This window comes from Arachis stenosperma, chromosome 5 (assembly GCF_014773155.1).
Source record: "Arachis stenosperma cultivar V10309 chromosome 5, arast.V10309.gnm1.PFL2, whole genome shotgun sequence".
NCBI classification, from domain to species: Eukaryota; Viridiplantae; Streptophyta; class Magnoliopsida; order Fabales; family Fabaceae; genus Arachis; species Arachis stenosperma.
In genome coordinates this window covers 141,325,648-141,376,520 of record NC_080381.1, presented here as the reverse complement: position 1 = coordinate 141,376,520, position 50,873 = coordinate 141,325,648, and the positions used below count along the sequence as shown (strand labels likewise).

Here is a 50,873-nt window from a genome sequence, read left to right as displayed (position 1 = left end):
ACTTCCCAAGCTTTTGATGCTTATTATATGGCTAATGGAATAAGTGTTGAACATCTAGTAGCTTATGTTCACACACAAAATGGGTTAGCAGAATCACTTATTAAATGCCTCCAATTAATTGCTAAACCCTTACTTATGAGAACAAATCTCCCAACCTTGGTTTGGGGGCATGCTATTTTACATGCTGCAGCACTTATTCGTTTGAGGCCAACGAGTTACCATCAGTTCTCTTCTATGCAATTAGCATTTGGCCAGCAGCCAAATGTTTCCCATTTAAGAATATTTGGGTGTGCAATATATATTCCCATTGCACTACCTAACCGCACCAAAATGAGACCTCAAAGAAAATTGGGGATATATGTTGGATATGATTCTTTCTCTATAGTAAGGTATCTTGAGATACGAACGGGAGATATATTTAAAGCCCGGTTTACGGATTATCATTTTAATGAATCAAAATTTCCAACATTAGGGGGAGAGAATAAACTTTCTGAAAAGGAACTTAATTGGAATGCATCATCGTTGATGCATTTAGATCCTTGATCAGGGCAATGTGAACTAGAAGTTCAAAAGATTATGCATTTGCAAAGAATAGTAAATGAATTGCCTGATGCATTTTTCGATACAAAGAGGATAATCAAGTCGTATATACCAGCAGAAAATGCCCCAATTCGAATTAATGTCCCAGTTGGACAAATTGCCACTGAAGCAAATACACGCCAGAAGCGTGGCAGGCCTGTCGATTCCAAAGATAAAAATTCTCGAAAGAGAAAAGAAGTAAATACTATTCCTGTTGAAAAAGACATAGTAAAGACACTTGAAATTATCCAAAATTCTGATATAACGCTAGAAGACGTTCAGGTACCTGAAAATTGTGAAAATGATAAGATCTCGATAAATTATGTCTTTACAGGAGAGAAATGGGATCGAAATAAGACAATTGTCAATGAAATATTTGTATATAATGTGGCATTAAATATCATGCATGAAAGTAAGGATTTTGAGCCAAAATCAGTCGAAGAATGTCGACAAAGAAATGATTGGCCAAAATTGGAAGAAGCCATGAAGGCTGAATTAGACTCACTTGCAAAACGTGAAGTTTTTAAACCTGTAGTCTGTACACCTGAAGATGTAAAACATGTTGGATACCGATGGGTATTTGTAAAAAAATGAAATGAGAAAAATGAAGTTGTACGCTACAAAGCTCGACTTGTAACACAAGGTTTTTCACAGAGGCCCGGTATAGATTACGAAGAAACGTACTCCCCTGTAGTGGATGCGATAACATTGCGTTATTTGGTCAGTTTATTTACATATCATAAACTGCATATGCATTTAATGGATGTGGTAACAGCCTATTTATGGCTTATTAGATTGGGATATCTATATGAAAGTCCCTGAAGGATTAAAGATATCTAAACCATCCAATGATATTCACAAGGGTTATACTCAGTCAAATTGCAAAGATCTTTATACGGTCTAAAGCAATCTGGACGAATGTGGTATAATCGTCTTACTGAGTTTCTGACAAAAAATGGATTCAAGAATGATTATATATGTCCATGTGTTTTCATAAAGAAATCTGCATCTGGATTCATTATAATTGTTGTGTACGTTGATGATTTAAATATCATTGGGACTCTTGAAGAGATTCCAACAATTATAAAAACTCTACAAGAAGAGTTTGAGATGAAAGATCTTGGAAAGACTAAATTTTGTCTCGGCCTGCAGATCGAGCATACAAAAAATGGGATCTTTATTCATCAAACAACATACATAGAAAAGATCTTGAAAATATTTTATATGGATAAGTCACATCCCTTGAGTACCCCAATGATCGTAAGATCTTTGGATGTGGAAAAGGATTAATTCCGCCCTAAAGAAGAGAATGAAGATATCCTTGGTCCTGAAGTACCATATCTTAGTGCCATTGGAGCACTAATGTATCTTGCTAATAATACACAACCCGATATATCATTTGCTGTGAACTTACTAGCAAGGTATAATTCTTCTCCAACCAGAAGACATTGGAGCGGAATCAAGCAAATCTTTTGATATCTTCATGGAACGGTTGATATGGGATTATTTTATCCCTATGGATCCAAGTCACAATTAGTTGGCTATGCAGATGTTGGCTACTTGTCTGATCCACATAAAGGGAGATCTCAAACAGGATACCTATTTACATATGGTGGAACAACTATATCATGGAGGTCCACGAAACAAACGATTGCTGTAACATCCTCTAATCATGCCGAAATACTAGCGATTCATGAAGCAAGTCACGAGTGTTTTTGGCTCCGAAATTTGATCCAATATATTTTGTCATCATGTGGACTGATTGATTATAAGATAGCTCCAACTGTCCTGTTTGAAGACATTAAAGGTGATAGAACAAAGCATATTTCTTCCAAATTCTCCTTCACTCATGATGTTCAAAATTAAGGGACAATTGATGTCTCAAGTGATAATTTGGCAGATTTATTTACAAAGTCACTCACAAAATCCTCCTTTGAAAGATTGGTACATGAGATCGGGATGCATCGATTTCAAGACATTAAATGATGTCGGCAAGAAGGGGAGACTATACTCTTTTTTCCTTGGTAAAGTTTTTTCCCATTGAGTTTTTTCTTGACAAGATTTTTAATGAGGCAGTCCCCATCACTAAATGATATTGTACTCTTTTTCCTTCACTAAGATTTTTTCCCATTGAGTTTTTCTTTAGTAAGATTTTAACGAGGCATAATCCTAAATGGTCATCCAAGGGAGAGTGTTGTGATAAGATGTTGTTCGGTGGGGCATTTACCGGACAATTCGGGTGGATATTTGAGGGGATGAGAATGCTTCAATCGTGGTCGTGCTGGGTTCGGATCTGCCGGGTAGCCGAGCTCTTGTTGAGGAAAAAGAGGGGGTGCCACCTGCAAAGACACTCCGACGTTCTAGTAAGCTAGTGTGCAAGTGGGGAATAGGTTAGGTGGAAAGTGTGACGTACCTTGGGGGAGGGTAGGACCCTTCCCTTATATACCATGTCAGGTGTGGGCCCCAGGAGGGCAGAACCCAGCTTCTTCGAAGCTTCCTTGCACAGCTGTGGCGGCCAGCTGTCCCGAACGAATGCGCGAGTCGGACAGGTTCGGGTCACCTGACCGTTGAGGTCGGGTGGTGTTCGGGTCGGGTAGGCCTAAGTTCTTTCTTGGGCCGGGCCGTAACAGTGCCCCCGACGCGTGAGCAACAGCTGCGTGGGCTGTTGGTGACGTGACGTCCTTGACCTCTTGTGTTGTCGCTAATTCGAACGTCCGTGGGGAGGACGTGCCCCTTTCACGCGTGCCTGTTTGTTGTTGGGGTGATTGGTTACTGCCTCGTTTTTCGCATCGAGCATTAAATGTTCATAATGGGTTTAAAACCCTTTGTGCAAAGGCTGATATGCCCTTCGACTTTCGCGCTCCCTTTGATGGTGGTTTTAAAACTGTTCAGTAGCACTTTTGGGATTTATTTGGCAATCATCTCCTCTGATTCCAATTCTGTCGTCCTCCATCTTCTTCTTTCTTATCAATTCCAGGGCGTTTGTTGCTGCCTTCTTTCCAGATTTTTGTCATCAACACAGGTAATTTCCTTTATCTTTTTGTCATTTTTTGCTTCTGTCATGATTTCTTTTTGTGCATGCTGTATGTTTATCTTGCATGATGGTTGATCTTAGGTCCTAGGGGGGGTTGCCATTCTTAGTGTGACTTTGTTTGGACCTTTTACTTTTTAATCGTGTTTAGTCCTTAGTTGGGGAGTAGTGTGGGGGTAGCTTCTGTCTTCGTTCCGAGCACCCGACCTCTTAGACTGACTGGATGGTCCCCCCATGTCGGTATGGCTCGCACCGCCTCCCGGGCTTCCCCTTCTCTCGCGGCGTACGACCCCTACGCCTGGGTTGTTTCTGATGTAAAGGACTCTCCTAACCAAATGGGCGAGGAGGAGCTCACCGAGTTCCGTCAAAATGAGTACTTGTGCGGAGGGACCGACGAGGAGGCCAATTACGACGTCTTCGTCCCGGCTCCTCATGAGCGTTTGTATGAGCTCAATTTCCACGCTCCCCGAGTTGCCGACTGGATTTGGTTCTACAAATCCATGTTTACTCAAGTGGGGGTCCGTATTCCATTTTACGCCTTCCAAATGGCGCTTCTAAGTCGGATTTCCGTGGCGCCGTCGCAGTTGCATCCGAACAGCTGGGCTTCAATCCACTGTTTCGAGATGGTTTGTGAATATCTCGAGCTGCCGGTGTCTGTAGATGTTTTTCTTTTCTTTTTCAATCTTACAAACCCTTCGAAGGAAGGGAAACATAAGAAGGGGTTCATGTCCTTCCGGTCTGCCCAAGGTCGGAGGATTTTTGGTCTGTTTGAGGACTCCTATCACGGATTTAAGGATAAATATTTCAAGGTCCGCCCGGTCAAAGGTCGCCATCCCTTTTGGTTGTCGTTGGAGGGGGCACGCCTCATCCCGACTTATTGGAGCTTCGGGGCAGGATCCAATGCCTTTGTTAAAGTATCCTATAAGGGCATGTCTGCGGTGGACAGGAGGATTGCCGACGTGTTGCTGGCAATCTTTGGGAGGAATCATGTGAATCCTCACCTCCTCATGGGTGACCGGGAGGCCGGTCGGAACTATATTTGTGAGAAATCTTTGCTTGTTTTGTCTCTTAGCTTCTTGCTTTTCCTAATAACTCATTGTGACTAACGGACTTCTTTTTCTTTTTACAGTGAGAATGTCTGCCGAGATAACGGGTCTCCCTAACTTGTTCCAAACCTTCCTGTGCGCGAGTGACGACGAGGGAGGTAATGAGAAATCTGCTGCTCCCCCGGAGGACAAGGCCGCTACCGAGCAAGGGGCTGCGGTCGACGAGACCGGTACCTTGGCTCAGGGTGCCTCGATTCAAGGTGATAAGGTGGTTCACGTTTCCCCCTTCCGCGAGGTGGTCGGTACTGGGGGTTCGACGTCTAACCTTGATGCCGATGACGAGGTGGAGGAGGTCCCTAGCCTCAAAAGGAAGAGGAAGATGTCCTCCAGTCCTGAGGGGGTTCTTACTGTCATGGAGAAGAATTTCGATGCCGGGAACTTTATAGATTCCCAGCTGATTCCTGGTACTGAAGAGCATTTTCATGAGTCATCCCTTGTCGGGCAAGCGAGGTGGATGTATCGTACCCTCTTGCGCGGCGCAGTGATAGCTCGGAAAGCCGAGTTCGAGTTGTCGGGGATGGAATCTCTTCGCAGGAGGCTGGAGTCTGCTGGGAAGGCCAATAATGAGCTCAAACGCGAAGTTGAAACTCTCCGGGAGCAGTTGACCCAATCTAATGAGAAGCTTGACGCTGCCGAGAAGAAAGCATCTGCTGTCGAGAAGAAGGCCTCTACTGCTGAAAAGAAGTTGGAAGAGTTGGACGCCACGGTTTCCCGTCTTGTTGAGCGTGCGATGACTTTAGAGGGCCAGGTTGGTGCGACCCAAGGGCGGGCGGCCACGTTAGAGAAGGAGAAGCAAGATGTCGAAGCTGAGCTCGCAGCGTTGAAAACAAAGTATAAAGACGTCGTTAAGCAGGGGAAGGGCGCAATCCTGGCAACCGAGGAGGCCCTTAAAGCTCAAGTCAAAATTGTTGCTCCTGATTTCGACACGTTGGCAATTGGGGTCTTCAAGGTGATCAAGGACGGGAAGATTGTTGACATTCCCAAAAAGTGATTCCTCTCGTTTTGTATAAAACTTTTGATTGGCCGTTTGTTTTGGCTTTTGTGAACAGTTTGTTTTATTGGGTTTCTCGCCCGTTTTGTCAATTAATACTTTTATTCGTCTGGTAGTATTGTCGTTCATATTCAGCATTATTGGTTTGTAATTGCCGTTTGTGGAGCCAAGTCGTGGCTTTGTAGTGTAGCCGTTTGTTATTGTGGTGATTTATGGGCTACCGGGGTGATCTGTCCCGGGGCCGCTCATTGTTGTCGATTTGTGAGGAACTCGCTTGCGTAGTGGGTTGTCCAGAAAAAGTGAATAAAACAAAAGAAACAAAATTTGCACAAGTATATTTTATTCGGTAATTGCGTAAAATGCCCTAAAGAAAAGTACAATTTAGACGTGTTAAATACTTAGCTCGGGTGGTCGGTATGTCACCTCCTGTGCTAGGAGTAAAACCTTCTCAGGTTGCTTGCATTCCACGTTCTTGGGATTTCCTTGCCATCGAGCCTTTCCAGCTTGAAAGCGCCTTTACCCATCACTTCTTTGATTCTATAGGGGGCTTCCCAGTTTGCTGCCAGTTTGCCTTCTCCTGGGGTCGGCAAGCCGATGTCATTGTGCCTTAGGACGAGATCATTTGGTTCAAACTCTCTTTTGAGCACTTTGGCGTTGTAGCGTAGTATCACTCTTTGTTTCAGTGTTGTTTCCGTCAGATGGGCCATTTCTCTGGCTTCGTCTATCAGGTCCTTCTCCACGGCTTCCCCTACTCCTTTCAGAAGTAGCCGCGGGCTCGGTTCCCCGACCTCTACGGGTATTACTGCGTCTAACCCGTATGTTAGTCGGTAGGGGGTCTCCTTGGTGGAGGACTGCTCGGTTGTTCGGTAAGACCAAAGGACCGAGGCAAGCTCGTCTGCCCAAGCGCTTTTCTTATTATCCAGTCGCTTCTTTAGTCCTAACAGGATAATCTTGTTCGCGGATTCCACCTGTCCGTTCGTTTGGGGGTGCTCTACCGAGGAGAACTTCTGTCTTATACCTAGGCCGGTGAGGAACTCCGTGAACTTCCTGTCGGTAAACTGTGTGCCGTTGTCTGAGATAACGATCTCCGGGTTCCCGAATCGCGTTATCACCTGCCTCCACATGAATTTTCTGTAATTGGACGAGGATATGCTGGCCAGCGGCTCGGCCTCTATCCATTTGGTGTAGTAGTCAATGGCGACTATAAGGTACTTGACCTGTCCGGGGCCAACTGGGAAAGGTCCCAGGAGATCGATTCCCCATTGTGCGAATGGTCGAGAGGTCGTTAGCAGGCTTAGCTCGGAGGCCGGTGCCCTGTGGAAATTGGCGTTCTCGACACTTGGTGCATTTCCTGACGAATTCTTTAGAATCTGCCATCATTGATGGCCAATAGTATCCGGCCCGGACTAACTTTCTTGCTAAGGCTTTGCCCCCTATGTGATGTCCACAGCAGCCTTCATGGACTTCCCTGAGGACGTAGTCCGTCTGGTCGGGATGTAAGCATTTTAGTAGGGGCTGGTTGAGCCCTTTCTTGAATACCTGTCCTTGAATGACCGCATATTTGGCTGCTTCCCTTCTCAGTTTTGCGGCATCCTTTTCGTCATCGAGGAGTTTGCCGTTTTCTAAGAAGCTGGTGATGGGGTCTAGCCATGAAGAACCCGGCCTTGATAGGTGCAGGGTGACCGCCGGCTCCCTCGTCATACCTTGGATGAGAGACCGGTTGCCCTCTCCCGGTTTAGTGCTGGCCAATTTTGATAGGAGATCTGCCCGTATGTTCTTTTCTCTGGGCACGTGGTGGACCGTGACCTCTTCAAACTTTTGGCTCAAATTCTTGACTTTTTCCAAGTACTTTTGTAATAATGAGTCTCTGGCTTGATAGCTCCCATTTACCTGGGAGGTGACGACCTGCGAATCGCTGCATACTTCCAGCCTTGTTGCTCCGACTTTCGCTGCTAGGGTTAAGCCCCCTATGAGGGCTTCGTATTCTGCCTGGTTGTTCGAAACGGGAAATTTGAACCTGATCGACTGCTCGTATACGACTCCAACCGGGCTTTCCAGGATGATCCCGGCGCCCCCAGAGGTCTGGTGGGAGGCTCCGTCTACGTGGAGCTTCCACCGTGCGCTCGCTTCTTCGGTTGGGTCTCCCGTTACTTCTACTAGAAAATCTGCCATTGCTTACGCCTTGATTGCTTGTCGGGGCTCGTACCGTATGTCATATTGGGAAAGCTCGATGGACCAAGTCATCATCCTTCCCGCTAGGTCGGGTTTTTGGAGCACTTGTTGGATCTCTCGGTCCGTTCTTACGACTATCCGGTGACTTTGGAAGTATTGTTTTAACCTCCGTGAAGAGGTCAAGAGCGCTAGAGCTAGTTTTTCCAGTTTGCTGTACCTTAATTCTGCCCCTTGTAAGGCTCTGCTCATGAAATAGACCGGTTGTTGAGCCCTCCCTTCTTCTCTTACTAGGACCCCGGCCAGGGCTTCTCTTGTTATGGCGAGGTACAGGTACAGCGGCTCCCCGACCCTTGGTTTACCGAGAACCGGGGGTGCCGCCAGGATTTTCTTGAAATGCCTAAAAGCTTCCTCGTACGCGGGCGTCCATTCGAACGCTATCCCTTTCTTCATGAGGTTAAAGAAAAGCAGGGCCTTTGCTGCTGATGCTCCGAGAAAATGGGATAGCGATGTCAGTCGTCTTGCCAATCTCTAGACGTCCTTGACACAACCCGGGCTCTTCATATGGAGAATCGCTTGGCATTTCTCCGGGTTAGCTTCTACCCCTCTTTGGGTTATCATGAATCCTAGGAACTTTCCAGCTTCCACAGCGAAGGCACATTTGAGGGGATTGAGTCTCATGCCATGTTGTCGGAGGGAGGCGAATAACTTTGCCAGGTCATTCAAGAGGTCCTCAGGTTGCGTTGTCTTTGCGAGGATGTCGTCCACGTAGACCTCTACAGTCTTGCCTATGAGGTCGTGGAATATCTTGTTCATCAGCCTCTGGTATGTTGCTCCTGCGTTTTTCAGCCCGAACGGCATCACCTTATAACAAAAGGTTCCTCCCGGCGTTATAAATGTCGTCTTATCCTCGTCGGGACGGTGCATCGGAATCTGGTTGTAGCCGGAGTAGGCGTCCATGAAGCTCAAATAGCGGTAGCCTGCCGCAGCGTCGACGAGTGCATCTATGTTGGGAAGGGGGAAACAATCTTTTGGGCATGCCTTGTTAAGGTCGGAGTAGTCTACGCACATTCTCCATTTGCCGCTGTGCTTCTTTACTAGAACTACATTCGAGAGCCACGTCGAGTAGTCTAGTTCTCGTATGAAACCTGCTTCTAGGAGGCTGGCCGTCTGCCTGGCCACCTCCTCTGCCCTCTCCCGCGACATCTTTCATCTCTGCTGGGCTACCGGGCGCGCATCCGACTTCACGGCCAAGTGATGTGACATAATTTCAGGGTCTATGCCCGGCATGTCGGCCGGTGTCCAGGCGAACAGGTCCCCATTGGCCCTGATCATTTCTACCAGGGGCTTCTTCAATTCATGTGGGAGGTTCCTGTTGACGAACGTGAACTTTTCCTCCGTGTCGCCTACCCTGAACCTTTCCAGGTCCCCTTCTGGTTCCGGCCTGGGCTTGTCGTCTACCTTGGCGTCTAGGTTCGCTAGGAACACCCCCGACGCTTCCTTAGATTTCTTCCTTAAGGACAGGCTGGCATTGTCGTAAGCGACCGCCGTTTCCAGATCTCCCCTTATGGACCCTACGGACCCATCGTCGGTAAAAAACTTCATGACTAGAAGCTTCGTGTTGATTATCGCTTCAACATCATTGATCGTCTTTCTCCCTAAGATGATGTTGTAGGCTGTGGAATCTCGGAGAACCACGAATTCGGCCATTGCCGATCTCCGGCCCTGTGCCTGTCCCACAGAGATCGGCAGGAATATTACTCCGTCTGGCTTGATGAAGTGGTCGCCTAATCTGATGACCCCGTGTTAGTGCGATGATAGGTCCACGTCCCTTAATCCTAGAGCATCGAACACATTGCGAAACATGATGTTCGAGTCTGCCCCCGTGTCGACAAGGATCCTTTTGACGAGGCCGGTTCCCACCCTGGCCGTGATGACCATAGGTGGGTTCTCGGGTGCCTCATCGAACCATTGGTCTTCGGGGCCAAAGGAGACGCATGGGGGCCTCTTAGAACTTCGCATTGGGGCGGAGGAGATCGCCAGGACCTTGGCATCTTTCTTGTGAGCTGACCTAGACCTCGGTGGAGAGTTTTTGGCGGTTACTACGTTTATCACCGTGAGACCGTGGTCTTTGTCTTCTGGCTCTTGTCGCCGCTTTGCCGCTCGGGTCTTGGCCTCTTCGCTGTCTTGATCGCGTTGCCGTCTCCTCGGCTCCCGTATGAGATGGGAGAATTCAGAGAGTTTGCCATCTCTTATTGCTTGCTCTAGTGCATCCCTCAGGTCAAAGCAGTCTTGTGTTTGGTGTCCGTAGCCTTTGTGGTAGTCACAATAGAGGCTCTTGTTCCCCCCCGTTCGGTCCTTGAGTGGTCGGGGCTTCGACAAGATCCCTCTTTCGGCTATTTGCTGGTAAACTTCCACAATGGGAAGAGTGAGTGGAGTGTAGTTGGTGAACTTCCCGATCCGGGGAAACGATCTGTGTACCTTGGTCGGCCCTGCCTCCTTGGCTTGTTCTTTGTGTCTCTCCCCGTTACCCTGTTGCCTATGTTGATTGTAGCCGGAGTGCCGTTTATTGGCGGCCACGACCTAGCTGACTTCTTCGTCATTTATGTATTCTTTAGATCTTGTGCATCGTCCAAACCGGCTTTGTGGTAAGGTATTTTCGAAAGTCCTCGTTCAGGAGGCCGTTCGTCAGGCAAAGGCTGGCCACCGAGTCGGTTAGGCCGTCGATTTCCAAGCATTCATCGTTAAAGCGATCCAGGTACTTTCTGGTCGGCTCCCCGGGTCTCTGGGTTATCCCGAGCAGGTAGATCGGGTGTTTTGCCTTTGCTATCTGCGTTGTGAACTGAGCCAAGAAGGCACGGCTGATATCCGAAAATCCGTAGATGGATCCCTGCGGGAGGCCGTTAAACCACCGGATCGCTGGCCTGGCTAGGGTGACTGGGAAGGCCCGGCACCTCACCTCGTCCCCTACTCCCTCCAGATTCATTCTAGCCTCGAAAGCCGTGAGGTGTTCCAGAGGGTCTTGAGTTCCATCGTACCTCATGTCCGTCGGTTTGTCGAAGTGCTTCGGCAACCGGACCTCAAGGATGGACCGATGGAACGGGGTGGCGCCCATTATCACGGGTTGCCGCATCCTCACAGGCCTTCCTTCCCCACCTTCTCGATCTCGTCCCGTGTGGTACGTTTCCTTACCTCGGGAGTAGATGATTGTGTCGTTTCGTCTCCTCGGGATGGGAGAGTCTTCTCGGGTGCTTTCCGCTTCCGTTCTGGAAGCGGAGGCGTGCCGGGGGTGGCTTTGGCGAGAATCTCTCTCCCAGCTCTCTGGGGACAGGGAGTAAGTAGGATCGGTGGTCCGCCGATCGTGCTCCTGATCAGCTAGTTGTCGTTCCAGATTCTGGACTCTGTGGCGTAGCTCCTGCATTATTCGGGCGCTGTCACCGCCAGTTCCTCCGAAAGGTCGCGTCTCTCGCGTCCTTGTTCGCGGTTCAATGTGTTGCCGGGGGGACCTTCGCCGTCCTCCCGGTGATGCGACAGAGGCTGCCGCCTCTGCCCCGGCTGCTCGGCTTTGGTCTCCAAGGCCCGTCACAACTTCCATAACGATCCCCACAGACAGCGCCAATGTTCGGTGGGGCGTTTACTGGACAATTCGGGTGGATATTTGAAGGGATGAGAACGCTTCAATCGTGGTCGTGCTGGGTTCGGATCTGCCGGGTAGCCGAGCTCTTGTTGAGGAAAAATAGGGGGTGCCACCTGCAAAGACACTCCGACGCTCTAGTCAGCTAGTGTGCAGGTGGGGAATAGGTTAGGTGGAAAGTGTGACGTACCTTGGGGGAGGGTAGGACCCTTCCCTTATATACCATGTCAGGTGTGGGCCCCAGGAGGGCAGAACCCAGCTTCTTCGAAGCTTCCTTGCACAGCTGTGGCGGCCAGCTGTCCCGAATGAATGCGCGGGTCGGACAGGTTCGGGTCACCTGACCGTTGAGGTCGGGTGGTGTTCGGTTTTTTCTTGGGCCGGGCCGTAACAGATGTGGATGACCACGTACGACTTAGGTGGGCTAACCTTCTCAATGCTGAGGGAATCATTTTACAAGACAAAATGCAATAAATGAAGGTTGAAAATGAAGACACCTTTCATGTATAAATAGAAGACATCGTCAAATGCAATATACACACAATAAAATAAAGAGCAATTTTCTCTCTTTATATTAAACTTTTTTCTTCCATTTTTTATACGCTACTAATATGTAATAACAATAAATATATAAGTTTCTTCTATTATTATATTATAATAATTATATTGGTGAACATCAAAACTAAGATCTTCTATTTATACATCTTTATTTTGTATTTAGTATATCTTTTATTTATTTTACAACAAATATATTATATTCCAAACATTAGTGATGATATGGAATTATGGATATTCAACGAGTTACTGATTAACTTGCCTGAAAAGGTCAGTTGTAAAATTTAATTGTTTTTTTTAATTTTTAGATTGTTCGAGTGAAAAACCTTAATAATAATTGCACCGACGAAGGGGTAGCAGGACAGGACGTCTACATGGGGCGGGCCCCATCCTCCCAATCGTATTCACATTCATTAATCACAACTTACTTACTTACCCTTCCTTCTTTCCCTTCTTTCTCTACCATACACTACCATTCTTCATCTTCTCCTTCTTCTTCTTCTTCTCTCTCTTAACACTATTAACGCCCACACACACACCAACCACGCCATCGCAAACCCTTTCCTTCCTTCTTTCATACTTAGGCTTAGTCGGCGGTGCCCGCCTCACTCGCTCACACACATGTCGTCCTCCGGCGCCGGCAGGTACATGGCCTTCCCTCCGTCGCCGTCGCCCTCCCCCTCAGCCCCTCACTCCCCTCACATCTCCGGTCTCCGCTCTCCTGCCTCCTCCGCCCTCCTCGAGCACGACAAGTATTCTCTCGATCTCACTTCTTCCGTCCCTCGTCCACTAATTTTCTACGTTCGAGCTTCCTTTTTTGTTCTTATTACTATTCTTCCTCTACCCTTAAGTTCTCTAGTTATAGCTGTAACTGTAACTGGATTTCGTGCTTTTCATATCCTGTTATTGCTCATGCCTTTTAAATCATCTGATCCAGTGGTTGACTCAATTTTATCCACAGAACATGCCCCCATCTTGATAATTACAGCATTCATTCAATATTGTTACTTGTTACTTGTTACTTGTTAGCCCTACCTGCAGAGGTTTTGTCTTTCCTGTGAATTTGAGTCCATTTGCTCACTGGATACTTTTAACAACCCGATCTTGTTTCTTACACTACTGGAACATGACTTGACCATCCTTCACTTTCTTGTAGTTTCTCCAACTTCATCTTCTGCTAAACAAATTGTCAACTTACATATGGATTTTGGATCTTGAAAATAAACTTGTTTTTATGATAAATAATGTCTTGATATCATCGGATGTTTTCCTTTTATTTTCAGATATCTCACTGAGTTATTGGGAGAACGTCACAAGATCAGTCCATTCATGGCTGTGCTTCCACACAGCTATCGATTGTTAAACCAAGGTCAGATCCCTTTCTAGATTATTATACATTATATTGTTGTTATTGTCAGTGCTGTAAGTAAGCTCTTAATCACGCCTTTCCCCTTTTTTTTCATAGTCTTTGCATAAATCAGATCTGCATTTTTGCTGATAACCCCTTTTTTCAGCGTTTAACTACTTGTGTTGAATCCCGGGAAGTGTATGAGGCTCAGCACCTTTGCTTTGAGCAAATCTAAGTTTGAATATTTTATAACTAAATCATTATTTTATCAGTTTTTTCTTTATAATGTTTTTAAGCTTCAGCCATGATACACTTTACAGATGAAGTTAAAGACATAGATGTATTTCTTCTATAAACTGTTACAAAGATATACTTTATGGCAACGAAGCATAATCTTTTCTACAACAGATTAGCATTTTCTTTGGCATAATATGTCGGAAGGTATTTTAAATTTGTATTCAATGGAATAAGTTATTCTAAGATCTTCAATTATACACCAACGAATTTCATTCCAAAGTAAATAATTTGGTCTTACCTGGCTGGAGGATGGATGTAAAAGACTTGCAGTAGTAGACTCTGTAAATTTATTAATGGGAGTTACAGAGATAATAGAGGTTCTAGAACTACACTGAAGTATATGTGTTCACAATTGCATATTCAGATATTTATTAATTTGAGTAAATACCCAAATTAGTCTCTAAGGAATTTCAGATCGGACACTTTGGTCTCCCAACAACTAAAGTTCCTCGAGAATTACTCCCGTTGGACAGATTGGTCTTTTTGTTGTTTTCAATCAAATTTTTAATATGCATGTTGGGCAAATAAGTCCTTAACTTTTATTATAATACAAATAGGTCCCAAAAAATCACCATAAGATGAATTAGTCTCCTTTAAAAACGACGAAGAGACCAATTTGTCTGACGGGAGTAATTCTTGAAGACTTATAGAGAATAAAATTTATTGGAGACCATAGCGTCCGATCTAAAATTCCTTAAGGATCAGTTTGGGTGTTTATTTTATTAATTTTTGTATTACCTGATAAAGTTTGCTGAGATAGGAGAAGTATCGAAAGACATGAGAGTGTAGCATACATATGAAGTGTGAAAGAACTATATGAAGGATTTATTGGAAATGATTAACTTGTTTAATACTGACCACTTTTTTTTTTTTTTTAATTTCCAATGGAGAGTTGACTTTTTCTTTTGCGTGGGAATGTTTGTAATTTTTTTCTAAAATTTTTTGGGTTTTTTTTTTTTTTGGGGGGGGGGGGGGGATGGATTGTTTGCTGTTAGAATAGAATTCATTAGTTTCTTGTTGCCTTCATGTGACACAGAAGAAGAACTGATATACAGTTCCCCAGAATGTAATTTGGTAGGAAAGGTTAGGAAGTTTAGTTGAATACGTTGGGAAGCTGGGTCCGATGTAGCTTCTATTCTGATTTATTAATATGATTTGATGGGAAACCTGTATTTGCTGCTTTGGGACTTTTAGCACTTAATAAACCTAGAATCTTAACCATTTGCTGCATTAGGTTTAGTTTAGTTAATTCATAGTAAAGAGATTCAAAAGACTTGGACCAAAATATGAGGCTGGAAGTCTGGAGCCATTATATTTATTGCCCTGGATCTATCATGTGTGTTCCTTTCTTGAGCTCAATTGGAAGTATAGGTTATTAATATTTTCCATGCATATAGGTTAGCCGTTTCTGTTTATGTATGGATTGCCTTACATTCAAAGTAGAAGCAATTTTGTATAATCCCTACTGAAGTGATTCAATATGTGCAAGAATTAAGGCTGTTAAACATCTTGGCAAGCGTTCATACTTAACATTTAACCACTAATCCCTTCTGTTATTATGGGTTTGTTATGATGGAGAAGATTTGAGGAAAATGGAGGAAACAAGGTCAAGTTAACATTTTTTGTTTGGGGAATTTTTTAAAATGTGAAGAAACTGATAGATTACCTTGTAAAGCTTCATTGTAAGTTCTAACAAAACTTCTAGGGTTCCTCTAATTTGGATAATTTTGAACATCCACAGCTGCAAGGAAAATTTTTCAAGTCCTATTCTTCCTGCTTTCCTTCGTGTTCATTTCATCTCCTTCCCCTCCTCAATTCCAATCACACCATGTGTTAGATCTCATGTTTATTATATACTTTTTTGACAACATAGATTTCACTTATATGTTGGGTTAATGTGTTCTTATTTGGTTATCATGAAGTTTAGTTTGTAGGGTTGTATTGTATTCATTATTAATTATGTTATTTCGTCTAAGATATCAGCATAAGGAACAGTTTTGAGCCACTTGTTTAATATCTTTTATTCTGTTTACTAACATAAACTTTTCTTGAAGCGTCTTTTCTTCTAGTGTTCAATATCTGTTTTGTTTAATATCAGCAAGATGACACTTGACTGCATGGTTTACTAACCTAATATTTCTTGTGCACTGACTCAGAAAACATCCGTGTTGTCTATCGATTATGTAGTGGCTGCTAACTTGTTAACAAATGCTGACTGGTACATCTTATTCTTGAAAATTGACATTTTTGGAGCAGAAATTTTGCGTGTAACCACACTATTCGGGAATGCATCAGTTTTAGGTCAAAGTGGGCTTGAACATGCTAGCCCCCTGGCTACCGGAGGAATATTTTCAAATGGAGGTGCCGATGTGAATGGATGGGCATCACGATTTCAATCAGAAGTATGGATACTAACCATTAACATAACTTCATTTCCATCTAATTCTTTATTTTAGAAGTATTTCTGACACAATTCTTACATCTGATGCTAACTCTTGACATTTGTTCGAGTTATTGTAGCTCTATTTGTCTGTGACAGGTAGTGCAAAGCTAACATCAAGCTCTGACAATAATCTATAGCTTAGCTTCTGTTTCCTAAATCCTGCTAATGGATCTATATGTCTACTTTTTGCATTTACATAAATCAGATGTCAATACTCGTCACCATTTAGAGTTTCCTGCAAATGACAGATATGATGAACAGTTTCATCTGGATAAATATGAACATTTTAACATGGTTATCTTGATTTTGTTGTGTAGAATGCTAACACTAGCTACTTAAGGTGTTTGCCTCTTGTGTGGAAACAGTAAGTTATGAGGTTTGAGGAGATCACTTATCAGATATTTTGCCCAAATGGTTCATTATCCTGATGTCTCATGATGTGTTCAGTTTTATTTCCGGATTTAATTTAACATCTTATATTTTCCAACACACTGATCCTTTTTATTGTTGTAGTTGCTATATCTTTGCATTTTTTTTTTGTTATGGCTATTGTTAGAATGATAGTTACTCTTCACGTGTATATTTTTCTCTGGCGCAGTAGTAAATTTAATGTTAATCTGCATGGCAATGAAAGTCCTGCAAAATTTGTGTCTGTGTTTGACATTTGGATTGAATCATGCAGATGCCAAGCTTGTTACAGTCTTCATCAACACAAAACTGGCTGAGTCCACAAGGTGGCTCATCTGGTATTATCGTTAAAAAGACAGTCAGAGTTGATATTCCTGTGGACGCATATCCAAATGTATCTCCCCGCTCCAATGTATATTTGAATTTTTTTTTTTCATTTAACATTTGATATTGACTTAAGCATTTTGCAGTTTAACTTTGTTGGTCGCCTCCTAGGGCCCAGAGGAAACTCATTAAAACGCGTAGAAGCAAGTACAGACTGTCGTGTCTTGATCAGAGGCCGAGGTAGCATTAAGGATCCAACCAGGGTAAGAAGAATCATTTCATTGTTTTGTAATACATGATTCTTTATTCCATTATTTCTTATAAAGGAAATACATTATAGTTCATCTATGATAGTACCATTGCACGATATTTGAGCTGTGGAGAAGATATTTTTGTTGTATTTTTATCAAATCCAAGTGTCTACTGACACCTGATTGACATTTCCTAAAAAAATTTTAAATCAGACACTTTGATCCTCAACAAATTTTATTACTTTAGAGGTCCTCGAGATGGATTGATCCTCCTATAAGGAGGACTAATTTGTCTTATGAAGGTATTTGTCGGAGATCTAATTGTCTTATAGTAAATTTTGTTAAGGATTTATTTGTCTAATATGCGTATGAAAAATTTTATTGAAAGGTGATAGAGGGACCAATTTGTATGACATGTAATTCTCAGGGAATTCCAAAGTAATAAAAATTCATTGAGGATCAAAATATGTGATTTAAAATTCATTAGGGACTAATTTGGGTATATACTCAAATTATTATAATATTTTGTATAATTCTATTCCTGTGTTATCTGGATGTGTGTGACATATATACTTCTTTCTACTGCCTTCTGGTATCCAATGAACCCAGTAATCTAATGTTGATGCCAGCATTACTTTACATTCTGTAGGAGGAAATGATGAGAGGGAAACCTGGATATGAACATCTGAATGAACCTCTCCATATTCTGGTAGAGGCAGAATTACCAGTCGAAATCATAGATGCTCGCCTGATGCAGGCACGTGAAATACTTGAAGATTTGCTTAAGCCTGTGGTATGTACTTGTTGCTTAAGTCAGCATTGGCAGTAATGCATACCTTTGGTGAGATAGAGTTTTTATTGTTTGAAGTTTTCTACATTTCAGGATGAATCTCAGGATTTCTACAAGAAGCAGCAGCTGCGGGAACTAGCAATGCTCAACGGCACTCTTCGAGAGGAGGGTTCTCCAATGTCTGGTTCTGTTTCACCCTTCCACAACAACCTTGGTATGAAAAGGGCCAAAACCAGGGGGTAATGTGTTCTAAGAGCTTGTGTTAATTTTATACAAGAGCACATAGCATGCTACAGGTATTGCTGTTCAGCGGGTGCCCCGAGCTGCATCACCGTCGGGGCACTGGCACCACAGTGCCAGTTCTAACTTGTTCTATGTGCAGTGTGTTTATATTCCGTTTGAGAGAGGTTTAAGTATGGTAGCACGTAGTAATGGTCCACTTGAGTTTGGTGAATTCGCTATTTTGAGTTGATTAGGCGGTTTGCTTAGATATTCATCAAATGTGTTTATATATGGCTTATATTTTAAGCTTGCGATGACAGTTTTGGTATGCTGTTGGAATTGTGAGGAAGATACTGTGTCAACTGTCCCCTGCTTTTGAGGCACATAACATAATATCTACTTTAATTCGGGTATGCTATGTATGGGTCATGTATTTGTAATCTCAGCTGTAGATTATCATTGTCAAAATGCATCTCATTTTCTATTGTCCTTACGATTACCATCATTATTACTACCACCTATTTGGGGCCTCCGAGGACGTTTAGCGTGTGTTCTTTTGGTTTTGCTGGGAACCAATTACAAGTTACAACCTCAAGAGCTTCGTTGTTCATTGTTCTCGCCAACAGTATTATACCATATCTACAAATTAAAGGGACTCCTTGAGAGTACCCTGATCTTTTTTTGTTAATGTTAGAAGCAGAAACTCCATCACCAAATGGAACAGAAACAAAAGTGGAAAGGAAATGATTTGGTGAAGATATATAAATAGTTTTATATTATTTATTATATATATATATATATATATTTTAAAGACAGTAGGTTATTTTATTTCAAATGAAAGAAAATATTTTATCTAAAATTTAGAACCATACAAAAAGAAGTGAGGTTTTCATATCCTTCGCTTTAACATTAACGAAACACAGAAAAAAAATAAAACTAAGAAAAAAGCAAAGTAAACTAAGAAGAAAATAAAATTGAAATTAAGTTATTTATTATTTATTATTATTTATTATATTTTTTATGCTACAATCAAATATAAATAATGTATGAATTAATATTATCTGATATGCCTAAATCTTTTTTGTTTAGAAATAATAGGAATAAGTATTAAATTTTAGATTTTTAGTTATGAACATTTTGATTTTGTATTTTAACTATTAAGAAACTTTTTTGTTTTTTAAGTTGAATTGAATAATTTCAAAGAATAAAATGATATAAAGAAAGAAAAAGGCAAAGAGGAAAGGTGAGAGGTATGAAGAAGAAGAAAAGGGACACACGGCCACCCCACAAGAAAACGTACGTAAAACAGATGCCACGACACCCCACCCTCTGTTACTGTTCCTAATTCCTAATTTCCTAGGCTTGCTAGATGCTTCTTCTGCTCCAACCTTCATAATTCACATCACTGTCAATGAATAATTAAATACCGGTACTTTACTTATTACTATTTTATATTTTATTATTTTTCAGCTTAGCTTCATGTAAATCATAACTAACGCTAATCCATAACCCATTTGCCCACCTTCATGCAGATTCAACTTCACTTGCTATTTTAAGCTACTTAATTTCATATGGTACAACCAGTATCTTATTGATTTGGATCATCAGCATAAAAATCTCTAAAGCGAAAAATCAAATTAAATCAAATCGATAAACATATATAATCTTATCCTCTAAATTTCATGATAGTTGTTCTATAGAGAACTCTATATATAAACTTAATGTATCTCTATAAATTATTTCATATGTATAATTTTTAATGTCGTTTAATTTATAGGAACAACGAAGATTAAATATCTCTAGTCGGAATATACTTTATATATACTAACAAATAGTGTCTATTGATTTTCATTTTTAATTGCTTTATTAAAAAATAAGAAAGGTTGAATTAAGATGTCATGTGAGTAGTTATTTTCTAGATTAAATTTCTAATTTGAAAAGAAATGATCAAGGAAAGTTGAATAAAGGAACAAAATTTGAATACCAACAGAGAGTAACCCATATATATACTGAAAAGAGTGGTATTTCTTTTAACATGATAAAATTATCAATATTTAAAATTTTAAATTTAGTACTAATTACTATTAATTTGAATAACAGACTAGACTTGGCTAAAAGTTATTGAAAGAAATGAGAATTTACTTATATATGAATCTCTTCTATTTTGAGTGTTTGGAAATATCTTTTTGAGGGATGAAAACATCAAACACCTTAATCAATTAAAACATATGGTATAAATATCAGCTTATATTAATATTGTTATTTAATTATTTAAAAAAGAAAAGAGAGAGAAGAAAAGAAAAAGGGGAATAAAGGAATATAGAAAAAGAAAGAGAGAATAATAATAATAATAATAATAATAGACATCATAGAAGGAAGCAGATGGATCCATAGTTATAGTCGCATAACAGCGTTAACGTAGCGTGTCACTTGCTCTCTCTCTCTCTCTTTCTCTCTGTCGAAATCAAATTCCGAAGAGGTACGCATTCGCTTCCACTCTTTCTTTCTGTAAATCTGTCGACGCAAAAACCATATAGATTAGAGGTAGTTGGGGTAGTTTGTATTGTCGGTTATGTTATTTGAAAGAAAAGAAGTGAGATCCGAAGAAAACAAGCATTGCCAAATGCCAAGTGAACTGAACCCAATTCAATGCGTTTATTTTTGGGTAAAGTAGGTGTCAGGTGAACGAGCTATAAATAAATAATAATAATAATAATAATAATAATAATAATAAATATAAATCAAAATAAATAAATTAAATGCTACCGCGGATCCAACCCATGATATTGGATCCTTCTTCTTCGTCTAATCATAACGCTCACATTACAAACTTGACATCCTTCTGGAGCTCACTTCAGCAGCAAGCACCCTTTTTTAACGCCCAAACCACCCCTCTTTCGTTTCTTTCCCAAATCTCAACATTCGTTTTCAAGCTCTGTTTGAGGTAGAATTCCATCTTCGATTCAATAGCTTTTGCTTCCCCTCGCTATGCTGATTCTGTTCTTAGATTTCTGCATTTCTTATTGAGCTCAGGCAGCTAAACAACTATTTCAATTTCTCTTTCCTTCATAAACAGTGCTTTTCGCATTCTTTTTTCCTTATTGTTAGATTTCCTTCTAGATGTTAGTGGTATTACATCGTGTCAATTTTATGAAGCTGTAAATTTATCCCCTCCTTTTTTTTATTGTTTAAATTTCTCTGTATATGATTCTTGATGTATCAGTCCTAATCAAATAAACAGCTTGATAAAGTAGTTTATCGTAATTAGAGAAATTTTTAAGGCTTCTGTTCGGTTTCCGCAGTTTAGGCAATATGTAGAGATGTGTGATATGCTGTGGCTTTCAATCCCATAACTTGTTTAGCTGCGTTGATCATATATTAGATTTTCATCCTTAAGGAAAATGAAATGTGTTATTATTGTGTATTCTAAATGAAATTCATACATCTGATTTGGTTCGCAGTGATCTCTGGAGCTGGAAATCATGAAAGGGTCTGCTCTGCTACGAATTTGATTTCATCGTTTTAACAGTTAAAACTGTTTTTGGTTTTCTATTGCGCCAAACATGTCAGGTATGCTATCCTGTCTCTGCTGCTGTCTAATTTTTTATGGTTGTAAAGTGTCCAGTCATGATATCTAATTTCTAATTAGTCACTCTTGCTTCTAAATTCTTCTGTGAAAGGCTCTGAAGGGCAATGTAGTCATGATGAAATCAGAGAGAGAAGATCAGATGTTGAGTACTTTGAAGATGAAAGGCAGCGGTCTAAAATTGGAACCCTCAAGAAGAAAGCAATGACTGCTTCATCCAAGTTTACTCATTCCCTAAAGAAAAGAGGGAAAAAGAAGATTGATTATAGGGTTCCCGCAGTATCCATTGAGGATGTGCGTGATGCACAAGAGGAGACTGTTGTCCTTGAATTCCGCCAAAAGCTAATTGATAGGGGATCTTTACCTCCCAGGCATGATGATTACCATACATTGTTGAGGTATTTCCTCACTTCATTAAAGTTCTTCCATCGCTCAGTGGACGACTAGCTTAGCTCCCTGTGGCAAATTGTTTCCCAATCATTTCACTTCCTGTTTAAAGGGTACAAAACGTCAATTGTTATAGTTTATTGGAATGTTAACTTTTAACTCACAGGCTCACACTTTACTTCCTGGTAGGTTTTTGAAAGCCAGGGACTTTAACATTGAGAAAACAATCCAGATGTGGGAAGAAATGCTTAATTGGCGCAAGGAATATGGAACTGATACTATACTGGAGGTAATGATAGCAATGTTATGTCTTGCAACCTTAAAAAATAGTTGTTGCTTTAGACTGAATAGTTTAATGGTGTAACAAATAAGTGAATAACACAAATTATGTCTGTTTATCTGATTTCAAACTTCATACTTGGAACTATAAACTTAATTTAGGAAGACTGGGCTACATAGGAACAAATTGCACTCTTTGTAATATCCAAATATTTTATCTTCAGCATGTGTGCTATGCTTGATACATATTTTATTTGGCTCTAATGCAATTGTGATCTTTGAAGGATTTTGAATATGAAGAGCTGGAAGAGGTATTACAGTACTATCCTCAGGGGTACCATGGAGTGGATAGGGAGGGTAGGCCAGTTTACATTGAAAGGCTTGGGAAAGCTCATCCAAGCCGCCTGATGCGCATCACCACAATAGATCGATATTTGAAATACCATGTCCAGGAGTTTGAAAGAACTCTACAGGAGAAATTTCCAGCATGTTCTATTGCAGCAAAAAGAAAGATCTCTTCAACGACGACAATATTGGATGTACAAGGCTTGGTATGTTTCATTACACAAAATAATGAAGTGGGATAAATTTTTGCAAATATCTGGATGGGGGTATTTCTGTTGATGTTTCTCCTTGTCTGCTTGGTAATTTATGCCGCTTTCGGATAGTAGTAGTTAGTTTATGTGCTTAATGCCTATACCTTAGCATTCTATCAAACATGAGGACAGGTTTCTTCATTTTAGGAACTGCATTGCTTTTATCTGTTGGAAGGTTTGTCTGATCAAAATTGACCTGGCACTTATTATGTATGGTACAGGGAATGAAAAATTTCACCCGAACTGCTGCAAATCTTTTGGCTTCCATGACAAAAATTGACAACAATTACTATCCTGAGGTTTTTGTCCCATCCCTTCCAAAATTAACTTGTATAGTTAGTCCTGTTCCTTTCTGTATAGAACTTTTCATGGAATTTGCAGACACTACATCGAATGTATGTCGTCAATGCTGGTCCGGGGTTTAAGAAGATGCTTTGGCCTGCTGCACAGAAATTTCTTGACTCCAAAACTATTGTGAAAATACAGGTAGAGAATGTAACGTCCAGCTAATAGTATATCATATGCTCTTCTCCCGCATTGCCACTGATTTTATGTTAATTTCTAAAATTTTCAGATTCTTGAACCCAAGGCTTTGTCTAAATTACTTGAAGTCATCGACTCTAGGTATATATCTGTGCCTTCGTCACACTCACTTCATTTAAGTTCTTAATTTTTAATTAATTTGGAATTTATAAATGAATTTGTACAGTCAGTTGCCAGACTTTTTGGGTGGCTCATGTACATGTCCTAATGAAGGTGGATGTCTTAGGTCTAACAAGGGTCCTTGGAGTGATCCTGATATAATGAAGGTAATGTTTCCTTTTATATATATAGTTTTAGTCCCTAATTGTGAGCTCTTGAAAATGTATCATGGTTTAGAATTACGGAGATAGTATTTGGCAACTAATGTACGTATTCTGATTTTAGCTTGTACATAACGAGGATGCAACATTTGTGAGGCAAACCAGCCGAGCGTCCAATGGACAACAGAAATATTTTCTATTGCACCCACTGAAGGCAAGTGCAGTCTTCTTGACATGCAAAGTTGGGAATATGACTTTTTAACGTCAACTACTTCACATATAACTTAGTATTATTATATGGTTTTTGAATTCTTTTACTCAACTTCCAGGGACGATGCAGTGATATGTCAACAGCAGAATCAGGATCTGATATTGATGGTTACTCCTCTCCCCTTAGACAAAGGAGCTGTCCTTATCCTCGTTTACCCCCGGTTCATGAAGAGGTCAGTTTTGAAGCCTCATCTTCTGGTTTATTTTGAAATTACCAATTATGTTTCTTATCTTCACAGATTTCATGGATGTTATCTATGCTTATACGTCTTGAGCTTACCATCTTTCCTATGACAATGTGTAGGTCAGGACATCAGATCTCAATGGATACTATAGCTGTGATGATAGCGCTCTTTCAACTGATAAAATGATAGAAAGTGACCAATCTCCCCCCACATTAGAGCAGTCATTGCGAACTGCTGATATGGGGAATGTTGATAGTATGACAAAATCAGAAGGTATGATCATGCTGTGTGGAACCCTACTTGCACACCTTTATATTTGGATGGGGAAGTTGGAAAACTCCTGATGGCTATTATTCATGATAGGTTTAATTGATATCACTGACTAGTGTTTCAGCATGTCTTAATATTCTGAAATCTCACTAATTTTGTTTTGTTGTCAGATACTTGGTTTAGCATAGTTAAGGAAAAAGTAGAGAGAACAAATTTCATGTACGTGTCAACAATGCTGACATCTTTCTTTGAAAGACTTATTGCATTCTTCTGTAGTTTAAGATTTGAATTTTGGAGGCCACAGAACATTGTTCACCCATCAATTACTGTGGAGCATAATATTAACAATTCAGCAGTTGTTGAAGCATCTTCTGAAAGAGAACATGTTCTTCCTTGTGAACGACGTCTTCAGAGACTAGAAAAAGTATTTGAGGAACTTAACAAGAAACCTGATAGTATGCCTGCCGAGAAGGAGCAAATGCTCATGCAATCCTTTGATAGGATCAAGTGTGTTGAGTTTGACCTTGAGAAGACCAAGAGGGTATACTTTGGCCGTCATCTAGAACTTTTGTTTATCACAGATTGTACGTTGTTTAAAATCCTGGTTTTACTGCAGGTGCTACATGCTGTGGTGATGAAGCAGCTTGAAATATCCGAGTTGCTGGAGAACATGCAGAAGTCAAGGTGTCGGGTAAGTTGGTTCTTTGGGTTTTCCGATTATTTTGTTCTCTGCCTCGAGTAAATGGTTGCAAACAAGAGGATCGTAGTGATCTCTTGATGATTTCACATACTTGTATTAATGATATACGGTTATTATTGCAGCAGAGGCGGCTATTCTGTTGAACCAGGATCCTGTCTTTGGCACCACACCAATTGAAGACTTGGTCAGGCAAATGGATACACACTTTGGCATTTTGGTATAATCATGTTGGGACACAGTCCTCTTTGTTTTATAAATATATAATGTAGATTTACTCATAAATCTTTTTTCCCTTTTGGTGGGGGTCAATTTTCACAGTAAATACTTAAATAGATGACAGAATTTGTAGTTACGCAGGGACAAGATGTTTAACTCAGTTTTAGACACTACTACAGAGAATGATGGATGACATTAAAGTTCACATTACAGGAAATTCGGAAGGAAAAAATGAAATGAAAAATAAAAAAGAAAAATTCCCTCCTCTCATCCTTTATTATCATTCCCCAATTTCAAACAATTTGTACTGAGTTATGCCATTAATTTTAGGAGAGAAGAGAGAGAGAGGGGGGGGGGGAGGACTCGTTTTAGTGTGATGACGATTAGAATGGAGAATTATTATACATAATTAAAAAAAAAATAGTACGTAGTCAACAAAAAATACTGCAAGCGGTAGTTCGGTAACAATTGTAACAGCTGGCGATAGTTGAAACCCATAGAATTTTCTTTTATAAAGTATCAGCTAGCGTGTGATGTATATTCCTTGGATTACTACATGAGTTTGCTTTTGCAACTGGTTTTTATAATTTGAATAATAACGAGATTATATTGTTGTGGAAGTGGAATGGGGAAAGTAACGGTGGCAAATGGCAAAACGGATTCGCTGAATTAATGCGAGGCAGGTTGCTGGCTTGTTTCATTTAAAATGAAGGGGTTTGGTGGATAATCTGCCTCAAATAATGATAATAATAAATGTAAAGTGATCTGTCATCTATCAATAAACGGTTTCATATCGGTATTTTAGTAGCTAAACATTCCAATTATTATGGATAGTTGGATACTTGAACACAAAGGTCCAAAATAAGTATATAAGTAAGTAAAATTTCCCTTCACTACAGTACAGTAGAAGATCATAGAAATTTTGGTCGCCAAACATTAGGTAAAGCCGTAAAGAAAGAAAAAGTTACTACCAAATTTTATTTAATAAACCAGTTTGCAATAAAATAAAAAATAATAGTGGGACGGAAGGAAGGAAGGAGGATTTGGAGAAAAGGAGTTTTGCGCGTTTCCGAGCTGTCAGCCATTTGAAGGGATCGTGTCTTTCTGTCATCTATCTGTTTGCAATTTGAGTTGAGCTCACAATCACATCACACTCTCATTCCATTACCTGCTGCTGCTTCTTCTTCTTCTCTTCATTTGCCAAAATTAAAGAGGTTTTCAATTTAACTTGGTGGTTACAAAAGAAGATCTACTCTGTGTTGCTCAGACGAACTGAGCAACGATGGCTATGCCTTTCAATCACCCACTCTCTCTCTCTTGTGCTATTCTTCTCTTCATGTCTCTCTCCGTTTCTGCCGCTTCTCTTTCTGGTAACTTCCTTCACTTCCCTTCTTTTTTTCAAGCTCCTGCTGACTCCTTTTTTTTCTTCTTCTGACGTTTGGGTTTTCTAATTACAGACACAATTTTCGATTCTCAGGCGCATACGGCTCGCCATCTTCTTCAGGCTAAGAGAGGTTTGCAATTTCTTAAACATCTTTATGTTTTGGATCTACCAACATTTTTTATTTAAAAATGGAAAATACCAGTAGATGAATTATATGGACATAGCTATATTAAATCTATCTAGTGATTTATGCTGTTCTTTCCTTTCCTTTTATTGTTGAGATCAGTCTGCTCTGTATGAGGATTTTCATTATTCGTCTAGAGATAACTCTAACTTCAAATGTGACTCGATCTGCCATTTCTGATAAGCTCTTGTATATACAAACAGCACAAATACTTGTGAATAGTTGAATAATGATTGCTATTAAACAATTACTTCAGTTCTGTTGATTACTTTTTTGAGATATCCATCTTTATAGCATGCTGCAATTTGGTTTTGCCGTGACATTTGAACTGTTGTGTGTATGCTGAAGCCTGAAAGGTTAGAGTTTGGTGATATCAATTATCAAATGCACAAGGCAAGTGGAAAGTGCTGCCACATGGCATGTGTCTTGATCACTTTCTTATGTCTTTCATCTAGTATCGCCTCATGAATCATGATTTTATAGTTGCCAATTTTGTCTTGGTTTGTTTGCAAACTCATTGCAGATATGGGTTGGATATGGCCAAAATCTCGATCTGATCCGCATTAAAATCATCGGATTAAATTCAATATCCGCAGTTTTTAACCTTGGATCCGATCCGATCTGCACATTTCAGATTGGATATTGGATATCGGATATATCCGCAAAATATAAAAATATTTTTTAATAGCTTATTTTTATTAAAAAAATATTAATAAAATTTCTTTTTTCTACTCTTTTAAATATGTTTACCCTTAAAATAATGTTATGTGGAAACTCAGATGCAGCCAACTTCACGTGAAGTCAACTGCACCTGAATTTTCACCATAATGTTAAACACGCTTTTCTTAAATAATAAAATTAAAATAATACAACATATATGATAATTATTAGTTGAAATAAAACATAAAAAGAATATTTATTTATTTATTTTGCGGATTTGCATATATGCATATACCTACATAAAATCTGCAATCCGATCTTATAAGTGTCCGGATCCGATCTGATAGCCTTGCGGATCGGATCCATATCCGCAAATTTCGGATCGAATTCGGATAAATACCGCGGATATGCGGATCGGATCCGATCCATGAACACCCCTAATTCTTTTCTTTCTAATTTTCCTCACCTGTCTGTTTAAAATATATATGGAATCTGGGCCAAGCTGTTCTCATGATACTGGTTTTCCCCGGAATCTGCAGGTTGTTCTGTGAATTTCGAGTTCGCGAATTACACAATAATCACAAGCAAATGCAAAGGACCCAATTATCCACCCAAAGAATGTTGTGGGGCATTCAAAGAATTCGCATGCCCTTACGCCGATGTGTTGAATGATTTACAGAATGATTGCGCTTCAACCATGTTCAGTTATATTAATCTCTATGGACAATACCCTCCTGGCCTCTTTGCTAGTGAGTGCCGTGAAGGGAAGGAAGGTCTTGCCTGTCCTGCATTGCCGCCATCCGCATCTTCTGATGATACAGCAAATCAAGTTATACATAAGCCATCTCTACTGCTGATGATCACAACCTGCTTCTTAATTTTGTTACTCTGATGTTTCAGTGGCTAATTTTCATTCATTTTTTTATACCAACATGATTGTGCTAGAGCTCAAAACATTAGCATGCAATCGGATTAGTCTCCCCCTTTTCGATTTTACAGTTCCATGTAGTAAGCTCTGCTGTATGCGAGTGTTGGTAACTAATTGCAAGCTTGCTTGGAACTTGTATATTGTCTGAAAAGGAATGTGCCTACTCATATATTTTTATTGGGAATGGATCCTCTCAAATGCTAAAAGAAATTGAGAGGGTAAAGGGTGATCTCTAACCTTTCATTGCTTTCTCTCTTATTTATTCTCGGTCCTATTTATAAAATTAATGATGAGAGATTATACTTTATTCCCTCAATTATTAAAAAAATTGAGAGGATCTATTTCCTTTTTTATTCGGGTTATTTATTTGTAACTAGGTATTTTTTTTTACGCTGTGAAACATTTGCAGTAGAATATGCATGTGTGAAGACCAAAACCAAATTGTTTGACAAGTTTTATGTGATTTGTGAAGTACTACTCTTTGGATTTTCCTAGAAGACGTGCGCAGTGCGCAACATACTTAACATCTTAGGAAGAAAACTGAATTTTCTTTTGGTTCTATAGTTAATTTGAGAGAATCATGATCTCAACTTTTATTATTAGGGTGTTATTGTTAAACCCAGAAATGTTAATGATTAGTCACGGATTTAGGAGACATGTATAGGCTGTTGCCCTCCGTAATTTTTGAACAGTTACGGTTTTCTAATTATTGCAACATGAAATGAAAAGTTTATACTTTTTTTCTTTTGCCAATGACATTGCATTGTGAAGGTATGAAATTGAGAAATTTTTATCAGCATCTATTAATCAAAAATGCTAAAAGACCGAACTATTTGTTGCTTTTTTATTATTATTAGGTTTAATTATTATGTTGATTTTTATAGGTTCACCAAATGTATAATTAAGTTTTTAACTGTTTTTTCCTTTTTTAATTGGATCTTTACATGATTTTTAATTTTACAATTAGGTCTTTGTCAGTCTAAAAAATGTTAGAGCTAATGGAATATCTCTTCGCAAATTGAACGAATCTATAATCAAGAATCTAATTAAATCTTTGACTACGTATTTTTTTAGAGATATTTCGTTGATTTTAATTTTTTTGATATGAAAATGACCTAATTATAAAATTAAAAATAGTGTATAGATCTAATTAAAAAAAATATAAAAATCTAATTATAAATTTAATAAAATTATAAAAATTAATAAAAATTATTATTATTATTATTATTATTATTATTATTATTATTATTATTATTATTATAAAAAAAGAGTCACATCACTCATGAAAACAATGTCAGATTGGACAAAATCATTACCCTGTGTACACTTTTGCTAACAAAGACATACTAGTCTTATTAATGGAGTGATAAATGTGACCACCCGAACATAGGATTCAGGTGTACATAACTACATATAACTCATTAAATAATTCGAATAGAATTGTATTTTGTCTGTGGATTTTTATATATACTTTTGTCCATTTTTTTAAATATAATTAATCAACCTAGCTCTCTCTTTTTACTCATTGAACATCATCTTTTAACTCTTAAAGAAAATAAATCAACTTGAATTGGTTGAATGGTCAACTTCCTCATCCGTTTAAATAAATATCAGTAAATATTACGTAGATCCGTAACAAATTAATCTTCGGTCTACCAAACTAAAAAGTACTATGAAAAAACAAAAAAAAAATCTTAAGGATAATATTAAGAAGGTAGTAGAATAATAATAGAGACACCAAGTTTTCATGAACAGAAAAACACAATAGATTATATTAAAAGCTACACACTATTACACACAGACGAAATGGTAAACCCGTCCATTCAAATGACTAAAGACCTTGGTGGTAGCCGAAAAATCATAACAATGTATTTCACTACCATGACATCGTTTGTGATACATCGAATCCTTCATTTTGTGGACTGCAATTTTATTTATAGCTTCGTCGCAAGTTGCAATATAAGAATATTTTTTATCCTATTATTGTTGTGTACATATATCAGCCCATTTACCATCTATACTTTTGTAAAGAAAGAAGTCACATTATTTACGCATACAATAAATCCTGCTATATAATTCACTCCTGCTGTTGTGCAGGAGGAGGATGAATAATTTACATTCAGAAAAAGATTTAGATGAGACCGGTGAATCACCAAATGAGGTTGAGTCTCGGCTTCTGTCGGAACTGCTTCTTTGTCACACACCATGGACCAGGAAATGTGCTCAGCTGCATTATATGCCAATCAAGAATACAGTCAGCCACGTCACACTGATTTCTCAAAATGAAACTATCAAATAAATATTAAAATAGAAGAAATCTATAAAGAAAATTCAAAAATTCAGCTGAAATTGACCATGAAATAAAACGACCTATGCCACGTGCTAAATTTGAATATCTATCTGCAAGGTAGTGAAAATCTTACATTGCCAATGATCTTTGCTCCAAACCAAGGAGTATCGGCACCATATGGAGGAGGTATGACTCTGGTTCCATTGGATATGTAGGGAGGAAGTAAGGCCTTTAGTTCCTTCTCTAACCTTTCTGCATAAGAACCATGCCAATCAGAACTCCATTAGAAGTCGGAAAATGTACCAAATAGCAGTAAATTTCATCTCAGCAAAGAGAAAAAGGATATTACCTGCCAAACCTGGTAAGCATGCAGAACCCCCTGATAAAACTACAGTCTTGTACCAATCACTGTCACCTGCTAATTCCGCAGAATGGCAATGCTCCATGCAAAGAGCTATGGCCTGGTGCAAACCCATTGCTTGCCTATTCCAACAAGCACAACTTACGCTCACCATAAACCCATGGTAATTCATGGAAAGCATTAGGAAAAAGGCCAGCAAAATACAGGTAAAGCATTACAAGAACTTACACTCCAGCAAGATGAGGCTGGAATAAAATCTCTCCAGTTTGAAACCGCTCTTTTGAAAGTGTAAACCGTCCTTCTCCAACAGCTTCAAATGATGCTTGTGTATCTTTTGATAGCTCAGCTTCATAATCAAGAGTAACATAGCACAGCTTCTGTTGCTCGGTAACCAACAAACACCCAACAACTTCAGTGAGAAGAATTTTAAGGAGAAAAAATAGATCTAAAAACTCAATGCCAAACACTCCCATCACCATTCAACAATAATTAAAAAAAAAAAAGAATATGAAGCACAATACGCGTACCTCTTTCAATGTGCGGACAGTGTATAAAGACTGAAAATTTAGGTTGTTGAGTTGCATCTTCTCCCTCAGAAATCCTGTAAGTTTTAGTGCTCCCAGTCCCACAACTTCCACGCCCACACTGCGCATCACTTTACCATTAAAAACTGCAGAAAGAAAATAAAAAGGCCGGAGTCACACCAATGAAGAAGAAGAAAAGTCATTGGGTTCTGCCATACAAAGTCAAAAAAATATTGTACATTGAAACAGAGATGTTTAGCATTGAGTATAACTGTTCCCATCTTGGATAACAACTGGTGGTAAATCACACAAGAAAAGCAAAAATTGCGAATTCTATTGAGAGAAAATAGAAAGAGCAAGAAGAAAACTAGAGCATACTTGGAACTACAGATGTGACTTGAAAACCTATATTAACAGCTATTCCAGAAGTACGTTTTGCAGCAAACAGAGCTAGAGTTGCCTACATTTTACAAAATAGAAAATAAGTAAATATGGAAATAACATTGACAATAAAGAACAGAAGAAACAATGCTATATTTTGCAAAATTCCGTGGACGACTATATTCATATTATGCATAATGATAATTGATTAGTTGTAAACAAGATTTCTGCCTCTAAGTCTAGAGCCTCAGACTGAGCAATCTAAGAGTAATAATTCTATTGTGCTTGAGCATGAATTCTGCCACTCTCACCTTCTAGAAACTTCAACTGAAGAACCAGCTTGAATTTAGGCATGTGCCCGTGCCCATGCATTGTTTACATTTCAAGCCCAAAGGGCTCTTGCATGAGAGGCCATTTAGATATAAAAATTATCGACGAGTATACAATTCAAAATTTAGGCTTTGGGGATAGCTGGACATTAGTGATATACGTGAGATCTTGAGAGAACAAACACAGTTACATATAAACCATGAAAGAGGTTACAGAAAAGGGATATCATACTCATAACTCATGCGCAAGCATATTTGAATGTAATCTCACCATTACAGTAAGTTGTAACTGGAACTTGGGTCTTTTATTTTCATTTACCTGGTTGACAGCACAAACAGCGGGAACATTCATGTCAAACAGGGCAGCATAGATTGCTTCTTTAAGCTGCCGTCTTGATGCTTTAGCTGATTCAGTATCTGGAATGAGGGAACAGATTAACATTATACAGTTGGAGAATCATGTATTTAGAAGAAAAAAAAAATTCTACGAAGTTATATAATTTATATTACATTATAGAAGTCAGTGCACTCTTCTGTTTATTTTTTTTTTTTTCCTTTTTACAATCACTAGCGAATGTAAGTCATAAAATGTAACTGACCATCATAATGACATATTGGTACGGAAACAATAACAGGTTGTGTATTTGGTTTCACCTGCATCCTGCAGAGTGCAGAGAAAGAAAGCAATATATAACACATGAAACCAAAGTAACAATATTTCTCTAGCCCCAAGATTAAGCAATGATTGCAAAAGAATAGCCCAGTGCCCTTAACTCATGTGCAATTGATGATCAGAATGTGTATACCTGTTATATATAGTTGCAAAAAAATGTCGTAGTCTAGTATACATTGGAGACTCGATGTTACCGAATTCCTGCATCTCAAAAACATGAGAAAGGAGGGAAAGGGGGACTCCGCATAAAGGAGCTGGTATGATTTCCATGAATATTTTGTAGGCTAATGAAACAGATCGAACAAAATGATTACCAAAAACGTTGCTGATCGGCCGGATGGACAGGCATATTTGCTCCAACCGAATTTGCAATAGCCAGAACCGCCTAGAGAATAATGGAGATTGGAATTAAGAAAAGTGAGAAGGTGAGATGAGAGCGGCAAGTTGTGGAGTGGAAGACTAACCATCAATGATAACGGAACCAGGAACGCGTGCTCGTTGGCCATAAATATGCTTGAAGGAGAGCTGGGGGGTGCGGGCATGGAAGGGTCTGTAATTGAATTGAATAATGAGAAAGCAGGAAAGAAGGAATGAAAATTGAAAGAATGAAAGTGGAATAATACTGACGGAAGAGGGAGAGGGTAGCCATAGCTCAAGGTGGCCTCAGCAAAGAAGAGAGAGTCGGAAGAAGGGTCGGGGTGATGGGTCTGAAGGAAGTGAACCCACAAACGATTGTCGAAAACGAGGCATCTGAGAGACTTGCATACGCAGCTCATCTTGGCTGCATCCTTGGGCCCCAACTCCCTCAGGATTTGCAACAATATGTCTCCCGGCAGCTGCTCCAGCTCTCCCAAATCGGATCGGGAACACGCCTCTGCTCCGCTCCCATCCACGTTCCCTCTCGACGTGCTTGACACCAGTTCCCACACCCTCCTCAACACCATCGACATGCCCCTCTCTCGATTGCAGTTGTTGCTGTTACAGCAAGATAATCACACCTCCTCATATTCTATTTCATCCTCTTCATTTTCATTTAATTAATTAATATCTAATCAAATCGCTGCTCACTGTTGACTGTTGAGACCGTGGGAACTCCCACTTTGCTTCCTAGTTGGTTAATGGATCTATCTAGAACCACAACTAATTCTACTTTTCCAATACTTGCATCGCTAATTATCACGCTCCATTCATTCGTTACCTTTTTACCCTCTTCATTTACTTTTTTCTCTATTTATTGATTTTTAAAATGACATCTGTTCACTTGTTGACTTCTTGTGGATTCATTTATTTATTTTATATTCGAGCTTTTGAAAGAGTTTGTCAGCAATTGACTTTTGGTTGTAAATTTTAACTTATTCTATATCAATTATCAATTACGTATATAGCAAAATTACTTATCAATATATAATATATATTAAAATATAAAAATAAATTAAATTATATATATCTGTATAAAAATATATGATAATTAATTTTGATAATAAATTTTAATGTCAAATAATATTTTTTATTTTTTATTTTAAATATTAAATTTTGATATTCTTCGTAAGTTAATTTTATCGACTAAACCTTAAATTTTTAAACCTCCAAAAAATGAAAAATAAAAAATAACTCTATCACTAAAGCATATCAATATATAAAATTTTCACTATATATTTTGTATAATATGATTATATTAGTAACATAAAATAATTTTAAATATTAAATGTCAAATTTTCACCCGGCCCCTTCAAAGAAGGAAGAATAAAAAATAACTTTATCACTAAAAACATATCAATATATAAAATTTTTTATTATATATTTTCAGGGGCGGAGCTAGATAAAATATTAGAGGGGGGCCAAAAATATTTATCCAATAAATTAAGACTAAAATAAAATTTTAAAGGGGGGCTAAACTAAAATTTACATATAATTTACATGTAAAAAATTAAAATTAGGGGGCCATCGCCCCCCTTTCCCACCACCTAGCTTCGCCCCTGTATATTTTGTATAATATGATTGAATAATTTTTAAAATTTAATTTTAATATACTTTTAATATAAAATAATTTTATATGTGTATTTAATTATATAATATTATATTATTAAAATAATTATTTTTTATATTAATTATATAAAAAACTGAATATAAATCAAAATTAAATTCTAATTTATCCATAGAAGAAGTTATTGAGTGAATTATTGTTTTGTAAATAATAAGATGTAAAAGAAACAAGATGTGATCCAAAATGAGCCAATAGAAGTAAGGCAAGTCATAGGCAAATCCGGATTCCATGGTGGAGAATGAGAAAGCATCTATCTTTATCTTTGGCTTCCACAACCACTCTATATCATCAACTCAACTCTGAGAAAGGCGAAAGCAAAGCAAGCAGAAAATGGCAGCCTCAGCATCATCCATGATGATATCAAGTACCCATCATCGTGCCTTATCATCGCCCACCATCCACCAGAAGCCATCAAGCGTGTGCTTCCAGGGTCTGAGGCAGCTCACAATTAGAAGGAGCTTGTCAAGCAGCAGCGGCGTGAGAAGGGTGGTTCCTCCACGTGGCGGCGTGAGAGCTGAGCTGAGCCCAGCTCTGGTGATAAGCCTGAGCACTGGGCTGTCGCTGTTCTTGGGGAGGTTCGTGTTCTTCAACTTCCAGAGGGAGAACGTGGCCAAGCAAGGATTGCCGGAGCAGAACGGGATCACGCACTTCGAGGCTGGTGACTCGCGTGCCAAGGAGTACGTCAGCATCCTCAAATCCAACGATCCTGTGGGATTCAACCTTGTTGATGTATTGGCTTGGGGATCCCTCGGCCACATCGTTGCTTACTACATCTTGGCCACCTCCAGCAATGGCTATGATCCTAGTTTCTTTCCTCAATGAGTCAAATACATCCATTTCTTATTTATATTCTCTCTCATCTCCTACTCATCTATGTATATCTTTCTACTTCTTCATTATCAACTGCTAGCTTATTTACCTTGCTTTCCCATGTATAACTACTATTCCACGCACCATCAATCATTCATGCACGTGTGCGTTTGTGTCTCCATATCGTTCAAGCAGATTCGTTGCTCAATTTGCAAAACCTACAAAGACAAGACTACATTATACGCCTTAAGCAGATATTCACCCTAGCTTAGCGTTAGTGTAATCATGGTTTAGTTTTTTTTTTTTTTTTTGGCTAATGTTTAATATTCAATCTGGAACCAAAAGAAGGAAGTTTCCTTTTGTTTTATTGATCATGATTATAGATTCGATTCATATATTTCCATTTACGGAGGTTTACAAATAAAATAGTTGATCTAAAAGGATTACAAATAAAATTTATTCTGTTATGTCTTTTATTCTTAATAAAGGGAATCAAATAATTCTATTGGCCAATCTTAATTAAGTTCCCTAATTTGCCCTTCAGAATGCCATTTTTTTCCTTTCTGAAACTGCTTTCAAGTTCGTAACAAAAAGAAAAGGCACTTAATTGGCACTTAGTCTTTAATGGTTGTTCTGCATATTAGTACAATCGTTTTCCACCCCTACCACTAAATTGGTATCAAATTCAATTAAGATCAAAAGCTTGCACACTACTACTATTCAGGTTCTTAAACTTTACGGTTTATAATTATTTTCAATTACGTTTCTACAAGAATACACCTAAAATATTTACTTTTTTAACCATAAAAAAATAACTACAATTTTTTTAAAAATATGAAAACCCAATTATAAATTATTAAAATATAAGAACGTTTTTATATGCACTGTAATTGACAAGAATACGCTTGATATCAAAATATCAATAAGTTAGAATGACATGCGGTATATTATATGAAAAATATAATATATAGTACTTAAGGTTTGTAGAGTAAGCTAAAGCAATCTATGAAATAGGGTGTTTTTACTTTTAGTTATTTTAGCGAAGACAAAAAAATGACAACTAGTTCAGCTCAAGGTTCCACCGATTGGTGCCAGCAAGAGAGTGAGAGAGACACACCAAACGGAAATGAGAAATCCTCCGACGCAGCCACCAAAGCTTATCCAACACCAACAGCTTTGTACGACGACCTTGCCCGTGATTCCAACCTCTTTTGGGATAAGCTTGAATCTTTTCATAAATCATTCGGCACTAAATTTAAGTACGTCTTCCTTTTTTCCTTTTGTTTCTAATTTTTCTCTTTCTATTTTAAGTTTATGGAAATTTGTCATCTTTGATTGTTTTCTGGTGTGCCCTGAGAGAAAAATTGCCCGTGGTAGCCAAATTTAAAACATGATAATGGAGTTGGATTATGCTATGAAAGTGCAGTAGTGTACATGATGGCAAAAATTAGTTAGACGAAATTGACAAATTTCCCCCCTTTTTGTTGGTTTAGGGTTCCCACCATAGGAGGAAGGCCACTAGATCTATATCGCCTTTTCGTGGAAGTAACATCTCGTGGTGGTATTGAAAAGGTATGCATTTGATATCTCTATTCTCTGCTAATTGCTAAAATTCAGAGTTCCTTTAATTTCACGGTAAATGACTTCCATGTTTTCACCGGATCTTTTCTGCTGATGGCAAAGATTTTATGATTGCAATTTATCTATGATTCTGCTCAGTATCTTGAAATCTTTTTTATATTGATTTCTCATTTCTCCCTTTTGTAAGACTTTTCTAAAGTAATTCCTCCTAAGTTTTTTTCTGAAGTACATGTAGGTAATTGTAGAACGCAAATGGAAGGATGTGATTGTGGGCTTCAAGTTTCGAGAGACTATTACAAGCGCATCATTTATGGTGCGCAGATACTATCTATCATTGCTTTATCACTTTGAGCAAGCGTATTACTTTCGGAAACAAGTCCCTCCTTCCTCAACACCTGGTGAAACAAAAAAAGTTCTCTCTTTCCCCCATCTAATTATGCTTGTGATCTTTTCCTTTTTTGACGCATAAGTTATTTCTTATACGGTATATCCAGATCCTGCAAATAGGAGTCTCGTTGATAGCTCCACACCCTTTGGTGAAGGTACTGCTTTGAATGCTTTGCATGTTCAGGATTAGTGAATGGAGCATTTAGATCTGATTTGTTTGCTGCTTTGGTTGCTTCATATGCACACTTGTATCTCTGTCTGCTTTTGCTCACTTCTCATGCTTCTTGGAATAACAGCAGTGGTGGATGTAAAGTAGAGTCTGTGTCTTCCTACTAAAGCAATATGCTTTGATTATGTGATAACAGCTAAGCATTGTCTTTCTTATATGCAGCCGGAAAAACACAGCAGCTTGGTTCTGTGGTGCCTGGAACAATTGATGGGAAGTTTGATGGTGGTTATATAGTTACAGTGAATCTGGGTTCTGAACAGGTGAAAGGTATTCTATACCATGTTCCCATCAGTTTGTCCCAGAGTTCTAATACTGTTGGTGTCCATGGTTCACGGAATAGAAAGAAATCTAGATTGGCATTAGGCGATCCATCACGGCCGAAGTCAAACAAGAGTGGCTACAATTTCTTCTTTGCTGAGAATTATGCCAGGTTGAGGCCCTTATTCCATGGTGAAGAGAGAGCGATTAGTAAGAGGATTGGGTTTCTATGGAACAATCTAACAGAAGCAGAAAGACAGGTACTGATGCTCAGTTTTGCATTTGCATAAAGGCTTGGTGCTTGAAATTTTTATACATATACTTCTGTGAAAGTTTGTGAATTGAAAGTAGTACTGTAATGTTCGCCTATAAGCATGTGTGTTTTGTGGAATAAACATTCTAATCTCAAGAAATGTGTCGAAGCTAGAAGTTGCAATTATCACCAAGACTTTCTCATATGACTTTTTGTAAAATGTCATGCAGGTTTATCAGGAGAAAGGGCTGAGAGATAAGGAAAGATACAAGACTGAATTGTTGGAGCACAAGTCGTCCAATAATTGAACTACTCAATAGACAAATTCTCTTACTACGAATGTGCTTTTATCCCTTTCTATAGTTTAGTTTTCTTTAACATTGTAGTTAGAAATACCCCATGGAAAACTGATGGCTATTAATAGCCTTGGTGTAATGTAGAATATATGAAATTTAAGATCTTTTATAGCAGCTAATTTTGAAAAAGAAATATTGAGGAAATGTCCAAAATGGTCCCTAAATTTCAAATCGCTATTCAATTTAGTCTTCGAGTTTTTAAAATGACCAATTAAATCCCTGAAATTCGAAAAAGTGCATCTCCGTTAGTCCCTTACAGAAATGTCATCTAAATGTTAATGATGTGGCATTTCGGCTGTATACTGATGTGTACCAAATTTGAATTTGATTCAAATTGGTACTTGAAATTGCTTAATAATATTCAAATTAGTCTATTTTCAATTATAAAACTCTAATTTCCAAATTATTGTCTTCTCTTCTTCGATCTCTCTGCTGTCTTCTTCTCTTCTTCGACCTCTCCACTATCTTTCAGTTTATCTTGTTTGTAAGTAAAATACCCACACTTTATTGGTCCTAGGATCACTCACTCATATAAACGACGCTATCATATTTTTCATCTCTCAAACTCACCAATACTCATATGAAATAATAGAACAAGAAGGACTTCACATAATCATATCTTTTTCATTTTATGGAACATACAAAATACATAAGGCATATGTGCCTTTATATAGGCAAAGTTTTATGCTAAAAATTTTTTATTCTACTAGCTTCTTGATACATATACTTATCCAACTTTGCTTCTTACTTTGACTATTCAAATAAGTAATCTTCTTGTAATTTCTAGCACATCTTGAAAATTCTTTATTAAGCTTAGTCATCAATCTTGAAGCTTCCAATGCACTTCACGATTCTTCTAGTATGGAGGTGATGAGTGCAACTTCCATTCAATTCCAATTCAATTTGATTTTGAACTTCTTCAATGTTGTAGAATGTTGTAGTTATACTACTCTCTTGAATGTTCTTAAAAAATCTTTAAGCTTCCAACATTAGCTTCTAGCAATATCTAGCCAATTGATGATTATTGTATTCAACTCAAACTTTGCTTCTTCTTTGACCATTTTGACTTCAAAAACTCTTCATGAAAATTCTAGTGATGCAAGTTGATTTATAATGAATTAACATTGCCTCCCTTAAATCAAACTTGCAGAATTAATCATTCCAAGCATCTTCTTCAATTTGTAAAATAATTCAGTCTTCAATGGCTTTGTAAAGATATCTGCAACTTGTTCTTCAGTTGGACAGTACTCGATCACAACTTCTTTTTCATTCACCAACTCTCTGATTTTGTGAAATCGAATATCAATATGCTTCGATCTTCCATGGAATACTGGATTTTTGCAAAGTGCAATAGCTGACTTGTTATCGCAAAATATTGTTGTTGGAGTATTTTTTTTCTCGTTCAATTTCTCAAGAATTCTTCTTAGCCAAACTGCTTGTGTTGCACAACTTGTTGCTGCTATATATTCTGCTTCTGCTGTAGATAGTGCTACTACTGGTTGTTTCTTTGACGACCATGAAATTGCACCAGAACCAAGATGAAATACAAACCCTGAAGTACTTTTTCTTGTTTCTATATCTCCGGCCCAATCACTATCAGTGTAGCCAACAAGATTTACTTCATTAGTATTCTCATAATAAATTCTATCATTTAAAGTACCTTTGATATATCGAAGAATTCTCTTTGCCGCTTGCAAATGGTTGATACAAGGCTCCTCCATAAATCTGCTAAGCAAACCAACTCCAAACACAATATCTGGTCTAGTCGCAGTCAAGTATCTCAGACTTCCAATCAAACTTTTGTAGTATGTGGGATTTACTGCTCTTCCTTTATCTTCTCTCAACAATTTGAACTTCTCTTCGACTGGAGTAGAAACTGGTTTTGAGTGCTCCATCTGAAATTTCTTCAAAATATCATTTGCATATTTCTTTTGAGAAATGAAAATTCCACCATCTTTTTGAACTACTTCAATGCCAAGAAAGTAAGACATCAAGCCCATATCTGTCATTTCAAAGTGCTTTATCATAGCCTCCCTGAATTCTGCAATTATCTTCAAATTGTTCCCAGTAAAGATCAAATCATCAACATAAAGACACACGATCAAGATATCTCCATTTTCAACGAACTTGATATAAAGAGTATGCTCAAACGGACATCTTCTGAAACCATTCTCAATGAAATAAGAATCAATCTTCTTGTACCATGCTCTTGGTGCTTGCTTTAATCCGTACAAAACTTTCTTCAATTTATAAACTTTATCTTCTTTTCCAAGAACTTCATATCCTACAGGTTGCTCAACATACACTTCTTCTTCTAAAGTGCCATTTAGAAATGCAGACTTAACATCCATTTGATATATCTTCCACTTATTTTGAGCCGAGAGTGAAATAATCATACGAATAGTATCTAATCTAGCAACAGGAGCAAATGCTTCAAATTAGTCGATACCTGATTTTTGTTTGTATCCTTTTGCAACTAATCTTACTTTGAAACGATCAACTTCACCACTAGGTTTGTACTCAGTCTTGTAAACCCACTTTACTCCAATCGGCTTCTTATCTGCTGGTAAATCTGTCAGCTCCCATGTGTCATTCTTTTCAATGGCATGAATCTCCTCATCCATTGCTTTCTTCCAATTGTTATCTCTAGAGGCTTCTTCAAAGTTTAACGGCTCACAATTTGAAAATAGAGCAAAATTTATGATTTCTTCATCAGACGGATCGTTGTCATTGCCAACCTCATAATCTGCTAATCTAGCTGGTAGTCTCCTCTCTCTTTGAGGTCTTCTAGATGATTCTGGTTGTTCGGTTGTGTCTGGTTGTCTTTCTTCATTATCATCACATGTATTTGAAATTATAATCGACTGCTTTTCTGTCTTTGTGTTCCAGTCCCACATGGCTTTCTCGTCAAACGTCACGTCTCTGCTGATGATCACTTTCTTTGTTTCTGGATTGTACAACTTGTATGCTTTTGAGTCTGTGCTATAGCCAATAAAGATACACTTCTCGCCTTTGTCATCTAAATTCTTCCTTAATTGATCTGGTACGTGGGCATAAGCAATACACCCAAAGACTCTGAAATAATGGATGGAAGGCCACTTTCCACTCCAAGCTTCCTCTGGTGTTTTATCACGAACACTCTTTATTGGACACCTATTTAAAATATGAGCTGCTGTTGCAACTGCTTCTGCCCAAAACTCTTTAGGCATTTGTTTTGACTTGAGCATGCATCTAACCATATCCATGATGGTTCTATTTTTTCTTTCAACAACTCCATTTTGTTGAGGAGTGTATCTAGTTGTTAGTTGGTGTTGAATTCCGTGTTGCTTAAAGTATTCTGAACACGCAAGATATTCTGTTCCTCTGTCTGTTCTGAAAATTTTGATTTTATAGCCACTTTGTTTTTCGACAAACACCTTGAATGTCTTGAAGGTATCACATGCTTCTGATTTCTGCTTCAGAAAGTATACCCATGTATATCTACTAAAATCATCAATAAAAGTGATAAAGTACCTGCTACCACCATTACTTGGAACTTCTACAAAACATAGATCTAAATGCACAATTTCAAGTAATCTTCTATCTTTCCATGACTTTCCTGTAGGGAATGGATCTCTGTGCTTCTTTCCCAGTTGACAAATCTCACAAACACAATTGGGAATATGAATCCGTGGTAGACCAGAAACAAGTCCTTTTCTTGACAGGTAGTTTAGGCAAGAAAAATAAAAATGCCCAAACCGCATATGCCACAACCAGTTATTATCAAGTATCACAGAACTCATGCAAGAGGGATTAACATGTTGAATTTTTAACGAAAATATTCTGTTTGAAGTCATCTTTGCTTTATCAATGAACCTTCCATTGTTGTCAAATACAGTGCAATATCCACGATAAGTTATCATCTTATATCCCTTCTCAGATAATTGTCTCATACTCAGTAAATTGTAATCAAGTTCAGGAGCATAGAAAACATCAGAAATATAACTCAGAGAACCATCTTTCAATCTAATTGGTATGTGCCCTTTTCCTTCAATAGGGATCTTTGTACTATTACCAAACTTCAATAATAGTTTAACTGAATCATCTAATGAAGAAAATAACTCCTTTCTACCAGACATATGATTACTGCAAGCATTATCCAAGTACCATATATTTTCATCTTCAGCACATGAATTACTTGTAAAAAATAAAGTCTGAGTACCCGGATTGTCATCAGTATTTTGATGCTATTTTTCTGCAATGCGTGCTTGATTGTTATTCACTATTTTGAATCTGCAATCTGCTGCTTTGTGTCCATACTTTCCACAATGAAAGCAATTGAAATTGGTTTTTTCTTGATAAAAATTACTTCGACCTCTTCCTCGGTTGATAGACCTGAAATTCGTTCCACCTCTTCCTTGATTAGGTGGTGTAAAATTGTTGTAACTTCCTTGGTTGTAATTGCCACGACTTCTACCTCTAAAACTTCCTCTGCCTCTACTGTGAAAATTAAAACCACGACCTCGTCCTTCTTGTGTACGGCTTGATTCTGCAACGTTGTTGAAATTCACTCGGCTTTTCAGGGCTTCCTCGGTTGATTTTTCTGACTTCTCCAGTATTCTACTGATGTGGCTTTCCATGGTTCCTTGCAACTCTGCAATCGTCATAGTATCCATATCGTGGGATTCTAGTATCGTAGACACCACATGGTCATACTTCATCGGCATGGTGCGAAGAATTTTCTCCACCACTTTGCTATCGGGCATATCTTCTCCATAGACTCTCATCTTATTGACAAGATCTGTAACACGAGTAAAATATTGCTCAACGGTTTCTGAGCTAGACATCTCATACCTTTCAAATTCTATTCTTAAAGACTGTAGTTTTGCTTTCTGAGCTTTATCTACGCCTTTGTATGACAGCTTCAACGTGTTCCATGCTTCCTTTGCACTTTTGGCATTTGCTATTTTGCCAAACACCATATAATCTACTCCTTGATGAATTTGAGATAGCGCCAATTGATCTCTCCTTTGTTGGGCAGCATCTGCTCTTTCTTGCAAACCTGGTTCAATGAAATTCCACAGGTTATGGGCCTTCAAATGGGTGGACATCAAAATCTCCCAATAACTATAATCAAGTTTTCCATCTAACTTGGGACCGGACCACACAATATTAAAAGTGTTTGCCATACTGACTCTATGAATAAACAACTATGTGAGAACTCTCTCACACCTCACAAACTCTCAAACACCAGGCGCTGGATTAACCAGCTCTGATACCAATTGTAAGTAAAATACCCACACTTTATTGGCCCTAGGATCACTCACTCATATAAACGACGCTATCATATTTTTCATCTCTCAAACTCACCAATACTCATATGAGATAATAGAACAAGAAGGACTTCACATAATCATATCTTTTTCATTTTATGGAACATACAAAATACATAAGGCATATGTGCCTTTATATAGGCAAAGTTTTATGCTAAAAATTTATGATTCTACTAGCTTCTTGATAGATATACTTATCCAACTTTGCTTCTTACTTTGACTATTCAAATAAGTAATCTTCTTGTAATTTCTAGCACATCTTGAAAATTCTTTATTAAGCTTAGTCATCAATCTTGAAGCTTCCAATGCACTTCATGATTCTTCTAGTATGGAGGTGATGAGTGCAACTTCCATTCAATTACAATTCAATTTGATTTTGAACTTCTTCAATGTTGTAGAATGTTGTAGTTATACTACTCTCTTGAATGTTCTTAAAAAATCTTCAAACTTCCAACATTAGCTTCTAGCAATATCTAGCCAATTGATGATTATTGTATTCAACTCAAACTTTGCTTCTTCTTTGACCATTTTGACTTCAAAAACTCTTCATGAAAATTCTAGTGATGCAAGTTGATTTATAATGAATTAACATTGTTTTCTCGTCTGCATGAGTGATGATGGATGGTGGGGAGAGAAGCCAAAGTAGCTCAAGTAGGAACAACTATGTAGGGAGACCTTATGACAGCAAAGAAATGTGTAACAGGGGAGGTAAGAACGCCGTTTTCTGTAATTGCAGACTTCGGATGGTGATGAAGTATTCAACAACGACAGAGAATTCTGCTAGACTATTTTATGGTTGTCCAAACTATGAGTTAAGGTTATGGCTCTAAAAAAATGTTAAGATAGTTTCACTTTGAGTTTGGATTCACCTGCGTTTTTTACTTTGTAGTATGGAATTTATTGTAATTTTTCTGTTAGGTTGATGGAGGTGAAGAACCAGTTTGTGCAACACCAATTTCACAAAAAATTTTGCATGAGTTCAATTGAAAAAAGACAAATTTAGAAAGTGATGTTAAGATCTTGAAGATGATGATAATGATTACCTTATTAAAAATAAAAAATATATTTTAGTTTAATGGACGAATACATATAATTTAAATCTGTGTTGAATTTAAAAAGAATCCAACCGCATTAACTTATAATCAAAATAGTTTTTAGGTAAGTGTATTGATCTTGTAGTTCAGAATGAATATGAACTGGAAGATAGCGGAGAGGATGAAGAAGAGAAGAAGACAATCAAAGAAGAGAAAATAATAATTTAGGGATTAGGGTTTTACAATTGAAAATGGACTAATTTAAATATTATTAAGCGATTTCAGATACCAATTTGAATCAAATTCAAGTTTAGTACACATCAGCATACAGCTGGAATGCCACATCATCAACGTTTAGAAGACACTTTTGCAAAGAACTAAAAGAAATGCACTTTTTCGAATTTTATGGATTTAATTGATCATTTTAAAAAGTGGAGGACTAAATTGAAAGATTTGAAATTCAAGGACCATTTTGGGCATTTACTCAACAAATAATGGCTGATGGTTGGAGTTACTTATTACAAACAAGCATACATAATAAATAATAATGAAATGAAAAGTAAGAATTGAATTCAGCTAAAGAGAGGAATGCTCTGTTCGTTCCTGAAAAAGTTGTGTGGGTCAACCTTTTTCTTAATCTGCGACAATCTGATGAAGTTGGCCTTGAAGTACTTGATCCCCCAAACACTTGCTTCAGCGAAGCTGGTGTTATGACGTTTGTTAGTGCCAATATCAAGATCTCTGTAGTTGACATAGGTGGCCCTTGGAGAGTTGGAAACATAAGGAGTCATATAACTGTAAAGACTTTTCATCCACCTCACATGCCTGCTGGATGCCTCCGCGGTATTCACATCCCACTTCACCAAGTACTGTATGTTGTAGAGATTCCCTTTCCTGTGAGGAAATGCGATTTCAGATTCTGGGATCTCACTCATCCTTCCGCCATAGGGCTCCATTATAAGCATTGCCTGCACATCTTCTTTCAAAAGCAACTTCCAGATGCCTTCAAGCCCTGCCTCCGGTATAGGCTTCCTTACGTAGTCGGATTTGGCCTTGAATGAGCTCTTGAATGTCGTCACTCGGTCCAGCAACGCCTCCGGAGCGTCGTCTTTGCTGTGTCCACCAAAGAACAGAGCAGATTGGATCCATGTCATTTCAGTGCAGTCCTTGGCCTGCAACCCTAACTCAGGGAAGCTCTGCTTCATTATCGGCATCAATCTGTCTATTCCTCCCAGGAAGAAAGAGTTGAATAACACTTGCACTGTTGCTGAATTGGCGCCGCTGTTTTGCGCAACCACCCTGATGAAAAGATCCTTAGGCAGCTTATCTGCTATGGTTTGCCACTTGAGAATGAGCTTTGTTGCTCCTTCCGCCACCGTTCTTTGGACGTTGAATGCCGTGACAACAGGAGGAACTCGGACCAGCTTGATCTTCCATGAAAGAACCACTCCGAAGTTGTTTCCACCGCCTCCTCTGATGGCCCAGAAGAGGTCTTCTCCCATTGATTTTCTGTCAAGAATTTTGCCATTTGCATTGATGACTGTGGCATCGACAACATTATCTGCTGCAGTTCCAAACTTCCTGAGCATGGTGCCAAATCCTCCACCACTGATGTGGCCTCCCAGTCCAATGCTTGGACATATTCCTGCAGGGAATCCATGGAGTGCACTTGCTTTGGAGATCTTGTAGTAGAGTTCACCAAGTGTAGCCCCAGCTTGAACCCAGACTGTCTCGTCGGCAAGGTTGATGTCGATGGAGCGGAGCTTGTAGAGGTCAAGCATCACAAATGGGGCCTTGGAATAAGAGAGAAAGGAAAGGCCTTCGTAGTCGTGGCCGCCACTTCTGACTCTGATCTGCATGCCGAGCTTCTTGGTGCAGAGAATGGCAGCTTGAATGTGAGAAGCAGTGAGAGGCGTGAGAATGACAAGAGGCGTAGTGGGTGAGGTTGAGGCTGATGAGGAATTCACCCATCTTGGATTCTGTTCGAATGCTTGCAAGGCTTGTTGATACTGTGAGGATGATGAGGTGAGGGCTATTGTTTCAATGGAAGTAGCAGCTCCAGCACTGCTCTTCATGCAATTCTTGAAACTTACACTCTGCTCCTCAACGGAGCCTGCATACGAGATCAATGCAAGAAACACAATCACATAATAAGCCATCATCTCTAGCTTTGTTATTTTCTGTTGTCAATGATGCAACCCTCGCCATATATCTATCTATATATAGAGTGAGAGATGCTCAGCTGCACGTAAGTAGCTAGGTAGAATTTTCATGTTATTTTAGCATGTGTGTGTGTGTATTCTTTGGAGGGTCAACTATGAATCGCGGTGACATGCGCGTTTCATTCGGCTTCTTTTGTGGAGCCGCCCACGTCTCAATGCAATAACTCCAATCTTTCTCTCCAAAGCTGGAACACATAGTAGTCTCTTTAGTTTTTTCACAAATAATTCAATCCATATATTTTTTAATTAAAAAAATGACCGGCATATTTGGATCTTTAGAATACTTTAAACGGATATTATGTTTTTTATTTATAGTCTTTGAAAAGAAATTCTGAGAAAATCATAAAATTTAGACAGAATCTTATATATACATGTGGTGTTAGTGCCCGTTCCCACATAATTATTATGTATAATCTAATCAACAATTCAATATATATATATATTCTTAGTACAATATCAGAGTGGTTTTTCATGTATGATGATTTGAAGTGCATCGAGAGTTGGAAATACTTCACGTATCTAGTGTTTTAACTTTGATTTAAGTTTACATACAATTAAAACTTGGTATGATATATCGTATATGTATTAACATTCAATGCATTAACAAATACTGCCATCAATAGTATAATGTGGTGAGATAAAGTTCCCCTACCCCCACCCTTATCTTCTGCTTTACAAGTGTCTGAGTTGACCACAAGAATTCTTAGGAGCACACGCTTAATGACATGATAGTATTGGTAGGTCATAATATGTATATTTTACATACATTGGTCTGTGTATGTCACTTATATTTAAGTGCACTAACCTTCTATGCAACGTTGTGTGAAGTAATTTTCCATTTCAGAAATGTTTGATAACAAAAAAATATTAGCCAAAAACAGTCAGAATTTGCCTTATTTAGCATTTTTTTAATTGTCGCGACAATTAATAAATGCTAAATAAAGTAAGTTTTGGCTATTTTTTGTCTTTCTAGTATTACTCCTATCGTATTCCATTGTCTTGTTAATTACTTATTAGACCTTGGCGCTTTTTTTGGCAAACTGCAATCAATAACTTGAGAGCAGGGGAAAAAGGGGAATAAAAAACTTAGTTAAGCTTGGTTTTGATTACGACACGAGGAGTGCTAGGGGTAGGGACGGTAACTTTTGTGATTTGTAGTCATCAAGTAGCTATTAACGATGTTTTTAATGGTGTGAGATTTTATCCAATAGTATGAAATTACTCACTTTTCTTTTACTGGTTACATGTTGACCAAAATTTAATAAAGTTGCTGTCCCTAAACTTTTCCATTACGACACAGAATGCATATGTTCCACATAATGACATACTGGATACTCTTTTGCTTAGCCACACTAAAACAACACGAGAAAGAATCTACGTGCTTCTGAAATCTGAAAAAGAAAGTCAGTTTAAGATAGGAATACTCTGTTCATTCCTGAAAAAGTTATGGGGATCAACCCTTGTCTTAATTTGTGCCAATCTCTTGAAGTTTCCCTTGAAGTACTTCAAACCCCAAACACTTGCTTCTGAGTAGCTTGTGTTAGGAGTATGATGATTGCGGTTTCTACCTAAATCAAGATCCCTATAGTTGGCATATGCAGCTCTTGGGGATCTTGAAACATATGGAGTCATATAGGTATGAAGCATTCTCATCCAATTTACATGCCTATTGGATGCTTGAATGCTGTTGTAATCCCACTTAACCAAGTACTGTATGTTGTACAAGTTTCCCTTCCTGTGTGGAAAAGGGATTTCATATTCTGAAATCTCATTCATCCTACCACCGTAGGGATCCATTATTAGCAATGCCAATGCATCTTCTCTTAGAAGCAAATTCCAAATCCCTTGTAGCCCAATTTCCGGTATAGGATCCATCACAAAGTCAGACTTGGCCTTGAAGGAGCTCTTGTAAGTGGTGATTCTGTTAAGCAACACTTGTGCTGGTTCCCATATTCTGTATCCCGCAAAGTACAGTGTTGACTGAATCCAACTCATTTCAATGCAGTCTTTAGCTTCCAACCTCAATTCTGGGAATTCCTCCTTCATCGTTGCCATCAGCTTTTCTTTTCCTCCAAGAAACAGAGAGTTGAAGCTTGCTAGGATTGTTGATGATGAACCACCACCACGATTCTGAGCAACCACTCTGATGAAAAGATCTTCGTGCAGCTTATCTGCTACGTGTTGCCACTTGTTGATGAGAATTGTGGCTCCTTCTTCCAATGTTCTCTGAATGTTGAATCCAGTAACAATTGGAGGAACTCTCACAAGCTTGATCTTCCATGCAAGAATGATTCCAAAGCTGGTTGCACTGCCTCCTCTTATGGCCCAGAAGAGATCTTCTCCCATTGATTTTCTGTCAAGAATGTTGCCATTCGCATCAACGAGGTAAGCATCAACAACATGATCTGCTGCAGTTCCAAACTTCCTCAACATGGTGCCGAATCCTCCACCACTGATGTGGCCTCCCACTCCAACACTTGGACATATCCCTGCAGGGAATCCATGGACTCCACTTGCTTTTGAAATCTCATAGTAGAGTTCACCAAGCGTAGCACCAGCTTGAACCCAAGCCGTTTCATCAGCAAGGTTGATATCAATGGAACGTTGTTGGTTGAGATCTATCATGACAAAGGCGAATGGAGGCTTATAAGTTGAAAGATAAGACAGGCCTTCATAGTCATGGCCACCACTTCTGACTCTGACATGCATGCCGAGTTTCTTGGCGCATAGAATGGCTACTTGAATGTGAGATTGATGGAGTGGTGTTAGAATGGCAAGAGGCTTGGTTGAGGATGAGGAGTTGAGCCATCTTGGATTCTGTTGGAATGATTGCAATGCTTGCGGATACTGTGAGGAGGATGAGGTGAGGAGTATTGTTTCAATGGATTGAGAACCAAAAGTTGTTGCCATGCAATCCCTGAAGCTGTTGGCAAGCAAGGCAGAATGTGCAGGTGATGTGATAAATGCAAGAAGCAGAAACAGTGCAGCATCATAACCCATCTGCATTGTTGTAATTGAGAATGTTGCGTGATGCTAGCATATATTATTTATAAACGAGATGTGTCCAACGCTAACACTTTCCAAAGTAATTAGACAAGGTGGCTGAGATATGCCTATGAATTGTGATATTTCCAAAGCATCAAAGATAGCAACTGTGATTCTCATATCCATTTATTTGTATTAGCATCTTACATTCGGCAGGCAAGCTTATTAACTTAATTATTACTTTCTTTTAT

The 50,873-nt window shown here is 38.6% G+C and overlaps 8 protein-coding genes across 8 annotated transcripts; 5 read left to right on the top strand and 3 right to left on the bottom strand.

Moving 5' to 3' along the window:
* Window positions 1-12,518: 12,518 nt before the first annotated feature.
* Window positions 12,519-18,644, top strand: LOC130981664 (KH domain-containing protein At5g56140-like). Its single transcript, XM_057905287.1, has 7 exons — window positions 12,519-12,814; window positions 13,346-13,431; window positions 15,964-16,109; window positions 16,833-16,952; window positions 17,029-17,145; window positions 17,783-17,926; window positions 18,017-18,644. Exons 1-7 carry the CDS (start codon window positions 12,684-12,686, stop codon window positions 18,164-18,166), a joined length of 894 nt encoding a protein of 297 aa, XP_057761270.1. The 5' UTR covers window positions 12,519-12,683; the 3' UTR covers window positions 18,167-18,644.
* A 2,228-nt stretch (window positions 18,645-20,872) lies between these two features.
* On the top strand, window positions 20,873-25,710 carry LOC130981595 (phosphatidylinositol/phosphatidylcholine transfer protein SFH13). Its single transcript, XM_057905176.1, has 15 exons — window positions 20,873-21,089; window positions 21,607-21,715; window positions 21,826-22,129; window positions 22,308-22,407; window positions 22,682-22,948; window positions 23,215-23,292; window positions 23,375-23,479; window positions 23,568-23,617; window positions 23,703-23,802; window positions 23,921-24,010; window positions 24,111-24,239; window positions 24,371-24,524; window positions 24,692-25,062; window positions 25,138-25,212; window positions 25,344-25,710. Exons 2-15 carry the CDS (start codon window positions 21,709-21,711, stop codon window positions 25,362-25,364), a joined length of 1,851 nt encoding a protein of 616 aa, XP_057761159.1. The 5' UTR covers window positions 20,873-21,089; window positions 21,607-21,708; the 3' UTR covers window positions 25,365-25,710.
* A 731-nt stretch (window positions 25,711-26,441) lies between these two features.
* LOC130979955 (GPI-anchored protein LLG1-like) lies at window positions 26,442-29,070 on the top strand. Its single transcript, XM_057903524.1, has 3 exons — window positions 26,442-26,807; window positions 26,895-26,951; window positions 28,205-29,070. Exons 1-3 carry the CDS (start codon window positions 26,720-26,722, stop codon window positions 28,555-28,557), a joined length of 498 nt encoding a protein of 165 aa, XP_057759507.1. The 5' UTR covers window positions 26,442-26,719; the 3' UTR covers window positions 28,558-29,070.
* A 1,330-nt stretch (window positions 29,071-30,400) lies between these two features.
* LOC130983036 (actin-related protein 8) lies at window positions 30,401-34,316 on the bottom strand. Its single transcript, XM_057907205.1, has 12 exons — window positions 33,779-34,316; window positions 33,616-33,701; window positions 33,466-33,536; window positions 33,285-33,352; window positions 33,078-33,139; window positions 32,798-32,895; window positions 32,147-32,228; window positions 31,772-31,914; window positions 31,473-31,621; window positions 31,233-31,366; window positions 31,017-31,135; window positions 30,401-30,820 (listed from the first exon to the last, which is right to left on the bottom strand). The coding sequence occupies exons 1-12, from the start codon at window positions 34,099-34,101 to the stop codon at window positions 30,743-30,745; spliced, it is 1,413 nt and encodes a 470-aa protein (XP_057763188.1). The 5' UTR covers window positions 34,102-34,316; the 3' UTR covers window positions 30,401-30,742.
* A 1,151-nt stretch (window positions 34,317-35,467) lies between these two features.
* On the top strand, window positions 35,468-36,113 carry LOC130980250 (photosystem I reaction center subunit V, chloroplastic). The gene has a single exon (XM_057903920.1). The coding sequence runs from the start codon at window positions 35,526-35,528 to the stop codon at window positions 36,015-36,017; it is 492 nt and encodes a 163-aa protein (XP_057759903.1). The 5' UTR covers window positions 35,468-35,525; the 3' UTR covers window positions 36,018-36,113.
* Window positions 36,114-36,978: 865 nt separating this feature from the next.
* Window positions 36,979-39,202, top strand: LOC130980249 (high mobility group B protein 10). The gene is made up of 6 exons (XM_057903919.1): window positions 36,979-37,264; window positions 37,499-37,577; window positions 37,822-37,984; window positions 38,081-38,128; window positions 38,365-38,720; window positions 38,944-39,202. Exons 1-6 carry the CDS (start codon window positions 37,059-37,061, stop codon window positions 39,019-39,021), a joined length of 930 nt encoding a protein of 309 aa, XP_057759902.1. The 5' UTR covers window positions 36,979-37,058; the 3' UTR covers window positions 39,022-39,202.
* Window positions 39,203-45,874: 6,672 nt separating this feature from the next.
* On the bottom strand, window positions 45,875-47,622 carry LOC130983292 (berberine bridge enzyme-like 22). The gene has a single exon (XM_057907510.1). The coding sequence runs from the start codon at window positions 47,575-47,577 to the stop codon at window positions 45,988-45,990; it is 1,590 nt and encodes a 529-aa protein (XP_057763493.1). The 5' UTR covers window positions 47,578-47,622; the 3' UTR covers window positions 45,875-45,987.
* A 1,316-nt stretch (window positions 47,623-48,938) lies between these two features.
* LOC130983010 (berberine bridge enzyme-like 26) lies at window positions 48,939-50,643 on the bottom strand. Its single transcript, XM_057907174.1, has one exon. It carries the CDS (start codon window positions 50,641-50,643, stop codon window positions 49,042-49,044), a length of 1,602 nt encoding a protein of 533 aa, XP_057763157.1. The 3' UTR covers window positions 48,939-49,041.
* Window positions 50,644-50,873: the final 230 nt, after the last annotated feature.

What these genes read in the sequence shown, in the direction of transcription:
- LOC130981664 (XM_057905287.1), top strand. Translation starts at nt 12,684, where the DNA reads ATGTCGTCCTCCGGCGCCGGCAGGTACATGGCCTTCCCTCCGTCGCCG. An exon ending in GCCCTCCTCGAGCACGACAA is followed by an intron (nt 12,815 to 13,345) that starts GTATTCTCTCGA and finishes TTTTATTTTCAG; the next exon opens with ATATCTCACTGAGTTATTGG. An exon ending in CATCACGATTTCAATCAGAA is followed by an intron (nt 16,110 to 16,832) that starts GTATGGATACTA and finishes TGAATCATGCAG; the next exon opens with ATGCCAAGCTTGTTACAGTC.
- LOC130981595 (XM_057905176.1), top strand. An exon ending in CTTGAAGTCATCGACTCTAG is followed by an intron (nt 23,618 to 23,702) that starts GTATATATCTGT and finishes GAATTTGTACAG; the next exon opens with TCAGTTGCCAGACTTTTTGG. An exon ending in TTCTATTGCACCCACTGAAG is followed by an intron (nt 24,011 to 24,110) that starts GCAAGTGCAGTC and finishes TTTTGAATTCTT; the next exon opens with TTACTCAACTTCCAGGGACG.
- LOC130979955 (XM_057903524.1), top strand. Translation starts at nt 26,720, where the DNA reads ATGGCTATGCCTTTCAATCACCCACTCTCTCTCTCTTGTGCTATTCTT. An exon ending in TTCTGCCGCTTCTCTTTCTG is followed by an intron (nt 26,808 to 26,894) that starts GTAACTTCCTTC and finishes TTCTAATTACAG; the next exon opens with ACACAATTTTCGATTCTCAG. An exon ending in TCTTCTTCAGGCTAAGAGAG is followed by an intron (nt 26,952 to 28,204) that starts GTTTGCAATTTC and finishes CGGAATCTGCAG; the next exon opens with GTTGTTCTGTGAATTTCGAG.
- LOC130983036 (XM_057907205.1), bottom strand. Translation starts at nt 34,101, where the DNA reads ATGTCGATGGTGTTGAGGAGGGTGTGGGAACTGGTGTCAAGCACGTCG. An exon ending in CTGTCCGCACATTGAAAGAG is followed by an intron (nt 31,622 to 31,771) that starts GTACGCGTATTG and finishes ACCGAGCAACAG; the next exon opens with AAGCTGTGCTATGTTACTCT. An exon ending in CAGCCTCATCTTGCTGGAGT is followed by an intron (nt 31,367 to 31,472) that starts GTAAGTTCTTGT and finishes TTGTTGGAATAG; the next exon opens with GCAAGCAATGGGTTTGCACC.
- LOC130980250 (XM_057903920.1), top strand. Translation starts at nt 35,526, where the DNA reads ATGGCAGCCTCAGCATCATCCATGATGATATCAAGTACCCATCATCGT.
- LOC130980249 (XM_057903919.1), top strand. Translation starts at nt 37,059, where the DNA reads ATGACAACTAGTTCAGCTCAAGGTTCCACCGATTGGTGCCAGCAAGAG. An exon ending in CTCGTGGTGGTATTGAAAAG is followed by an intron (nt 37,578 to 37,821) that starts GTATGCATTTGA and finishes AAGTACATGTAG; the next exon opens with GTAATTGTAGAACGCAAATG. An exon ending in TAACAGAAGCAGAAAGACAG is followed by an intron (nt 38,721 to 38,943) that starts GTACTGATGCTC and finishes AATGTCATGCAG; the next exon opens with GTTTATCAGGAGAAAGGGCT.
- LOC130983292 (XM_057907510.1), bottom strand. Translation starts at nt 47,577, where the DNA reads ATGATGGCTTATTATGTGATTGTGTTTCTTGCATTGATCTCGTATGCA.
- LOC130983010 (XM_057907174.1), bottom strand. Translation starts at nt 50,643, where the DNA reads ATGCAGATGGGTTATGATGCTGCACTGTTTCTGCTTCTTGCATTTATC.